General features: G+C 34.0%; 2 protein-coding genes and 1 pseudogene across 2 annotated transcripts; 2 read left to right on the top strand and 1 right to left on the bottom strand.

Annotated features, from left to right (window-relative positions):
- Positions 1 to 15040: 15040 nt before the first annotated feature.
- On the top strand, positions 15041 to 17704 carry LOC133029345 (protein LURP-one-related 14-like). Its single transcript, XM_061101887.1, has 3 exons — positions 15041 to 15386; positions 17019 to 17246; positions 17336 to 17704. Exons 1-3 carry the CDS (start codon positions 15117 to 15119, stop codon positions 17471 to 17473), a joined length of 636 nt encoding a protein of 211 aa, XP_060957870.1. The 5' UTR covers positions 15041 to 15116; the 3' UTR covers positions 17474 to 17704.
- A 1762-nt stretch (positions 17705 to 19466) lies between these two features.
- LOC133035332 (pentatricopeptide repeat-containing protein At3g09040, mitochondrial-like) lies at positions 19467 to 29346 on the bottom strand (annotated as a pseudogene).
- Positions 29347 to 44358: 15012 nt separating this feature from the next.
- Positions 44359 to 45203, top strand: LOC133035330 (uncharacterized). The gene is made up of 2 exons (XM_061111098.1): positions 44359 to 44385; positions 44538 to 45203. Exons 1-2 carry the CDS (start codon positions 44359 to 44361, stop codon positions 45201 to 45203), a joined length of 693 nt encoding a protein of 230 aa, XP_060967081.1.
- Positions 45204 to 67919: the final 22716 nt, after the last annotated feature.

Here is a 67919-nt window from a genome sequence, read left to right as displayed (position 1 = left end):
AAACGGGACAACGCGGATTCACATCTTGATCGAATAAAAGGTTGCTAGAATGTTTGACATTTTAGATGAGCTGACAACTCTATTCAATGGATGATAGCTTTGACTCTCGCCTAAACGGGACACTGATATCAGTTTGTTGAAAACCTTGGAAATTATTTAGGATTGTATGTTTTAGTATTTTCACTCGTCATTCCTACTTGCTATGTGCTTCATAATTTCTGAATTGTGTATGAATTTGTATTGAACCATGTTATTTTCTATTATTAAATTGTAGTTTAATTTCGAATCTTCATTGTTGGTCTAACTTGATTTGTTTTTCTAATGAGATAAATCCCTAATGGATTTTCACCATTAGACTAACATAATAGTGTTAGATCTCGAAAGATAAATATTATATATGCAACATCTAGCTGTTCATCAATTGATGACACCCTAGACTAGTATTTTACAATATGAAACAAGAAGATTGTATAAATAAGATTACTTTGACTCTCGCTAATCGGAGCATCGTTGGATTCTTATTTAAAACGAAATTATCCTAATTCCTCTTAGCTTATTCATTTCGAATTAGCTTAATGACATATCATTGGATGAATGGTCTATAAATCATATAAAGTCATATTTTCTCTTAAGAAATTAGATGACGCATATGATTATATTCCCGGAATTCCATCCTAAATGATATAAATCCTCAATCTTAGATATCTCCTACTTGTATAGGCAAATCATATAGTTAGATTAGTAGTGGTGGTCCAAGAAAGAGTTACTAATTATACAGTTACACTTTCACAAGTGTTTCAACCATTTTCTATCAATGGATTCAAACTGTATGAGTTTAGTATTCTGTGACCAGAATCCACTTGCACTATTCTAAGAACTCTTTGATGTAACTAAACTGAAGTCATCAAAAGATACAACCACATATTTTATAAATCTATGGCATTTGTATCTTGTTCATAGTGGTTTTGACAAGATCATTCTCTGCAAAGAGTTAATATGCCTATATCCACTGAAAGTATAATCATCTCATTCGTAGATGGATGTACATTCAGAGGTGGATATGAGTTTTCGTTGTATTCTTAAAACGATCACTCTAGATTTTACCTTATGCAAAAGAAATTTGAAATGTTTGAAAAATTTCATGAATTTCTAGCAATGGTGAAGGTAAGTGGTTAAAGATCTTGCGAACTGATAGGGGTGGAGAAAAAGTTAGTAGATATGCAGTTCAAAGATCATTAATTTGATTTTGAATAATATCCAAACTTACCTCCCCAGAAATTCGAGTTGCATATAGATGATTAGTTACTAGTCGTTGCCTAAATCCTTCTATGGAAATAAAATTTCAGAATGATGCAATGGTTGTATACTTAATGTAAATCATTACTAGATTCATGGATGACCTAATCGAAATCTCAAGAAAAGCTAGAACTGCTAACCCTGGTTTGCATGTTTGTTAGCTATTCTAAGTGATTAAGGGAGGAGCATCCCATAGTCATTAGACAAGAAAATGTTTGTTTAAACAAATACTACTTTTCTAAGAAAATGACTAAGTCTGAAAATAAAGTAGCAAATAAAGGAGATATTTTTTTGATTCCAAAAGTGTTCTATCATCTTATTTTACAAGATGATCCCACTGCCTCTGTTGTCTTAACACAACGAAAGAGGCCAATACCATTTAGTTTTCTTAGACATAATTCACGGTACCTTGTTGTAGTGGGAGAGTTTCTAGGAACTCACCTTCTTATAACTTGGAAGACACTAGTGATTAAAATCCATTGTGAGTTTAAACAAGTAATGGATTGTCAAGATAAGAAACTAAGAAGAAAGCCAATAGAACTATGGTTTGATCCATTCACATGGAGTAACCTAAAGTTTTCTATTACAAGGACATGAAAGGAAATTTTCGTTCATAAGACTATTCAATGGACTTAACAAAAATTCATGTTCCTAGTATTATAGGTATGAGTTTATCTAAACCTATGGCTTGTGGTATACCTGGTAATTACTTACTCTAATGCAAGCATGAGATGCTGATGCATTTTCTTTCCAATGGAAATCTATAGAAGCTTCACAACTTCTTAAGCATAGATTATATTTATCTAAGGAAAAGTTTCAACTATTCCAGAGAAGATAAAGCCATGAAAGAATTTCTTAAATCAACAGTGAGAGGTCTCAGATATGCTTTAGTATGCCTTAGACCAGACACCTGCTGTGGAGTGGGAGTAATGAGTAAGTATCAGATTAATCTAGGAGAAGAACATTGGAAGACAATCAAGTAAATTTTAAGATTAAGAAGAGGAACTATATGTTAGTCAATAAGGGTGTTTGTTTAAAACTCTTAGACTACACCACATCAGATTTCAAGACTTGCCTTTGTGCTAGAAAGTCTGCTGATAAGATGGTGATTACTTTGGGGGTGGAGTAGCGATTTTGGAGAAGTATAAAAACCTATCTGAAATCTCTTGGTCTACCAGAGAGAGACTGAACGTTAAAAGTTGCAGGAAAGATACTTATTCAGTCTAAGGAAAGTTCTATACATTTGTGGCACTGTTCCAACTTGCCTTAACTACTAGGGTTACTTCCTGAATAACCAAAGAGTAGTTGCCCAAAAGTATAGAATCCAGTATCCCAAAAGAGTAGACATATAGAGAGGAATTTCACATTATCAAGGATTTTGTGATTAAGGAAGAGTAATGGTGGAGAAGAGGTTGTGTTTAATTCAACCTGTCAGATCCCATTACGAGGAGTTTACTACTATTACACTTGATTGGTATATCAAGGTGTTAATGATTATTTGAAATGCACTTTTTTGTTTTATATTAGTGCAAGTGGGAGTTTGTTGGGTTTTATGCCCTAAATAAAACTCATTTCATTATAATCAGATTTACTTATTAATAAAGATCAGAAATAACATTTTCTGTTGCATGGTTCACATGATTTATTTCATGATTATATGTTTATATAATATATGAATTCTTTTTAAGTCCAGAACATATGAGTTGGTTAAAGATTATAGTGTTGTCAGCACAGTGGAATATAAACTTTAATCATATGTTCAAAAGTTGATTCCCTGATTTGTCAGAACACTGGATTTAGACTGACATGGTATAATCAGCGATAGGTATTCTTACACCTTGGAAAAGTGTTATGTCCTTTCCAGGACATTGGCAAAGTTTACCAGTATCGGATGCATGGAGTATGCATTGGAATGGACCGATATTGAACTTTGAATTAGATTTTGAAACTTACCGTAAACATCTATTCAATTCAATATCATAAGTTGATCCTAGATCACATGATCGAAATCCTGATATGGTTAGGCTCAATTTCAAGAGTATTATTCGTGTTCTTTGATTTGTTAGTTAAGCCTAATCTTTAGTCTGGGCAATACGTACATTTTGGGAACACGGTAATGCAATTGAGTGGGAGCGCTAACATAAATATGGAATCTATAGCTTCTATTTGGCAAATAGAAGTAAAGGATGATTTCCTTCGAGCTTAACCAAACGAAGATAAATGGTGGAGATCTCATTTCACTTAGGTGAAATATCATTTATACAGGGTTAAGTGTGTTAAGGATAAAATACATTATAGGGTGTTACGGTAATTTAATCCTGTACAGTGTAAATCATCTATATAGAGGATCATTGATCACATTAGGGTTATAACAATGGATAACTAATGACGTGTCTATATCGTGGAACATATAGAGCGTTTCTATATGACTGAGAGTGCAATTCCAAGTTCTAAGTGTGGATTCAATGAGGAATTAATAAGTTAGGGAATTTACTTGGTAAACTCGGTTCGACTTATTGGAAGCTCGGTTATATAGACCTATGGTCCCCATACTAGTTGAGGCCATACTGCTTGTAAGACTCAGTTAATTGATTTTAATTAATCAATTATAATTCTAAAAGTTAGACTATGTCTACTTTATGAATTCTCACAGTTTAAGGATGAAATCGTAAAGAAAAGGATTTCTAGGTTTAAGTATTAATTAAGAGACTTTGTATGTCTAATTAGTAATTATTTTAAATGACAATATTATTTAATAATCTATTTTAGTTATTAAATAATTAGTTTTGGCATTTAAATGATTAGAATTGGAAAAATGGCATTTTTGGAGAAATTGAAATAAAATTGAGGAAACTGCAAAATCGAAGTGAGACCCATTTCCTTCTATGGCCGAGCACTCCCTTTGTGTTTCCCAATTATTATTTTCATTTTTAATTGCCATGTAATTGCTAATCAAAGCCTAGCAAAAATAGGAAAGTGGTGGATCACACTAAATAAGGCAGTTGATTGATAACACAGTAATTAAGGAAACTGTTTTATTTGGAAAGTTGTGCTCTCCCTTCTCCCTATATAAAGCAACCTTTGTGTCTCTTCTCTTGCATGCTATTAGCCACGAAATTGAGAGAGAAAAAGAGAGAAAATTTCGAAATCCTTGTGAGATGAGTAGTGCCCACACACATCAAGTGGTATCTCAATCATAGTATGGAAGACTATAGAATTTCTACATCAAAGAAGGAGAAAAGAAGATCTAGGTTCAGATCTTGGTGATGCTCTGCTACAGAAAGGAATCAAGTGCTAGAGATCTGAACGGAAGGAGTCATATTATTCCGCTGCACCCACTGTAAGGTTTTCTAACTTTATATGTGTTTATTTTCATTGTTTTAGAATTCATATTAGGTTGTTAATCCAACATACTTGTTAGTAAATCTAGATCCTGGTAAAATAATTTCCAACAATAATCATGAAATAAATCATGTGAACCATGCAACATTAAATTTTATTTCTGATCTATATTAATAAGTAAATCTGATTATATTGAAATGAGTTTTATTTAGGGCATAAAACCCAACATGAAGTATAACCAAGATACCAGTCACGTACTCCTGCTCGAATCACTTGATGAAATCAAAGAAAAGCGAACCACATCAAACTTAAAGTTGATAGCTCATCAATAAAAAGTAGCTCGGTATTATAATAAACAAGTGAAGGCTCGGAAATTTTTTGTGGGACATATGGTCCTAAGAAGAGTATTTCTAAACACCAAAGACAGTACGACAGGTATACTTGGACCTAACTGGGAAGGACCATATCAGGTGGTCGAAGTCCTCGAATCTAGAGCATAAAAATTAGGTAAGTATGATGAAAAAATGCAACTTGTTCTAGTACCACGATATTGGAATGGGGAACATTTAAGAAAATACTACCAATAAAGTACCAGGTCCGACGACCATACTAAGTACTGAAAGAACATTTACTTTTAAGTGAATGGCCTGCTAGGCGGACTACGCTCAAAGGTTTCGACAAAAAAGAAAAAGTACCCAGGTCGGATGACCACCATTTAAAGTACAATCTCTAATTCCTGTAGTTTGTTTTATTTCATGTTAAGCTACAAGATCAGATTAGATCAAATAGTTCTGATGTAAGTTACTACGGTAACAAACACATTTTCGATTAATGAATGAATAAAGATGTTTATTTCAAAATTCAAATTGAGTCCAAATTACTAACATGTTGCTAATTTACCATCCAGTGCGTACAAAAAGTTTGGTCGAACCCAAAACCCCAAACAGATAAAAAAGTATACTTGTAAAAAAAAGTCACCAAGAGTCATAAGTTTGCTCGGTCACTTGGGGGGCACCTGTGCCTGTACAAAGCATTTGGTAAAGATAAAACATCCACAATTGCACGATGATTATAAACAGAGAATGAAATTAATTAAAGATAACAAAAGCACGTAATATCGAGATTAAAAGCTGCACGGTCAACTTGTTGTCTGTAAAATGAAAAATAATTCCAAGTTTAAAGACCGCTTGGCCGGTCATGATGTCTTAAAAAAAGGCCTTATGGCCGAATAAGATATTTAAAAACGAAGGATAAAAAGAGAAGTAGTTAAACAGCTGGAGTCCCAGGCTCTCAGTTCGGGTCGTCTGGGCCGGTAGGAGTTGGAGGATCTGTTGTCTGAGCGGGAGGAACATCAACATTCTGGGCAGAAGTAGAAGCAGTACCCTCAGGTTCACCATAAGCCACTTGGGAAGCGCAGTACTCGAGATACATGTCTTTGGCCTCACCCAAGTAATCAAAATTTGCCTAAGGGTTAACCTTCCAAAAATCATAAAAGAGGTCGAGATCGGCTGTCTCTAAGGCATGAACTTTCTCTTCCAGCCTCGCCACCTCAGTTGTAAGCTCCTCCTCCTTATACTTCTTCTCCTCTTCCAGCCAACGGAAGACAGCTCGAAGGGCCATCCTTTCATCTTGAAGGCTATTCACTTCTACAGATAAGGTGCCGATGGTCTCTTCAAGTCGGTCAGAAGCCTCGAGATCCATAGTCAACTTGGCTATTTTCTTCTGAGTGGCAAAAAGCTTCTTATTGACTTCACCCTACTCTAGTCGGACAACTCTGAGCTCCACCCTGGCGTCATCAACATCCTTCTTAGCCAAGTCCACCTCTGCCCTCATGGTCTTGGACAAAGCCGCGTTCCAAGAAGAAACAGACTTAGCTCGGGAGTATGTGTAACTCAACTTCAGACCAGCCTACACAGAGAAAAAACTTTAAGGTCTGAACCAAATAAAGAAGAATTAAAGGAAACTATCAACAAAGACTTACCCTGGTAAATTCTTTCAAGACTCCTCCCATCAGCAACTCCAAGGAAGACTCGCTATCAGCACCAGCCAGCTGCTCACTTATCTCAGGAGCCAACCGGTTCATGTAATGGGCAAGCATCTCACTGCCTTTCTTGGCCTCTGGAAGCACCGGCAATGGTGGAGTAGGAGCCCGCACCTGCTTAGATTCGCTCTTGGCCAGCTCAAATCCGCCCTTTGATTGCTCAGGCCTGTCCGAGCTTCCTCCTCAAGAATCCTTTGACTTAGCAACTTTTGGAGTAGAAGGATCCGCAACAGTTGGCTCCTTGGAAAGGTCGATAACCTCTCCGGCTGATGCCTCTTCCTTGGAAGGGGTTGCCTCACCGCCCTTAGATTTCTTGGTCGGAGGAGATGAGCTTGAGCTTCCCCCAACTTTCTTCTTCAGGGCATTAAGCATGTTTTGAGACATGTCTGCGCGAAACAAAAATAGTATGGTTAGAGGAAAAAAGGCATCAGAAGCATAAAGCATGATAGTCAAAAAGTTTAAAAACAAGACGAAATATCTTGCAAACCGATTGTCCGAACAAGACTCGAAGGTCCACCATCACCTGATAAGTCTCTCGCCTCCGCTAGAATGGCCTTCCCTTTTCCCAGCACGGGAGAAGGTGGTCGAGCAGGTGAACTGGGCTCCCTAATGCGAATTGTATGTTTAACGGGCCTAGACTGGGTGGAAGTTTCTTCCTCCTTTTAAGCGGAGTCACCTGCTCTTCCTCAGCCTCATATCCAGGACTCAAGGGCTCATGAGCATACTGTTTGGCCCTTGCACCTCCCTTCAACTTAGCCTCACGCTTCATTTGAATCAACTCAGTCTCCTTATGAGCTCCCTCAGCCCATCCAGCACCAGATTTTCCTCTTCCTCCCTTCACTGGCTTAGGATTGAAATCCTTCAGATAGAGCCCGTACTTCACAAGGTTGTCCTCAGAGGTCAACTGGATGATATTCCGGTCATCCCCCAACAGCTGAGCAAGCTCTTGAGCTCTATCTCTAAGAGAGTGAAGGGAGGGCGGTGATATGTGGGGATCTGCTGGAACCGAGTATGGGTGGTGCCCATGCCATCCACCATGACGTACTCATCAACAAAACACCTAATTTTGTTGACGGCCTTATCCCCGGTGCCCATCAACTACTTGAAGTCTGGTTGAGAGAAATAGAAGTACCCCGAACTGCTTTGCTTAGGCGTGGATTCAAATAAAAAAACCAGCTTACCTCGTGGGGAGAGGGCATATCCCACTTCTGGGAGGCATAGAGAATGAAGAGAGCGGACATATATTTAATGCCCTTGGGCGTAAATTGGGTCGGGCAGAGGTGGAAGAAGTCTGCCACATTCTTAAAGTACGGGTGCAAAGGCAATAATGCCCCTTGCTGGGCATGAGCACCCGACCAGGCGCACATTCCCTTTTCAGGGTTTGTGGTTCGATTATTGTGGGCGGGAATGTAACAGTCCAATTTCCTAAGGTAGCCATCCTGGTCGAGATCCCGCAGGCGCGCCTCAGTAACCTTGGACGGAGGGCTCACCCACCTGGCACCCAAGGCACCTTACCTTCTATGAGGAACCGCGGCAGTAAGTTCCTCACTGGCGTAGCCACGCCCTCAACCAGTCCATAGTTTAGGGGTGAAACCTCCTCCTCTTCCTCCGTCTCGTAGGTACTGCTAGGACGGACATCGTCCTGCTCTTCAATCTCCTGGACCTCAGCGTCCCCTTCATGATCGTCCCTCTCCTAGACAGCTGGATCTTGTTCGCCGCTGGGTAAGGTGGCATGCCGGGCCACTTGAGAGTCGGATGCGTCAACCCTCCGCATTGTCTTTTTGGTACGAGCCATCATTCTATGGCTGGACAGAAGATTTAAGGAAAAATGTATGTCACTTGAAAAAGTTTGATTAGAACGAAGACGAGGATGATCCTCGTGTAAGAGTTGAAGCAAATCCTGGTCGATTTGGTGTTTACTTCCCCAAAACTCGCCTAGGTTCATCTATAAAAGACAACACACAAGATGAGTGTTTGGTCGGAATATAGAACGTTAAAACAAGCAAATATGGCGACTAGGAGTACTCAGGAGATTATAGAATAAGAATATTCAACAAAAAGTCAAAACTCAGGAAGTTTGAAATTTTCACGAGTTAGGGAAAAAATCTCGTGAAGCTTAGAATAAGCAGGATGAAAGACAGGAATTATGCAGTTCAAAAGATAAGCATTAAGGACGATGAAATCGCATGAACCATGACAAAGGAAAATCGCAGAGTTCCTAAACTTAGGGTTTCTACATCTCTTCTACAACGAAATCGAAAGTACATGTGCAAGGTAAACATAAAGGAAATCAAGAACTTACTCAAGGAATCAAGCGTCTGGGTTCAAGTTGCGTCAAGCCAAACGAGCAGTTTTGATGAAAGCACTTCAGCAAGCTTGAAGCCAAAAACCTCTCTTTTTGCTCTGAACATACTTAGCAAGGAAGATTGGTGAAAATGAGTTTGTGGACAAATGCTCACTGGTATTTATAGGCAAACAACAGAAAGGGGTAATCATTTCAAAAGAACCTCAGACGCCTCGATTCCCCCCAAAAAGCGAATATGGGAAATCAAAAGTAATCAAGTGTAGCCGTCAACCATGGTGAGAGAAAATTAGATTTTGAAATATTAATTGTTAGAGCATTTATTAGCCGAAAACCGAAGGGACGCCCAATCAGCCTCACATCGAGTCGCAAACAGACGCGCTTGACACGTGTCACCCATCCAAATGCAAAAGCAGATCGGATGAAGTCTACACATAACTTCAGAAGTCCCGTACAGACTTGGGGGGGGGGGGGAAATGTAGTTATCCCAATTTTTGCACTCTGACGTGGCATCACATGATGGTGACACGTGGAATCGACTCCGAGTATCTGCCCGCAAGATATAGTCTGAACAGGATACCTCATATGCATGCTCAACGCAAAGCAATCCGCAATCCGCACAGAGCGACCAACACTTAGCGAATTCAGCTTTCGCACCGTGAGTCATCAAGGAAATCCCTATAACTTGGGGATCAGATTGCAGAGATATGGCAAGCTGTCCAAATCCCATGATCAGTGTATTCCGTATTTATTATGCAATCTTTCTACTTATATCCATTGTAACGAGAAGGGAAATACTTCCTCTCCAAGCTCATAGTCCTATAAATAATGATGCATGTTCACTGGGCAAAGGAAGAAAAAGATTTTACTTTAGAGATATTATCTAAGAATTCATATTCAGAGATATTTTTGTAAGAGCTATAAGAAAGGAACCTTTCTCCTTGTTCTTGAGTTAATACAAATAACGATGATTAAGCTATTATCGAACTGCTCGATGCTGAACCTCTATAAAATTCCTGTGTCTTTATATTGCTTTATTATCTTTCAATCGTTATAAACTACTTATCACTTACTAAATTATACTCACTGTCGTTGGCTAAAAGCGAGGTCAACAACAACCTTTTCAGAAGGATGGCCAAGTCGGTTGTGCCAAATATCAAATTCAGACATTCAATCACTACTACAAATTATACTATTCACGTCGGTCAACACCACTATTCATTTCGTTGACCGACGTGAATAGTAAGGCATGTATTTATGTGAGTGTTTAGAACTGACGCTAAAAAAAGGTTATTTGTGACTGTGGTAAATAGACGCTAATAACATAACTGAGGAAAAAAAGATAAAAAGTTTATTAATGTTCAGCGTCGGTTTATAAAGGTCGATTTTAACTTTTTTCATCATTTTTAAAAACTCACAATACTAGTTTTGAATTTTATAAACCAAAGGCTGCCACACACACTACTCATTCTCTTCTCCAAATCACATAGCTCTGGTGATTTTAATCCAGTCCTCCTCCTCCGTTAATGGATGACGAGTGGTCCTCATCTACCCCGTCGTTCCCCTCTCACCCACGATTCCCTCTCTCTGTGTGCCTCTCACCCGCAATCGATCTCTCTTCTATGTTTCTTCATTCTCAGCAGTCAGCACCACACATTTCATCTTCTCTTCGAAGTCGGCAATAGCAGGTTCGACCTCTCTCTCATCAAGACCTCTCTTTTTTGCCATTTGATACCCTGTTCTACAACCCCTTTTCCCCAAAATTTCAACATTCAATAGGGTTTTTTTGCCATTCGATCTCTCTTCTATGTACTAATTATTTTACGATTTGCCTCAAGATTAATTTGTTGTGTGCCTCTGCATATATTTCTGTAGTTATACACATGTAAAGTTTTTTTTTTTTTAACTACAAAGTAAAAAATTATGAAATCACTAATTTGCCATTAATGCTTGTTCCTAAATTGAGGAAATGTAATATTTATGCACGAAAGCATTATAAAAATCACTACGAAAAGTTTGGTGTTAAGTTGGGCTGAGATGAGAAATCAATGTAGTCAATGTGTTTGATGTTTTGTCTAAGTGAGAATGGACTTGTGAGCTAACTAATGATGAGAAACTCTGCTTTCTTTGGCTTGCTGAATCCTAAGTTTATCATATTTCTTTTGCATGAAAACTTAGATACAAATTTATTCTTCAATTTATTATTTGCTGAAGATTGCTTATGTTACTATTTCATTTGATTTTAAACTATTACTTGAAGTTTTTTTGATTGGGTTTTGAGTTTAGTATATTGCAAATTAATGGTGATTTAATTGGCAGGGTACTTTTGATTTGCTTGTAAAATCATAAACAAGAATTCTGTATTTGCTTTTATTTCAGTAATTTGGGTATTACTCCAATTCCAAACTCTAGTATTCAGTTTTGATTTGCAAATTGATTTTACTAATTTTGAATTGTTTTAATATTTTTTTCCATTTAATTTCTGTAGCTATATATAGCTCATTTTCTTAGGTAAGTTATTATCTCATTAATGCTTATGGTGCTATACTCGATCTCTTTACAGTGGTTGGTTTAGGGTTGATTCTTAGGGAGTAATTTTGTAATTCCATAATGATCCCCTTCATTCATATGAAACATAATTAATTTTAAGTGGTTTTATTTTAGCCAAAATATAAAAGAAAATTTCAAGATTTAGCCGTTTATTACAACTAGTTAAACTTTGGTAGCTACTAGGGATGTGACTAAAGTTTTTGTTTGTATAATTAATATACAATGTTTGTTAAAATTTGTATTATATATGAACAAGTTGAATTTTATATATTGTGCATTGTCGTACGAGAAAGAGAATCGGAAAATTTTACTAAGCCTCTCATTTAGCTGATGAGTATATAATATAAAGGTACATGGTACCTTTTTGAAATGATTAATTGATTTTGAATAATGTTCACCTTGAAATATAATATGGCTATTATATATTATGAAGATTGTCCAAAATTTCATGGTAGTTAATCTTACAAGTTTTTTTTTTAAAAAAAAATAATCATGTAAACATGAATAATTTTTCTTTAATTAGTTTTATTTTAATTATATTTTTAATGTAATGATTAATATTTTTTATTTTTTGTTTTACAGTTTACGTCATACGCTCCCTACAGTAACAAAGAGATCAATACAGTGAGATGAATAGGCTGAATTTATGAAGTCTTTGGTTATTGATTGAGTACAAGGTTACCACTTTTTGTTATAATATAAATATAGATATAAGTTTTATGATTATTGTTATTAACTTTTTTGCATTATGTAATTAGTTTATAGTTAGTTTTTATGATACATGGAATATAAGTTCTATGATTGTTTCTATGAATAATTTTAGTATTATATAATTAGTTAATAGTTAGTTTCATCATTATTGATCATATAATTGATTACAAGTTATAAAATTTTTATATAAGTTTTCTAATTATTATTTTAACATTTTTTTGTATTATGTATTTAGTTATAGTTAATTTTATAGTTATTGATCGATCATATATATAGTTTTAATGTTATATAAAATGATTTTGAAATCTGAAAATGTAGGTAGGGAAAATTTTGCATGAAAATATATAATTTTTCCTTATCTACACCTATGCTTCATTTTATAACCGACGGTATAAGTTTTTTGTGACAGTTTTGAAATGGCACAAAATTTTTGACGTCACTTCCAAACCGAAGCAAAATGTTATAAAGAACATTTTATATTTTGCGTCAGTTTTCAAATGACGAAAATTGTATTTTGCGTCTTTTTAAAAACGACGCAAATAAAATACTATTTACGTCTACGGATTATACGTCAGTTTTGTAGACCGACGCAAAATCTTTATATGTCACTTATAAAACGACGAAAATACCCTTTTTTGTAGTAGTGAATGTTTGGTATTTATTAGGGTAGAATTAGTACACTGTGAAGAGGGAGATGTAGTATCAGTCATAATTTGTGGCTGCATTTGTGACTGAGATGAAGAGTTTCCAAACACAGCAGGTTTAAGGGGAGAGTGCATCAAATGCAGCTTGGAAGAGTCAAAAGAATACAAGCCATTATGGTATGTCCCAGTCAACAAAACCTTGTGATGAACATGGTCTTTGACAAAGCAAACATCAGAATGAAACTCAAACAATACATTATTATCTCTAGCAAATTTGGATACACTAAGCAGGTTTTTAGTTAGTGCAGGAACATGAAGAAGATTATTTAGTATGAGAGGATAAGAAATGGATGAATTAGAGAGAAAAGAGTGACTAATATGCTTGATGGACAAACCAGTAACATCCCCAACAAACAACCATTCAGGCCCTTCATAAGTGGAGCATGAAGCCAAGTTTTGAGCATCAGAGGTGCAATGGTTGGTGGCCCCTGAGTCTGGGGTACCGATTGGTGTCATTCTAGTTCAAGGTATGCATCAGATTGGCTTGAGGAGAAGGTGCAACATTATTTGGTGATACACTTGTGAAGCTTTTATCGAACCTGTAAAAGCAGTCAACAACTGTGTGCCCTATTTTGTGACAAAGCTGACATTGTGGACAACCTGAAGAAGAAGCAGCCCTGAGTTTCAGTAGGCGATTTCACGAATTGCAGTAAGCACCTGCTGTTTCCAAAGTAAAAAGTTGTGATCGTTAAGTTTAACTGAAAGACTATGAGAAAAATATACAGGGGCAAACTCATCTGTCGCTCGATTGCGATTTCTTTGAGGAACATGGTATGAATTTGCTGAATTTCCCAGGTTCTATTGGTTTAATTGATTTTGAGTTCCAACAGTCGCCATGTTAGCACTCAACGAGGGAAAATCAAGCTCTGATACCATATTAGGATTGTTAATCCTTCTATTCATAGTGCAAGAACAATAACAATAACAATGGAGTAAAAGGAAAGAGAAGAAAGAGAATAGAAAGATCAGATTGAGAGAGAAAGGAATCTGTTGTATTATTGTGTTTGTTACAATGTTCATAGTACAAGAAGTGGTCTATTTATATCAGCACAAAACAAAGTAGAAGGAGAACAACATTAAGAAAGTCACACACTAACTAATTTACAACAACCTTTTAACCACTTTATCCAATTCTGAACATGATCCCTTAATACTTAATGATTCTTAATTTAATTATATTTATATTGTACATTCTCAATTGAAAAAATTGTTGGCGACTTCATAGGTACTTGCTCAGTTTAATTTTACAATGTTTACAAAATATTTTTGGGAAAGGATTGTCGAAAATCTTCAAAATGAGGGAATAGGAATACAACTACCAATATGGAATATGAACAACATATCATAAAGGCGTTAATTAATGAGCTTGTTAAGAAAATCTCATTTTGGTTCTATTTTTTGTGTTCTTTTAAATTTCTGGAAGGATTTAATATAAATTAGTATACAATAAATCCCCATTAGAGGAAGACCCTCTATAAAGATAAAAGAGCTATAAAGAGAGAGAGCTCACTTTTTATTTTTTATTTTTTATTTTTTATTTTTTTTTAACGCAATGCCATAAAGTTCTACGGATTAAGGTGAAAAATAATGTAATGTTCTAGGAAGTGAAATTATTTTATCAGTACTAATTCAAAGAAAATTGTCACAGGTCCTATTATAGGGTTGTTGGAAAAGGAATGGGGATTGTTATATGAATATCATGATGATCAAGATTTTTTTCAAATTCAATGAGCCAAACCGTCCAATGCCAATATATATACAAAAAAGGCTAAAGTATCTTATTAAGATGAAAAAAAAACACGCAAACTAGACAATCATCAATGTTAAAAAACATATCTACATTTTCTCTTACGTATTTAAACATGCAAAATTCAAAATATTACTAATATAATATACCAAAATAAGAATAAAATAAAAAACTTTACCTTGTTTGACTATACTAGCGCGTTATTGATTAATTTATTCATCCAAAATCAACCTTACTTTCCGGGAAATTGGCAACTGATCCATACCTAAACAGCCCCAAGTAGAGCTCTAAATATGACTATTTAAGGCAAAGCCAAATAAAAAGCTAATTAAACCATAAATCTTGAATTGATGGAGAAGTAATTAACAAATAATTAAGAAGTACGTAGTAGTTGGAATAAGTTTGTTTAGGCATTTTACATTGATGAAGCCAGTGGCAACCGCAGCAGCACCAGCAGCGGCTGAGGCATATGGTGTTCCCCTGGTGAGCGTTGTAGGGGATTTTTTCTGTGTCCCTTACCCTGTGGAGCTAATAGTGAAGAAAAAAAGCCACAATTTGTTTGATTCAAAATACGAAGCTTTAGATGCTAATGGAAATCTTTACTTCCACGTCAATGGTTCGTCTCATAATTTCGAGAAAAAGAGGGTCATGCGTGATGCTGCTGGTTTTCCTCTTCTTAACATGCGCGAGAAGGTATATATTTTATTTTAACCACACATGTGAGAAATGTTAAGAGACCTTAAGCAGATAGGCACAATAAGAAGTGTGGCATTACTATTGGTACAATTTAATATCGGTGTCATAAACTTTGATTTAATAAATAATATAAGAAATCTTTTAGTTATGCATACATATATTTATTTAAATAAATAAATATTAAACGAGTACTATCAAGAAAGGGTGCTGTACCCACCCAATTTCCTATTTAGGTGGGGAAAACTTGCCCAGTTAGAGGCAAGTACCTGCAAGGCCCCATATCCACGAGTCAAAATTTCATTTCTAATTGTGTAATTGATAAATGATTATACAAATGAGCTACACTCAGAGACGGAGCTACTTTAGCTCCAAAAGCGCCAATGGCCCCTTCCAAAATTTTGGACAAAAAAAAATTTATAAAGCAATTTTATGTTAAAAATTTTATTTTTCAAAAAAATTATGTATTGGCTCCCCTTAATTTCTTTTCTATCTTTTGGTCTCCCTTACTGTTAACTTCTACCGCTACACCATTCCATTTCTCTATTTAAAAAGAAAATTGGTAATTCCAACATTCTTTCTCTACCTTCGCATTTGAAAATACATTTTGAAATATTTTCTTTTTCACATTTTTTGCATGACAGTGTTTGAAATTGTTTGAATAGTTTACAGTTTTGAAAACAAGTTTGAAATTTTTAAACACGTGTAGTAAACTAAAATGTCAAGAACTCTCTTATTGATACTATAAACTATTCAAATTTTCTTAAAAATTTACAGATAAGATGTTGCAACTATAACGAACCCCACCATAAAAAAATATAAAAATATTCCAGTATATGTTTTTGAATATAAAAATTAAAAAAAATATTGTAATACAAAATTATAATTAACACTCTTCCATTAAAAAAAATACACAATCTTATTAATTACAAAAGTAGTTACAAATATTTAGTTTTTTTTTATCCCATAAAAGACCTATATATAATTAATGTGTCGTTTGGTAACACTTTCGTTTTTTAATTTTTTAATCACAAAATGAAAGTAAAATTTTTGTTTTTAAAAAAATTCTTTTTGAAAAACAAAAACGCGTTCTATAACTACTTTTGTTTTTTCAATTTTAAAAACAGAAAACAAAAGTGTGTTCTGTAAAGTGCATTTTTATTTTTATATTTTGATTTTATTTAAGTCGGGTCTAGATCCGGGGTCGAATTCGAGTTCAAGTCAAAAGTCGGGTTCAGCGCCAGGGCTGTGGGGAGAGGATTTGGGTCCGGGTCTGGTCGTAATCCAAAAGATTCATTAAGAAAAAAAAAACTGTTTAAAAAAATATTGAAAATTATTTTTTTTTGTTTTTAAAATTTTGATTTGTAATTATAAAATTGAAAAGTAAAAACAGTTTTAAAAAATTTACTTTTCTACTTTTAAAAATAGAAAATTGATTAAAAAAATGTTACCAAAAGCCACCTAAATATAGTGGAGAGAGCGTATTTACCATGACATACATATACATAAAATCAAGTCTCATTTGCATTTATTGTGCTCAAAGTTTAGTTTAAAATTAAATAATACCTATACTCAATAACTTTAATCATAAAATTTATTCACTAAAAATATATATTACAAATGATGTAAAAGGCATTGTCATCACGTCATCGGTGGACGATTTATCGAGGAGAAAGCTCGGAACAAAATAACATGATATTCAGCGTTCGAAGATCGAGTTCTTCCCAGCTAACGAAATTTCGACACAAAGTTTTCCTACCCAATAATCTCAATGAAGATGTTCCAAACTTTCAGATTGTTGAATCCAACTCACCATCTTGGTCTTATAAAGTTTACAAAGGCGAAACTCTCATTGCTGAGGTATTTATATAATATATTTCAATTTCTCATTTTTTATTAGCTATATATAAATAATAAAATATGATTTCATGATTGAAAAATTAATACAGTTTAAATTCGTCTTCTCGTGGGAGAACATTGCCAAAGGTACTAAAAAGCTTGCACTCAAAATTTATCCAGGCGTAGATTACGCTTTTATTGTCGCATTAGTTGTGATCCTCTACGAAAATGATATTACATGTATTTAATTATATAGAACATATATATGCATGATTGTAATTTAATGTAGTATAGAGTCAAGTCAACTATTATTATACATATAACATACCTATGCTGTATACATCGTTTCAAGTAAGCCTCACATTGTATCCTGTATTTACATTACTAATAACATGTTAGTTAGGGTGTCGTGCTTGTAATAAACGTTTTCAATATTTTATCTTACATTCATTATCTATCACTCGAATCTAATCAATACTATCACCGATAACAAACAATCCATCGCTGAAACTTATATTCGATGGGATAAATGTCAAGTAGCTTTCTATTTAAAAGAAAACTAGAATCAAACTTTTGTTTCAAAAGAGAAATCATAATATCATTAGAAGTATGCAATTATCTACTATTGCTGTAGAACATAGTGTGTCTATAAGTGCTGGAGCATCGTATGGGCATGACACATACCTATACCTAAAGCTCATAATACTATGCAACTTCCGTCATTTATAAAATGTCTCTTAAACACCATTTGAAATATTAAAAAAATAGTTTATAAATTGTCATTAAAACCACTATTCTCAACCACCAATAAAAGATAATCATCTAAAATAATTTTTCGAGCTAGCTATTTTTTTTTCCTAATTCTGGATCAAGATTGTAGGTGATTGTAGGATTTGGTATTAGGATTCATAAAAAATTATTCCTTTCATACCAGTATCATTTCATAAATGTTTAGTTTCCTTACTACTCTCTCCCAACCATTTTTCTCTAGTAACTACACACTGCTTATATTTTACAATCAATTTTCGCAGTATAAAATGATCACATACAGATAATAAAGATAAGATCCTACTTTCTTCTAAAATTTTGGCACTTAAGCTTAAGCAACAGGAAACTTATAATAATCTGATGAAAAAGAATGAACAAATAGATAATTTTTTATTTTTCTTTTTACATCTATCCATTATTTCATCTCCAGTGATACTAAGAGATTGTAAATTTGTAATTACAGATATTGTACCTATAGTGTATTTGTTGAAAGAACATACTCCACATCATATTGTCTAAATCACAATCAATAACTTATTTGGCGAAATACAATAATGATGCATGCAAAAAATTAAAAGAAAATATGATAACGAAATCTATTAAAAAGTTTGGATCTAATTGCCACAAGCATGTACAAACTTCATTAATATAATTATCTAATCGACAAAAAGGATAAGAAATAGTATTTCTTCTAGAATTGCCTCAAGATCAAATGTATATAAATGGCACCAATAATATTATTAGAGGCCCTCACCTTACATAGGGAAGACAATTGTCATATATTTACATAAATGGCACTAATAATTAACAAAGAACAAACACAATTAATCAAAAGTAGTAGTTGACAACTGTTAAATATATATTAAACTTTAGATAAACAAAATTATCTTGAAATTAGTAGTCAAAGACTGATTAAGAGGTGAAGCAAGATAAGATGGTCTCAACCAAAATAGTCAAGATATGTCTTACAAAATTGGCATTACAAAACTTTAGGTTAAACTTAGGACTAATATTATCGTCATATCATAAACCTTAGGTTAATGTCTGAACAACATTAACGTTTCATTTTAGATAAAGAACAAACAGTGAAATAATTCAGTACACAACATAATAACTCTTTATAATAAATTGGTTAAAAGTATTGATCGAAGTTCGAAAATGGAGCAAGATTGATGACAAGAATTTATACAAAAGAAATGATAAAACTCAATGATAATAAAACATTTAAACCGAAATTACTCAAACACGATGACAATCTAACATAAGCTCTTACAGAAGTCATAAAAAGGAGAGAGAGAGAGAGAGAGAGAGAGAGAGAGAGTACCTCTACAACAGATTAGCTAACACAATGGAGGACAAATTTCCTTTAGCTCTCATAGCCGCCCCGTCGGGTCAGGGCTCTGACCTCCCCGCAAGTCTTTTTGCTAATCCTAATTCCGCCAAGCAACTCAAGTTTTTGTCCAACTTCAGTTACTATTCGTAGCTCAAATATGGCACATAATTCATTGAATTGATTGTCATCCTTAACTCCAACTTAGCATATACATGGTCCTTTTGTTGATGTAGTTGATCTCTTGCATAAAATTTGTGGACTTCACCTTTGACAAAAATCCAACTACATCCTGTTTCCTTTCTTACACCTTGGTCTTTCATCATATGTCTTAAACTAATTCTATCTTCGTAACTCCCTGCCTCCATATAAGTGTTGGAAAGAAGAACATAAGTAGCTGAATACTCCCCAACTCAATATTTCCATGGACCCTACATGCTTCCAATAGGGTCTGCCAGATCATTTCATTAGGCTCAATAGGTATCTTTTCTATGAAGTCAATAGCATCAGCAAGGCGACCGACACGACCAAAGACCAAACCATAACATTCCTTCTTTCGTTGAAAGTAAAGTAAACCTTCTTCCACCATACCCATGTGGCTGAAAGCAAACAGGATGCACAATAAGGTAACATCATTTGCCTTCACATCCATTTGCTCGATTCTTTTAAAGAGTAGTAGAGCATCTTCCACAAGACCATGTTGAGCATAACTTGATATTATAACAGTCCATGTAATAGTATCAGGGTTGGGAATCCTCTCGAAAATAATTGTTGCCTCAGTTATGAAGCCACATTTGGATCGAATACATGTCAATAAGAGCACTTTTTGTACACTTATCAGCATCCGGGCCAGCCTTACATAAAAGACCATGGACTTGTCTGCCATAATCAAGCAAAGAAAGGCTAGCACTTAATCAAGCACGGTAGAAAAAGTAAACTGATTGGGTATAAACCCATCTTCCCTCATTTTTGAGAAGGTCTTAAGTGCTTCCTCATACTCAGAGCATTGAGAATAAGCCACTACTAAGGTTGTCCAAGACACTATGTCTCTTTCTTCCCTCCTATCAAAAGCTGCCCTTACATCTTCAAGTAACTCACATTTAGCGTACGCATCAACAATTGCATTGGAAACACTTGTCTTGAACACTGATCTAGACTTCAAAACCATTCCATGAACTTACCTTATGAAACCTGTACATTTTACAACAGATATTGCATTGAACACACTACAATACGTGTAAAGGTCTGGACAAATACCTTTCTCATACATGGTTACAAATAGTTCCAAAGCTTAATTGGCTGTACCCACATTGTGAATAGCCTGATATCATTGCATTCCATGGGGGTATGAATTCCACAGCTAGTGAAATTTGAGTCAAAAATGGATCTTGCATCAGACAAAGACTTACATTTCGAGTACATGTCTATTAAAGCAGTTCCCACATTAATGTTAGAATCCAGATGAAGTTCAAAAGCATAAGCCTGAACTATTTTACCCTTGTCAGTATCACCTAATTTACCAACAACATTTGAGACACTAATTATGGTGTACATATTAGGTGAAATTCCCTCATTCTTCATTTTGAGAAAAAATTCAAACACTTCTAAGTGATGGTTTTTTTATGTGAATCCTGATATCATTGCATTCCAGGAGACTTGATTATGTCCTTTCATGTTCCTAAACACCTTATATGAATCTTCTATGGAGCCCAACTTCGCATACATGTTAAGAAGAGATATATTGACAAAAGTAAGAGATCAAAAGCCACTTCCAACAATTTGAGCATGTACCATTTTACCCAATTGAATACAGTCCAAACCAATACATGTCTGAAGAATAGTACAATACGCAAACTTATCTGGAAAGATTCCATGATTCATCGTCTCAAAAAAGAACTCAAACCCATTATAGAATTGTTAAGAATATTTTACCAGGATCTAGATTTACTAACAAGTATGTTGATTAACATCCTAAATATGAACTCTCTAAAACAATGAAATAAACACATAAGGGTTTAAGAAAACCTTACATTGATTCCAGCAGAATATAATGACTCCTTTTGTTCAAGATCTCTAGCCCTTGATTCCTTTTGGTAGCAGAGCATTATCAAAATCTGAACCTAGATCTCTCTTTCTCTCCTTCGAGTTTGGTTACCACCGTCTCACTCACTATGATTGAGTACTTGACTTGCTATATGTGGGCATGTCACTCATCACTAAGGGTTCGAATTATAAGTGAAGAACAATGAAGGAGGTTTGAAACCACTAAGGAAGGAACTCTCTCATCTAGGTTTGGTTGAATAGTCAAGTTGACAAAAGTTCAAGTGGATGAGATGAGGGCATCATGTTCCTTTTATAGTGTTTCAACTAGGGCTTAGGGTTGAATTATATGGATAAAAGAAGAATAAAATATTGCGCAATAAATCACACTTGGCCGTACACTTAAGTGAGCCAATCTCTAGTTAGATTTTTTCCACTTTATTTCAACCACTTATTCTTCTTTTTAGTAATACCATATTTTCAAATTCAAACCTATAAACGCCAAAACTATTTATTTAATAATTATAATTAATTATTAAATAAAATTGTCATTTATGTAATTTATTAATTAGACCATACAAAGTCTCTTAATTAACAAATTGACCCCAAAACCTCTTTTCTTCACAATTAAGCCCTTGCTTAGTGAAAATTCATAAAATAAGACATAGTCTAATTTTAGAATTATAATTGATTAATTAAAATCAATTAACTGAGTCTGCAAGCAGTATTATCTCAACTAGTGAGGGGACCATGGGCCTATATAACCGAGCTTTCAATAAGTAGATCTAGAATTCACTAAGTAAACTCTCAACTTATTAATTCCTCATTGAACCACTATAGAACTTGGAATTGAATACACTCTCAGTTATATAGAATGCTATATATTACCACGATATGGATACGTTATAATTATCAATTGTTACAATCCTAATAGTCAAGGATCCTCTATAGATGATCTACATTGAATAGGGACAAATTTACCGTTCTACCCTTCAATGTATTTTATCCTCAAAACACTTAGCTACCTATAAATGATATTTTAGTAAACTAATATAATTACTGAAATGAGATCTCAATCATTTATCTCTATTCAGCCAAGCTCGAAGAAAATCATCGTTTCACTTCTAAGAACTTATAGAAGCGATAGATTCCATATCTATGTTTAGCGCTTCCACTCAATTGTACTATTATGTTCCCAAAATGTACGTATCACCCATACCAAAAGGTAGGCTTACCTAACAAATCAAAGAACACAAATAACACTCTTGAGATCGAACCTAACCATGTCAAGATTAAGATCCATAGACCTAAGATCAACCATTTATATTAACTTAGAAAGATATAACGGTAAGTTTATGATATCTTATCTAAGATCAATATCGGTCCCTTCCAATGCATACTCCATACATATGATAAATATAAACTTGGCCAATGCCCTGGAAAGGATATAACACTTATCCAAGGAGTAAATATACCTATCGCTGATTATCATGTCAGTCTAAACCAAGTGAACTAACAAATCAGGAAATTAAAATTTTGAACATATAATCATGATTATATTCCACTGTGCTAACAACATTATAATCGTGAACAAATACATATGTTCTGAACTTAGTAGAACTTATACATTAAACATAATCATGAAATAAATCATGTGAACCATGCAACATAAAATGATTTCTGATCTTTATCAATTAGTAAATCTGATTATATTGAATTGAGTTTTATTTAGGACACAAAACCCAACAAGAATAACCCATTCTCGGTAGACCCAACAATCATAGCAGTCCAAGAGAATATATTTCTTTCAGACATTTTATCAAATACTTGATGAGCGGTGGCACTGTCCATGCATTTCAAATAAGCGTGCGTTACATGATTTAACAGGACTAGCAAGTTTGATTCTGGAAAGCCAGATTTTAACACAAAACCATGGACACCTCGTGTAGCTTCTAAATATCTTTTATTTGTAGAATCGTGCAAAAAATCAACTAATATTTATTTTCAAGTCTTGTGTACAGTAATTGAACTCAAAAGTCATCTGGTAAATCTCTATTTGATTTCTCAGCAGTAGGCGATGGCTTAGTTACTGGTCTAGTCTGCATCAAAAAGGAAAATTTCCTTCCCTTGAGTTTAAACAATCACAAACTTACAAAGAGTCAAGAAGTCAAAAAGAAAAGAAAAGAAATGCAGAAAATAAGGGTGAAGTGACTTACTTTGTTGGTGGGAGCTGGGTTTAGGAAGACGAAGGAATTCATAGGTGGGGAAGAAACCCCAGAGCCTCGAATAAACTCATACTCTCACCTGTTACTTGCAAAAAAATGTTGGACGGTTACTTGGTTATCGTTAAGTATGTAATAAGGTCAGTGTAATACCCTAAGATTAAGAAAAATGGATCAGTGAACCCTAACTAGTTAAATGTGTATTTATGTGGAATTATATTATGATATAATTAAATATATGTGAATTAAACTGATTAATGACATGTTAAGACCCCGTTTGTGAGCTAGGGACATTTTTGTAATTTTGACCCAAGAAGGGTAAAACTGTAATTTTAATGTTATAGCAAGCTTATGGACTATATTATTATGTAGAATACTTATTTTGTCCTTCTACAATATTTTCTGACAAATCGGCGCATCTTAGTCACAATTGGATATTTCAGGCTGAACCAGATTCGGGACCGACATACACTTTCGGGATTTTATTTTGGCATTTTATAATTGATTGAATAATTTGAAATATATTTGAATTGTGTGTGTTTGATTAATGATAACTTTTCCCTTGAGTTGTGCATATGTTATATAATGGCCCTAGGGGCATTTTGGTTTTTTTGACCATTTAATTTATTTTCAACCAATAGGATTTTGTAAAATGAAAAGGCATTTTCTTCTCTGATTTTCTTGGCCCTAAACCGACTCCCTCACCCTCTCTTTTTCTCATCTCATCAATTTGGTTAATTCTTGAAAATTTCCTTGGATCATGCTAGGATTTTAGTGGTTTAGGTGCTTGGATTTGAGTAGAGCTTGAGGTAGTCTTCCTACCCCTTTAATCTGGAATTTTTTGCTGAAGTTGAAGATTGAAAAAGCATGTTTTTATGTTGTAGGTGTTCTTGTTGTTGGGTTTTGTGCCCTAAATAAAACTCATTTCAATATAATCAGATTTACTTATTAATAAAGATCAGAAATAATATTTTATTTTGCATGGTTCACATGATTTATTTCATGATTATATGTATATAATGTATGAATTCTATTTAAGTCCAAAACATATGAATTTGTTAAAGATTATAGTGTTGTCAGCACAGTGGAATATAATCTTAATTATATGTTCGAAAGTTTATTCCCTGATTAATCAGTTCACTTGATTTAGACTGACATGATAATCAACGATAGGTATTTTTACACCTTGGATAAGTGTTGTCCTTTCAAGGGCATTGGCAAAGTTTACCAGTATCGGATGTATGGAGTATACATCGAAAGGGACCGATATTGAACTTTGATTAGATATATTAAAATTTACCGTAATATCTATTCAATTCAATATCACCTGTTGATCCTAGATCAAATGATCTTAATCCTGATATGATTAGGTTCGATCTCAAGAGTATTATACATGTTCGATCTTAAGCCTACTTTTGGGTCAGGGTGATACGTATATTTTGGGAACATGATAATATAATTGAGTGGGAGCGCTAACATAAATATGGAGTCTATAACTTCTATAGGAATTTAGAAGTGTAACAATGATATCCTTCGAGCTTGGCTTAACAGAGATAAATGGTGGAGATCTCATTTCACTTCGCTGAAATATCATTTATACGGAGCTAAGTGTTTTAAGGATAAAATACATTGAAGGTGTAACGGTAACTTAGTGCCTATTCAATGTAGATCATCTATTAGAGGGTCATTGATCAAATTAGGATTATAACAATGGATAACTAATGACGTATCTATATCATGGAACATATAGAGCGTTCTATATGACTGAGAGTGCAATTCCAAGTTCTAAGTGTGGATTCAATAAGGAATTAATAAGTTAGGGAATTTACTTGGTCAATTCGGTTCGACTTATTGGAAGCTCGGTTATATAGACCCATTGTCCCCATACTAGTTGAGACCATACTGCTTGTAAGACTCAGTTAATTGATTTTGTTTAATCAATTATAATTCTAAAGTTAGACTATGTCTAATTTATGAATTTTCACTAAGCAAGGGCGAAATTGTAAAGAAAATAGATTCTAGGTTTATTTATTAATTAAGAGACTTTACATGTCTAAATTAATAAATATATTAAATTACAATATTATTTAATAATTAATTTTTAGTTATTAAATAATTAGAATTGACATTTAAATGGTTTAATTGGAAAATTGGCATTTTTGAGAAAATGGGAATGAAAAATAACAAAATGAGAAAGTTGCAAAGTGAGGCCCAATTGCTTTAAATGGGCGCCCACTATGCAAAGCCTTTTACCATTTTATTTTTCCATTATTTTAATGCCATACAATTCTAACCTAAACCTAGATGGCATTCTATAAATAGAAAGTGTTGGCTTCAGGAAACTCATGACTTTGCATATTGTTTCTTTCAGAAAAAGCCTAGCCCCCCCTCTCTCTCTTTTCTCTAAATGTTTCAAAATTCCTTGAGTGATAGAGTAGTGCCCACACACATCAAGTGGTATCTCAATCATAGTATGTAAGACTGTGGAAAATCAGCATCAAAGAAGGAGAGAAAGAGATCCAGATTCAGATCTTGATAATGCTCTGCTACAGAAAGGAATCAAGGGCTAGAGATCTGAATGGAATGAGTCATTATATTCTGCTGCACCCAATGTAAGGTTTTCTTAAACTCTTATGTGTTTATTTCATTGTTTTAGAATTCATATTAGGATGTTAATGAAACATACTTGGTAGTAAATCTTGATCCTGGTAAAATATTTCCAACACTTGTATGCATCATTGATAATGTGAAATTCCTCTCTATATGTCTACTCTTTTTGGGATACTGGATTCTATACCTTTTGGCAACTACTTTTGGTTAATCAAGAAATTAACACTAGTAGTTTAGGCAATTTGGAATGGTGCCAAAGATGTATAGAACTTTCCTTAGACTGAATAAGTACCTTTCCTGCAACTTTATGATAATTAGAATTGAATTAGGAATAGTAAATGTATAAATACAGAACTACACAAAAAACGGAAGTTAATTCCATGAATAGGCATGAAAAAACGAAGAAATACGAAAAAATTGCAAGCTGTTCTTGGCATACTGTCCATGGGCGCGCAAGGGGCTGCATGGGCGTGGTTTCTCGGTGCGACACAACCCGATTTTTTCGAAACTTCAAAAAATCATAACTAATTCAAATTAAATCGAAATTGAGTTCTGTAAAAAAAAGTAACTTGCTTAATTTTTTCCATACTATCCTATAAAAATAATTCCAGAAACAGATATTCAATTATTTTTCACGAAAATTCACAAACATCAATCAATCATCATATAACACTCAATACAACATGATACCATCCAAAACATCAAAAAATCGTTTTAAGCTCAAATTTCTTGCAAGCAAATCAATTACCATGGCTCTGATACCAGTTGTTGGAAATTATTTTACCAGGATCTTAGATCTACTCACAAGTATGTTGATTAACAACATAAATATGATCTTTCTAAAACGATGAAATAAACACATATAAAGTTTAGTAAACCTTATATTGGGTGCAGCGGAATAATATGACTCCTTCCGTTCAGATCTCTAACCCTTGTATCCTTTCTCTCGCAAAGTATTATCAAAATCTGAACCTGCATCTCTTTCTCTGATTCTTTAGTGCTGAAACTCCTTCTTGTTGAAAGTCTTTCTTCACGATCTTCCTCGCTATGATTGAGGTATCACTTGCTCTATGTGGGCACTACTCTAATCACTAAGTGTTTCGAAATCTTAAGGAAGAAGAGAGAGAGGGATTGGTCGGCCAAGGTAGAGAGAGAGAGGCTCAGGTTTTTCTGAATGAAAAGTGTGAAAGTTAAGTGTAAATTTCCTGAAGCCTTCGCTATCTATTTATAGCATTCCACTAGGGTTAGGTTTGAATTATTTGGCATTAATATAATGAAAATATCAGAGGTAAAACCCTACAAAAGTGGCCGGCCCTATACAGTATGGATTTGGGCCTCACTTTTTGCAATTTTGCAGTTTTATCATTTCTGCATCTAATTTTCTCAAAAATGCCAATTTTCAAATTCAACCATTTAAATGCCATAATTATTAAATAATATTGTCATTTATCATATTTATTAATTGAACCATACAAAGTATCATAATTAACAAATATGCCCCTAAAACTCTTTCTTTACAATTTCGCCCTTACTTAGTGAAAAATTCACAAATAGACATAGTCTAAATTGAGAATTATAAATGATTAATCAAAACCAATTATACGAGTCTTACAAGCAATATTATCTCAACTAGTGGGGGGACCATGGGTCTATATAACCGAGCTTCCAATAAGCAGATCAAGAATTTATTACTTAAATTCACTAACTTATTAATTCTTCATTGAATCCACGCATAGAACTTAGAATTGCACTCTCAGTATATAGAATGCTCTATATGTTCCACCATATAAACATATCATAAGTTATCCATTGTTATGATCCTAATTTGATCAATGATCCTCTATATGAATGATCTACACTGTAAAGGGATTAGATTACCGTTACACCCTACTATGTATTTTATCCTTAAAACACTTAACACCGTATGAATGATATTTCAGCTTATGTGAAATGAGTACTCCACCATGTATTTTCGTTTGGTCAAGCTCGAAGGAGATCATCCTTTGCTTACTTTTCGCCATATAGAAGCTATAGATTCCATGTTTATGTTAGCGCTCCCACTCAATTGCACTACCGTGTTCCCAAAATGTACCTATCACCCTGACCCAAAAGTAGGCTTAACTAACAAATCAAAGAACATGAATAGACTCTTGAGATTGAGCCTAATCATAACACGATTAAGATCATTTGATCTAGGATCAACTAGGCGATATTGACTTGAATAGATATTACTGTAAGTTTAATAAATCTAAGTCAAAGTTCAATATTGGTCCCTTCCGATGCATACTCCATGCATCCAACCTAAGCTTTACTTTAACCAATGCTCTGGAAAGAACATAGCACTTCTCCAAATGCAAGTCAACTCTGCTGTAGATTATCATATCAGTAAAACCCCGTGTCTAATAAATCTAGGAAACTTTATTCACATAGGCATGTTTACTTTCCAAAGTGTTGACGACACAATAAACAGGATCAAGTATGTGAAAAGGGTTTCAGATGAATTCAAATACATTATGTACATATAATCATGAAATAAATCATGTGAACCATGCAACATTAAATGTTATTTCTTATCTATATTAATAAGTAAATCCGATTATATTGAAATGAGTTTTATTTAGGTCATAAAACCCAACAGTATAGGCCTTGACAGGTTGAATGGTGGCACTTAAAAAATTCATTTCTAAGTCAGCTGATAAGTGTGTGCTGTTCTTCAACATATTGTGAGGCAACAAAAAGTTCGAGTGGACAAAAGAGTGCAAAGAGGCCTTTCAGAGCATAAAAAGGCATCTCGTAACGCCTCCAATTTTGGCAAAACCAATAACTGGAGAGACGTTATTTCTTTATTTAGCCATCTCAGAAGATGCTATTAGTGCATCTATTGTGCGAGAAGAGGGCAAGCACCAACAACCTATTTACTACGTAAGTAAAAGGTTACTAGGGGTAGAATCCAGACATCCCCCTATAGAAAAACTCGCGTTATGCCTAGTCCCTGCGTCTCACAAACTACGGCCATACTTCTAGGCTCACCCGTGTTAACCGATCAACCCTTGAGACAAGTTTGATCAAAACTAGATGCTTTTGGAAGATTGATAAAATGGTCGATTTAACTAGGGCAGTTCGACAGAACATACCTTCCTCGAACATCCATTAAGGGCCAAGCTTTAGCTGATTTCTTGATAGAAGGTATAACTCCAGAAGAGATCCCACCTGATCAGCGAGATGAGGAAACCTTGAAGTTATATGTGGATGGCGCATCCAACGAACAGGGTTTGGGTGCAGGGGTAATATTAATATCGTAGAAGAAATTTGTAAGTTTCACTATGCTCTAAGGTTCCAATTTGATGCATGTCTGAATTATTTTACCAGGATCTAGATTTACTAACAAGTATGTTTCATTAACATCCTAATATGAATTTCTAAAAAAATGAAATAAACACATATAAAGTTTAAGAAATCTTACAGTGGGTGCAGCGGAATATAATGACTCCTTCTGTTCAGATCTCTAGCCCGTGATTCCTTTATGTAGCAGAGCATTATCAAGATCTGAACCTAGATCTCTTTCTCTCCTTCCTTGAGCCCGAGAAATCTCCTTATTGTTGATTGGATTCTTCACAGTCTTACATACTATGATTGTGGACCAACTTGATGTGTGTGGGCACTTACTCAATCACTAATGGCTGAATATAATTTGGTAAACAAAGGCTAAGTGTTTTTGAAATTGAAGAGGAAGAAGAAGAAGGAAGAGGTCTCGTCAAAAGCTAAGTTATTAGCTTTGGAGGCATTAGTTTGGATGAAGAGACCATAGCCTTCCTTTAATAATATTCTTCAATAGGGTTAGGGTTGAATTATATGGATTAAAAAAGAATAAAATATTGGGCAAAAACTCAACCTTGGCCGTACAAGATAGTGGACCTCTTTCTAGTTAAATTTTTGCCACTTTATTTCAACCACTTATTCTTCTTTTCAATAATACTATATTTTCCAATTCAAACCTATAAATGCCAAAACTATTTATTTAATAATTAAAATAATTATCAAATAAAATTGTCATTTATAATATATATTAATTAGACCATACAAAGTCTCTTAATTAACAAATTGACCCCAAAACCTCTTTTCTTCACAATTAAGCCATTGCTTAGTGAAAATTCATAAATAAGACATAGTCTAATTTTAGAATTATAATTGATTAACTAAAATCAATTAACTGAGCCTGCAAGTAGTATTATCTCAAGTAGTGAGAAGACCATGGGCTTATGTAACCGAGCTTTCAATAAGTAGATCTAGAATTCACTAAGTAAATTACTAACTTAGTAATTCCTCATTGCATCCACCATAGAACTTGGCATTGCACTCTTAGTTACATAGAACGCTCTATATGTTCCACGATATAGATACGCTATTAATTATCCATTGTTATAATCCCAATAACCAATGATCCTCTATGGATGATCTACATTGCATAGGGATAAAATTACCATTACACCCTTTCATGTATTTTATCCTTAAAACACTTGACCACATATAAATGATATTTTAGTGAAATAATATAATCACTAAAATGAGATCTCAATCATTTATCTCTATCCATCCAAGCTCGAAGGAAATCATCGTTTCACTTCTAAATACCTATAGAAGTTATAGATTCCATATCTATGTTTAGCGCTCCCACTCAATTGTACTATCGTGTTCCCAAAATGTACGTATCACCCTGACCAAAAAGTAGGCTTAACTAACAAATCAAAGAACACAAATAACACTCTTGAGATCGAACTTTATCATGTCAAGATTAAGATAATTTGATCTAGGATCAACTAGGTGATATTGAATTGAATAGATATTACGGTAAATTTATCATATCTAATCAAAGTTCAATATCGGTCCCTTCCAATGTATACTTCATACATATCATACTGGTAAACTTTGCCAATACGCTGGAAATGACATAACACTTATCCAAGGTGTAAGTATACCTATCGCTGATTATCATGCCAGTCTAAATCCAGTGAACTGACAAATCAGGGAATTGAACTTTTGAACATATAATCATGATTATATTCCACTGTGCTCACAACACGATGATCATGAACAAATACATATGTTCTGTTCCTAATAGAATTTATAATCATGAAATAAATCATGTGAAGCATGCAATATAAAATGTGATTTCTGATCTTTATTAATTAGTAAATCTGATTATATTGAAATGAGTTTTATTTAGGGCACAAAATCCAACAAACTCTCACTTGCACTAATATAAAACAAAAAGTGCATTTCAAATAATCTCAACACCTTCATATCTAGATCAAGTGTAGTTTGTAGTGTACTCTTCGTAATAGGATCTGACTGGTTGTATTTAATACAACATTTCCTCCACCATTACATTTTCTAAATCACAAAATTCTTGATATTGTGAAATTCCTCTCTATATGTCTACTCCTTTAGGGATACTGAATTCTTTACTTTTTGGCAACTACTTTTGCGTTAGTCAAGAAGTAACACTAGTAGTTAATAAATGTTGGAACAATGCCAAAAATGTATAGAACTTTCCTTAGACTAAATAAGTATCTTGCCTGCAACATTAACATTCAGTCTCTCTGGTAGAGTTAGAGACTTCAGATAGGTTTTTACACTTCTCCAAAATCACTACTCCACCCTCAGAGTAATCACCATCTAATCAGCAGACTTTCTATCACTAAGGCAAGTCTATAAATTTAATTTGGTGTAGTCTAAGAGCATCAAATACACCCTTATTGACTAACATATAGTTCCTCTTCTTGATCTTAAGATTCACTTGATTGTGTTCCAATGTTCCTTTCTTGGATTAATCTGATGCCTACTCATTACTCCCACTCAACAGCATGTGTCTGGTTTAAGGCATACTAAAGCATATGTGAGACCTCTCACTGTTGATCCAAGGAATTCCTTCATTGGCCTTATCTTTTGTGGAATAGTTGAGACTTTTCCTTAGATAAATAAAATTTATATCTAGAAGTCGAGAAGCTTCTATAGATTACCATTAGAAAAATGCTCCAGCATCTTACTAAAGTAAGTTGCTAGCACTAGAGTAATTAATTAACCAGGTATACCACAAGCCATAGGTTTAGATAATCTCAAACCTATAATACTACGAATAGAAAGTTTTGTTAAGTCCATTAAATAGACTTACTAATGAAAATTTCATTTCTTGTCCTTGTAACAGAAAACTTTTAGTTGTTCCATATGAAAGGTTTTAACCATAGTTCTCTTGGCTTTTCTTCTTAGTTTCTTATTCTGACAATCCATAACTTGTTTAAACTAACAATGGATTTTAATCATAAGTGTCTCCCAAGTCATAATAGGGTGAGTTCCTTGAAACCCTCCCACTACAACAAGGTACCGTGAATTTTTTCTAAGAATACTAAATGGTATGGTCCTCTTCGGTTGTGTCAAGACAACAGAGGCAGTGAGACCATCTAATATAGAATAAGATGATTGAACCCTTTTGGAATCAAGAAAAATAACTCCTTTATTTGCTACTTTGTTTTTTAGACTTAGTCATTTTCTTAGAAAAGTAGTATTTGTTGAAACAAACACTTTCTTATCTAATGACTATGGGATGGTCCACCCCTAATCACTTAGAATAGCTAACAAACATGCAAACCTTGGTTAACAGTTCTAGCTTTTCTTAAGATTACGATTAGGTCATCCATGAATCTAGTAATGGTTTATACTAGGGAAATTTTTAATTATATACTTAATTATAAAGTAATTAACAAATATACCATGAATAATTTAAATAATACAATAAGCGGTAACTGTACCGCATATATAAACAAATGATATCTCTTTTTTCATGTTAGTTTTAGATTCAAGTGGCACATTTATTTTTTTTTCATCATTTTTTCTTTTATGTATGGTGACTATTTTTTTTTTTTTTTATTATTTTCTTTTGCATCTATATCTATTTTTGTTTTTTATAATTTAAAAAATAAATAACAATTACACTGTTAATTATTTTGATTAAAAAATAATATTATTGCGATCTACTCCTCAAGTATCATTTTGATATGTGAGAAACGTACATTTTCTTTACCGTCACCGAAGAATATATTTGAAATCAAAAGTAATTATTTAGTTTATTTTATAAATTGTTCAAAAAAATAATAAAATTTATAAACTCAAACAAAATCAAATATGTACCATACTAAAAGTATTTTTTTTTTATTGTGACTAATCTACCCAAAAAAGATTAATTTTGTATTTAAAAGTTATATCGTTAAAAAGTAAAGTACTATGATACTAATTGATTTCTTTTTAATAAGTTTTACTTTGAGATAATATTATCTCATTTACATTTTTGTTACCTATACCAATTAATTACTTTCAAAATCATATTGTTGTTTACCTACTAATTATTTACTTTTACAACTATAATTTTATTTTTAAGTTATATTATATTATTAAATGAATTTATATTATTTATACATATATATATTATATAGATACTTTATGTTACCTCCAAATGTATTTGAAACTAATAAATTACATTAAAAATATAATAAATTATTATATAATTTATTAGCAAAATTAATATAACTTTTTTTTTATTTTATATTTTTTATAAATTTAAGATACTATGTAGTTTCATTATAATAAGTAATTTTAAAATACATCAAATGTGTTCTATAAAATAATAAAATAAGTATATAAAAACTACAATTTAGTTACATTTAATTATTATATAAAAAAATAATTTTTTAGTAACTGATGGAATTGGTTAGTATATTTAATTTTGTCTAAATTTAATGTTTGATTTTTTTGTTTTTTCTTTTAATATAACTTGTATGATGTTTAAGATACTATTTGTTGTATTTACAAGTTATTTTATAACTCTATCAAAATAATTTTATAAAAATAAGTTTATTTATAATTTAATCTTGTAATATCTAAAGATAAAAAAAGAAAAATACTTTTTAGTAACCTATCAAGTTGATGATACATTAAATTTTGTTTTGTTTAAGTTTAAAGATTAATTACTTATTTGTTAAGAAAATGTAAAAGAAACTAAAATGTTACATTTGACCCTGATTAATCTTCTTTAGTGATGATGAAAAAATATATACTTATCACATAATAGTCATCTTAAAAAAAAATTACAATGATGTAATTTTTAAACCCAAACAATTATTTATGTAGTAAAAATTAATCTTTTTAAACTTGGAAAAATAAAAAAAAAAAGGAGAAAGAACTAAATGAAGTTAAAAATTATTATAAAGTTTTTCAAAAATAAATAAAATAAAATGAAAGATATATGTTGATGTCATGTCATTAACAAAAAAAAAGTAACAAAATAAATGAATAAATAAAAAGAAAAATAATGTAGAGAAAGTAGATGGATGCTTAGGCAAAAAAATAAAAATAAATAAGCTAGCGTGTACATACAAAATGAAAAAAAAGAAACACTGTACCACGTATATACCTGCCCAAAATTTCACACATAAAAACATCAGCGTTAGTTATGATATTTTTTTAAAAATTTCGTCGGTAGGTGTAAATTTCTCATTATACTAAGTACACAATCATTTCATCATTCTGAAATTCTCCTATCACTAGGGTATTTCCTTAGAAGGACCTAAGCAACGATTAGTAACTAATCATAGACCTTATACTATCATCAATATGCAAATCTAATTTCTGGGGAGGTAAGTTTGGATATAATTCAAAAAATCAACTTAATGATCTTTGAACTGCATATCGAACAAATATTTCTCCACCCCTATCAGTTTGCAAGATCTTTAACCACTTACCTTAATGGTTTTCCACCATTGCTAGAAATTCATGAAATTTTTCAAACATTTCAAATTTCTTAAGTATAAGGTAAAATCTAGAGTGATTGTCTTAAGAATATAATGAAAACTCATATCCACCCTTGAATGTACCTCCATCTTCGAATGAGATGATTATACTTTCAGTGGATATAGGCATATTGACTCTTTGCAGAGAAGGATCTTGTCAAAACCACTATAAACAAGATACAAATGCCATAGATTTATAAAATATGTGGTTGTGGTCTTTCGATGACTTATGTCTAGTGACAATAAAGAGTTCTTAGAATAGTCAAAGTGGATTTGGTCACAGAATATTAAACTCACATTCCATATTAACATACAGTTTGAATCCATTGATAGAAAATGGATATTAATTACTTAAAATTTGAACTGTATTGTATTCTGGAAAGTAAACTCACATTCCATAATATTAAACTCACATTCCATATTAACATACGGTTGGAATCTAAAATTTAAAGTAAAAGACTTAAATTAATACCAAATATACATGAGTATTCTTCTCTCTTGGACCACCACTACTAATCTAACTCTAAGTTTAATTTGCCTAAAGTAAGCATATACAAGTAGGAGATTCTAAGATTGAGGATTTTTATCATTTCGGGATAGAATGTCGGGAATATAATTATATGCGCCATTCAATTTCTTAAAAGAAAAAAAAATAGGAATGACATTATAAGCAAATGATTTATAAACCATTCATCCAATGATATACTATGTAAGCAAATTCGAAATGAATAAGCTAAGAGGAATAAGTAAAGGATAATTTCGATTTAAAATAAGAATCCAATGATGTCCCGGTAGGCGAGAGTCAAAGTTATTCTTATTTGTATAATCTTCTTGTTTCATATTGTAAATACTTGTCTAAGGTGTCATCAATTGATGAACAACTAGATGTTGCATTTACAAATATTTATCTAACGAGATCTAACACTGTTATGTTTGTCTAATGGATGACAATTCATTAGGATTTTCCCCATTAAAAACAACAAGCTAAGTTAGACCAAGAATGAAGATTCGAAATTAAACTAGAATTAATAACAGAAAAAAAACATGGTTCAATATAAATTCACACACAATTCAGAAATTATCAAGCATTAAGCAAATAACAAAGACATGTGAAAATACAAAACAAGCATATCTTAAATAATTTCCAAGGTTTCCAACAAACTGATACAGTATCCCGGTAGGCGAGAGTCAAAGTATCATTCATTGAATAAAGTTGTCAGCTCATCTAAAATAGAAACCATTCTAGCAACCTTTTATTCGATCAAAATAAGTATCCAACGTTGTCCCGGTAGGCGAGAGTCAAGGTTATCTTATTTTATGAGCTTCCACCATTGTTTCATACTTCATAAATTTATCTGTAAGTAGTCACCGCAGGGGAGAGTCTAATAGAGACGAAAACTTACAAAATACTTATCATATGAGATCTTACGGTGTTAAATGCTTTCAACGAATAACCATCCATAAGGGGGACGAAGTCTAGCGTCTTGAGGTTATATTGAAAACATTTAACTATTGTAAGACCAACAATGGAGATCGAATATCCTTATAACTAAAATCTCATTATTTCAAAGAGTTGTATTTTCTTTGATATTCATTTTAATCTATTTATTTTAAAATGTATATTTATTTAATTAAAATTTCTAATTTAGAATAAAATTCTATATATAAATTTTAATTTAATACTTATAAAATTATATTTAAGGAAGATATGGAAAAATAAAAATAAATTATTTTCCATCCTTAGTATTAATTTTCCAATAAATATTACGAAAATTATTCAATTTAAGTTGATCCAAAATTAATTAAAAATTTTCAACTCAAATTTAATTTTCTATAAATACATAATGCAAAATTCGAAAAAATAATGTATTTAAAATAAATTAGACTTTCGAAATTGTATAAAATAAAATAAAATAAATTCTTGAAAAATTATTCTAATTTATGTTGATCCAAAATTAATTAAAAATTAATTTTCAACACAAATATAATTTTCCTATTTAATTAAATATTGGAGAAAATTATCAAATATTTAAGTATCATGATAAAAATAACCTTAAATATAAATCTTCTATTTAATTAAATATCACTGGAAAAATACTTTAAGTAAACAGACAATAACTATCTAGACTTTCATTGACTAATTAATTTATTTTCTAATTATAATATATTTTAGTTCATTTAAATGAAAAATATAATGATTTAAGTTGGTCTAAAATTAAGATAAATAATTTTTAACTTTAATCTATTTTTCAAGAAAAATTCAAAACTTTCTGCATTTAAATAAAAAATGCAATTTCGAATTCTCTATAAAAAAATGATTAATAAAATAAAATATGTTATGAAAATTATTCAAATTTAAGTTGTTCTGAAATTTAAATTTTTAACTTAAAATAATTTTCTATTTAATTAAATATTCTGAAAAAAAAATAATATTTAAGTATCAAGAATGAAATAAACTTAAAAATTTAATTTTCAATTTAATTAAATGTATTAAATACAAGAATTAAATAATCAAGTATAAAACAAACTTAATTATTAATTCTAATTTAATACTAGAAAAAAATTATTAATTTAAGTTGGTCCAAAATTAATTAAAATAAATAATTAATTTTCAACTTAAAATATTTTCTAATTAAAAATTATAAAATATAACTAGTCAGTAGAAATAACTATCTAGAATATATCTCATTAACTAAGTGTTTTTCTAAAATTAACTTAAAAATATTAAATGAAAAAATAAATTTCATATATTTTAAAAGTTAATTAGGTTGCTAATTCAATTTTAATTAGGTTAGACTAATATAATTAACCTAATACAATTATTTAAATAAGGCAAATGGGTCTTCACAATTGGGGTGATTCATGTGAGGGAGGGCTGGGTTCAGCATGTCGTACCCACTGCTATTGGCCCCCTAACTCTCACACAAGGCCCAAAAGAGAGAAATTTAACCATTAAATAAATAATTATTATTCATTGAATAATCCCAATTCTAATTGGGCCTAAATAAAATTACTTATGTGAAATTTTATTTTAGCAACCTATAATTACTTAAAACTTAAATGGGCTTCCTATATGCATCTAAGCTCAAAAGCAAACATATAGGCTCACACAGGTCAAATGATTTGGATGGGCCCTATCATGTTACTAAGTTTACACAGATGAAAGAAATTGCAAAATTTGCCTGTTACAAATTATTTATAAGATCTATTGACAATTGAACTGTGTTTAAAATCAGATCATTGGATCTGTCAACAAGTTAATCATAGCAATTTAGAACAAATAAATAATAGGTTTGTAATTTTTTTTATTTTTTGAATAATTAATTATATAATCAAACAATACAAACCAAGTAACAAATAATTTAGAATTCTGGAAAGTAGGCTAAGGTATCTCAATTTTAAAATTTTCAAAAAATAAAAAATATCTTAACTAGAATTTAAATTTAGGTTGTTAGAGAATATTTGAAAAAATTCAAAAACCTAACAATCTCCTAAATTCCCTAAATTCTAACTTAAATTCAAAAATATCTAACCAATTTTTTCAAATTTCAAGATTATTCCAAATTTAAATTATTTAAATTTTTAATAAGATAATATAATATAATATCTTGAATTTTAAATTTAGATATTCCTAATATTATATTCTTAGTCTTATAATTTAATAAATTTAAATATTACAAAATAAATTATTTGAAAAATAAGATATTTTTATGGTTAGAATATTTTAATTTTATTAAAAATAATAAAATAAAATAAGTTTGAAAAATTTATGGTTTGAAACCCTAAAATTTCTATTCAAACCTAAAGTAACCAATTTTTCAAAATTTCATGTTATTTTTGCCAAAATATAATTTTAATGAAAAAAATGTCTAATAAGATAAAATGTTAAAACTAACATATTCCTAATCTTATAATTTTAATTAATAAAAAGTTCTTTTTATTAAAAAATGAACTTTTTACGGGGTAATTATTATACCCAAAATTCGACTGGAGGACACGTATCAAAACAAAGGGAATGTGAATCGGTGCAATATATTTTTATGGAATAACTCATTAATTGCGTAAGTATAAGAGTATATTTGTAACTCACTGATTGTAAGGTCTTAGGCGAGGAATCAATGTACAAACTTGTACTTAGTTTATTAACGAGAAACCATATGTCGCTGAAGGTGAATAGCGAGGCACCGGAGAAAAGTAACACATACCTTAGCTTTCAATACGCAAACTAAATGTCAAAGTCGGATCGACTCGAAGAACAAGAATGCGAGATGACCGTCTCGCTATGAGGAGACTTCCTATAGCTTCATCCAACTAACAGGAGCGAGGCTCATAACCCTGGCAAGTCAGAAGATTTCTGTATACCCACGATTGACGTAAGATATATCTTGTCGACCTTAGAAAGAAGAATGGCTCCAGCTCGCCATTGGGATCACTACAATCAAATTTTCGTCGAGACATCTCCGGATTCAACAAATAAAGACGTGTTTAATACACGATATTTTTTACCCAGTAAAAGCGGGAAAATCACAGCTATATAATTTTCAAAATCATACACCACATTTACATTTTGTGAAATGTAATCAAATCCCACGATTTTAATAGCTATAAACATATTTTTGTCAACTTTGTAATTAACTGCCACTATGCAATTATACATAGTGGCAACACAATCTCAAAAAAGGGACGAAAAAACTCTTATGAAAGAGGCCCTAAAAAAATACTCAGAAATCTGAATAAGATTGACTCGTGGACTATGCAGAATTTTAACTGCAAAACCATGTAAAAAACACTGTGTTCATATATTTTTTTTTTCTATAGCTTTTATTTTTTCTGTGTTGAATTATCATCGTGAGGCTCAAATTTGGTTAATGAAAATCTGTGTTAACACCATTTTTTCCGTACAAGTGTTGGTAGTGTACTAACCATATAAGCATGCATATACATTAACACATACATACACTCGCATATTCATATCACATATTATACGTTGTTCTTACCTCTTTTTCGAATTCAAGTGAGTTGACTGAACTGAACGAAAAGTCTCGTGCTGGATGGATACCCTAATCACATATTAAAACCAGGTAAATAACATGCCAAAATCCTAATCTGGGAAACCCAAACCTCCAACCTAAGATTCTGTAAATACTAAATGGAACCACAATACCCTAGGAAATAAGAAATCACCCAACCAAGGCACTGCAGTAAACATGAATTGAGAAAACAAATTGTTCGGGGAATTTGCCAAAACTGGTGAACCGGTTTTACAAGTCCTGGCAAACCGGTTAACCGGTTTCCACCAGGTCTCCCCGAACAATTCTAAACTTGCTCAAAACTTGTCCAAATGCCACCAAAATTTCCAGAACACCTATAATAACCTTTCACAATATATTCCAAGCAATAGAAACCAGAAAAACACTCTGAATCAAAATATGCCATTGATGATTGAAACTCAAACTTGGTCATCCACCACAACAATCATCTAATACAGCATCAAGAATTTAAAATCAACTCAATTTAAGCTTAGAATTTGAATTAAAACACAACCTAACCCTAACAACCCTTATATCTCAAAATCACATAATCAAACCAAACTCAAAACTTCAAAAAAAACACAAGATTATAGGTTCTAGGGTTACCTTAGCTTGAATCCTACTTGACTCCCTTGCTGAACTGACGATAATAAGCAGCTGGACCGAAAAAGCCTCTAACCTCTGTAGCTAATTTTGGTGTTGGCCAATCCTAAACAACTTCTATTTTGGCCGGATCAACCATGATCCCATCCTTGTTCACTATGTGCCCTAAGAAAGAGACACGTGACAACCAGAACTCACACTTCTTGAACTTAGCATAGAGTTTATGATCCCATAGTCATTGAAGTACTAATTTGAGATGTAACTCATGTTACTCTTTTGATTCTGAATATACTAGAATATCATCTATAAAAACTATTACATGCTTATCCAAAAAATCCTTGAATACTCGGTTCATTAGATCCGTGAATGTAGCTGGGGCATTGGTGAGTCCAAAAGACATAACTAGAAACTCGTAATGTCCATACCTAGTACAGAATGTATTCTTCAAGATATCGTCTTCTCCAATTCTCAATTGAAATGAGAAATTCAACAGCAATTCATCTTGGTTCTTGCTGGGTTCGAAGAGAGAGAGAAGGGAAAGACAGAATGTTCTTTGATTTTGTTGGCTTTTCTTTATTTTTCTTTATTTTCCAAATGAGTAAATAAATCAATTAACATTATTAGGCTGAGAATTAAACTAAATGGCCAGCTGCCATTTCCTTAAGCAGCCACCTAATCACCTAGACAAAATGACTAAAATGTCCTTGGTGCTTTAAATAAAGCCAATTCAAGCCTAGGGGTAAAATAGTCAAAAACCCTAACCTCGCTCAAACTTGGTATTCTATTTTTCTCCAACATATATCCCACTAAGAAAAAGGTTCTAGACTTACCCATGTGATTAAAATAGACATCCATCACATTTTCCGTTGTCGCCAAACAAAAATTATAAAAATAACATAATTCAAATATAATACAAATAATACATGTAGATCCTAATAAAATCTCCAAAATTGAGAGATTATAACTGTAGTGCCCACTTTTAATAATGGGACCCACAATTAAATAAATTCACAAATAACTATAAAAATATCAATAATTAGTGCTAATTGTCTTTACTAATCCATATTACAAATGCGGTCATTACATTTACTAACATGTATGTTTCATTACACCTTAAATATGAATTCTATAAGACGATGAAATTAATCACATAAGAGTTTAAAAAAACTTTATATTGATGGCAGCGAAATAATATGACTCCTTCCGCTCAAATCTCTAATCCTTGTTTCCTTCTGTCGCAGATTAATAACAAGATCTGAGCCTGAATCTCTTTCTCTCCTTCGGGTTTGGTTACCACCGTCTTCCGCACTATGATTGAGTACTTGACTTGCTATCTGTGGGCATGATACTCTATCACTATGGCTCGAATCGGTGAAGAACAATGAATAAGGTGCAAAATCACTATAGAAAGAGTCTCTCATCTACTAGTTGTTTGACAAAGTTAGAAACTAGATTTAGGTAGGTTGAAAGGTTGAATGACAATGAGAGCATCATGTTCTTTTATAGTATTTCAACTAGGGTTTAGGATTTAATTATATGGATTAGAAAAATAAAATAATGGGAAAAAATTACACTAAGTGGCCGGCCATTATGTGGGTCTCACTACAATTTTGCCACTTTATTTCAACTATTTATTCTTCTTTCAATAGTACCATATTTTCCAATTTCAATCCTATAAATGTCAAAACTATTTATTTAATAATTATAATTAACTATCAAATAAAATTGTCATTTATCTTATTTATTAATTAGACTTAACAAAGTCTCTTTATTAATAAATAAACTCCAAAATCTCTTTTCTTCACAACTAAGCTCTTGGTTAGTAAAAATTCACAAATAAGACATAGCCTAATTTTAGAATTATAATTTATTAATTAAAACTAATTAACTAAGTCTGCAAGTAGTATTATCTCAACTAGTGTGAGGACCATGGGCTTATATAATCAAGCTTCCAATAAGTAGATCTAGATTTTACCAAGTAAATTCTCTAACTTATTAATTTCTCCTTGCGCCACTATAGATTCGAAATTGCACTCTTAACTATATAGAACGCTCTATATGTATCAAGATATAGATACGCTATGAATTATCCATTGTTACAATCCAAATAGTCAAAGATCATCTATAGATGATCTACATCGAATCGGGACAAATTTACCACTCTACCCTTCAGTATATTTTATCCTTAAAACACTTATCTACCTATAAATGATATTTCAGTAAACTAATATAGTTATTAAAATGCGACCTCAATCATTTATCTCTATTAAGCCAAGCTCGAACGAAATTATCGTTTCACTTCTAAACACTTATAGAAGCTATAAATTTCATATCTATGATTAGCGCTCTCACTTAATTGAACTATCATGTTCTCAAGATGTATATGTTCAATCGTACGAGTTTCAACGAACAAATCTAAGAGCATAAATAATACAATTGAGATCAAACCTAACCATCTCAGTATTAAGATCTATAGACCTAAGATCAACTAGTGATATTGACTTAGAAAAATATAACGTTAACTTTATTATATCTTATCCAAGTTCAATATCGGTCCAATCTAATGTATACTCCATACATCTGATACTGGCATACTTTGTCAATACCATGGAAAGGACATAACACTTATCCAAGGTGTAAGTATACCTTATCTCTGATTATCATGTCAGTCTAAATCCAGTGTACTGATAAATCATGGGACTTGAACTTTTGAACATATAATCATGATTACATTCCATTGTGTCGACTACACTATAATCATGAATAAATATATGTTCTGGACTTAATAGAATTTATACATTAAACATATACAATCATGAAATAAATCATGTGAACCATGCAATATAAAATGATTTCTGATCTTTTATCAATTAGTAAATTTAATTATATTGAAATGGGTTTTATTTAGGGCATAAAACCCAATATGGGAATGATAATACAAGCTACTTCCATACCAGTATGAAAAAGAGGAAAACTAAGAATAGGATTCTCTCCTAAAGTGTTAGTGATTCTATTATTGAAGATTTTACCAAAGTGGTTGATCATTTTCTTCTTCATTTTAGAAACTTCATGGGAAGGAAGAGTTCAACTACTAGGAGGATTGATTTTGACTGTTTGGAGGAAGGAAATAAATTAAGCCTGGTTCAGTAGGTTCAATTAACTTGGCCTTTCAATAAAACAAATGTCAAGAAAGCCTTGGATTCTTTAAAGGTTTTTGGGATGGTATTGGAGAGGACTTATCTAAAGCATTTTGTTGATTCTTTCAAGATAGTTTTCTTCCAAAAGAGCTTAACGAGACTAATATTTCTCTTGTCCCCAAAATAGATAACCCTCATAATGCTAGCGACTATAGACCAATACCTTCATGCAACACAATTTACAAATGCATTTCCAAGATGATTTGTGCTCTTTTATTAGAAGTGCTCCCTAGCTTGATTTATGACAATCAAGGTGCTTTTATCAAGAATAGACAATTGGCCCATAACATCTTGATTTTTCAAGACATACTTAAAGGGTACACTAGGAAGAACATCTCTGTTAGAGGTATTTTAAAGATTGATCTTAGCAAGGCATATGACATTGTTGATTAGAATTTTATCTCTGATCTATTAAAGGGCCTTTGTTTTCCCTCAAAATTCATCACTTGGATTGTAAGTTGCCTCCATGGTGCCTCTTATATCTTAATGATGAATGGTCATTTTTAAGGCACCTTTGAAGGTGAGAAAGGCCTTCGCCAAGGGGATTGGATGTCACCCCTCCTTTTTGTGTTAATCATGGAGTACTTGACTAGACTGATGATCCAAAGATCTAAGTTGAAGGGCTTCGGGTTTTATCCGATTTGTAAGTCTCTCAAACATGTGAATCTCTAGTTTGCAGATGATTTGGTAATTTACTACAAAGGAAATGAAAACTCGATTAGGCTTATTCATGAGGCTTTCAAAGTGTTTAGTGATTCAACTGGGTTATTGGCTAACAAAACTAAATCTTTGATGTATTTTGGTGGGGTGAAGGACGCCTGCAAGGGTAGTATTCTGAATATGTTACAAATGAAAAAGGGTAGCTTTCCTCTTAAGTACCTGGGAGTCCACCTTAGACCAACGAAATGGCAATCTACTGATTGTGGTACTATCATAGACAAGGTTCACAAGAAGCTTCATAACTGGGCTAGCAGAAATTTGTCTTTTGTAGGAAGGGCGCAATTAATTCACTCAGTGCTCTTGGGTATAAGAAACTTTTGGATGAGCCTATCTATTCTTCCCCAAAAAGTTACTGGAACCATTGATACATATTGTAGAGATTTTCTTTGGGGAACCATTGCCAATCGAAGAAAATTTTATCTCCCGTCTTATGAAAAAGGTTGCTTTGATGGAGAAATACATTTGGGCTATTTCGAGCAAGAAGGACAACCTTTGGGTGCTTTGGATCAATGTCATTTACTTAAAGGGTCAAAGCTTCTGGTCGGTAGCTTTTATGCAAGATGCGAGTTGGTACTTGAAGAAGCTTTTGAGGCTTCAGGGGTTGGTGGAAAAACATGATATTGTTGAAGCTAGTAAAAAAGGTAAGTTCAAAGCAAAAAAATTCTACTTATCTTTTGTTCAAGGCCAAAGAGTGGATTATGCTACTAATATTTGGCATAAGATGATTGTTCCGAAGCATATATTTATTGGTTGGTATGCTATCAACAGCCAACTTCTAACTAGAGATCATATCAGTAAAAGGTACGCACTCTACCTCTTTTGATTTTTCCCAGTTTGTGATGGTGCTAGAGAGACTCATAGCCATCTTTTTGTGGAGTGTTCCTTTACGAACGGGGTGGTTAACGAGATTAGCAAATGGTTGGGTGTCTTTGATTGGCCTGTTAATATCAGTGTTTGGTATTCGAAGCTTCTTCAAAGTTTGCAAGAGAAAGTCATAAACTCGTTTATTGCAACAACCTTGTATTATGTTTGGTTGATTAGAAATAGTTGTCTTTTTAATTCTCTGACAATTGTAGTTGTTAGTAATGAAATTAGGAGGGTTGTTAAAATTAGATTTATGGGCTTTTGTTCTAGTAGTACGAATAGGTTCGAGGAATACATTTTTAATGTAGTTAATGAGTGGTAATTGTTGTTTGGGTGGCTTGCTAGCGTGTTGCAGATGTTGTTTGCTTGTAGTTTGTGGTTGTTTTGAATAAAAAGTTTTCTTCTTGTTCAAAAAAAATAACAAATGAACAAGAGTACAACATAAAAATATATCAAAAGACCATATTTTCTATAAATAAAATTATAAAAATTGTAAAAAGAAATATATTTAAAATTCCGCATAATTGTATTTTTGTAATTTTTTATTATTTTTGTGTATTTGTAAAATAATCCCAAAATAATATAAGTGTGACATTATTACTTCCTAAACAAACTATATTTACATTTTTTTAAAAGAAAAAAACTATATTTATGTGCGTTCAATATTTTAGCTCCTTATCCCAATTGGAATAAGATAATGAGCAATTTAGCTTAAAAATGTAACCAATTGAATTGTATGTTGGGTTTTATGCCCTAAATAAAACTCATTTCAATATAATCAGATTTACTTACTAATATAGATCAGAAATAACATTTAATGCTGCATGGTTCACATGATTTGTTACATGATTATATGTACATAATGTATGAATTCATCTGAAACCCTTTTCACATACTTGATTCTGTTTATTGTGCTGTCAACACATTGGAAAGTAAACATGACTATGTGAATAAAGTTTCCTAGATTTATGAGACACAGGGTTTGTAACACCCTAACTAACTTAGGCGTATTACGTGATTTTTAAACGTACTGTGCAGCTCGATGCTAATCAACGAGGTTTATGGAAAAACGTGATTAATTAAAATTTTGCTTTTTCATTAAACTTATAAACCATTTTACCAAAAAGTCTCGGGATCCCGATTTATAAAAATATTTACAAACGTTTTTACTATTCAACTTTTACATCAAAATGAGGTCATCTAACGACCGTTACAAAAATCTCAGCCCTGCTGTCCCGAGGATCGTACGCTCCAGGCCTAACCGCCCCGACATGTACAATCCCATAAGCTCGCTCACGGTCCATCGGCAAGCTTGCCTTGCCTTTACCTACACATGCAACGTAAGGCGTTGTGAGTCGACGGACTCGGTAAGAAAAGCATAATAATATCATACATAAAGCGGCTGCCGTGTCCAACACGATGCGAGTCCCGCTCTTGCCATGTCCAACATGGTGCGAGCACTTCTTGCCATGTCCAATATGGTGCGAGTTTTGAACGTTCGGGGGACGGCACTATTGACAAGTATCCTCTGATCGGTCGAGCCGGTCATACTCACGACTGCGGTCATACTCCGGCCACATGCCAGACGGGATAGGTCAATAGCCCGAACCACCAACCGGTGTCGGCTGATCGGTCGAGCCGGTCATACTCCGGCTGCTGGTCATACTCCGGCTTTGTCTGGCGTGACAGGGTTGGGTGGTTCGAAGCCTAAATACATATCTAATGTAAACTAACAGGCTTCCTACATGCACGCTAAACATGTAATCTACATATGCATGCGTTATACTAATCTTACCGGATTCGATTTCGGGTGTGCGGTCAACTTGTGGAACTGAAGCTGAACGGCGGATTACTGGCTCCTAAACCATAAAAACCACAACGCTATAAGTGACACGCTAAATCACTTCCCGGGGACCAAAACTCGAAACTAAAAGTTTCCCTATCGATAAAAAGCATGGCAATACCCCTAAAAACCCAAAAACGAGGAAAACTAGGGTTCTGAAAAATCCCCCATCCGGAAGTCCGGTTGCCCAACCGGAATTCCGGTTCTGAAAATGCGAACCCCCATCCGGAATTCCGGATGCTCAACCGGAATTCCGGTTCCTCGCAGGCAGCAACCAAAAATTCCCATATCTTGACCATTTCGAACCCAAATGGTCCCAAACTTTCCAGACCTCCTAAATAGACCCTAATAAACATTTCCAAGGCATCAAACCTACCCAGAAACCACATACACAAATTTTGCCATTGGAGCTCAAGCTTTGAGTTCCAAACTCAAGCTTGAGCAAAACCACAAAACAAGCATGCAAACCAGCTAAAATCAACCTAAACTAGCATAATATAGCCTCTGAAAACAAACAACAACATCCAGCAATTCACAGAAACAATTCATGGCATTTTCTCTCAAAATTACATAATTTTCACATATAATTTAAAAGCTTGAACAACCTAGCTACTCATGCTTCAAATAACTCATTTATCAACACATAAACATGCTTTGATCCTCAAAAATCAATCAACAAAAGCAGCAGCAACAACATTCAAAATTAACATGCATTATCATCCATTTTCATCATTTTTCTTGAATAAAACACAAAGGAAATAAAAGGGATCAAACCTACTTGAATTACACTTAGAGGAGGAGAAAATCACAAGCTTGAAGAGGAAAAATCTCTGCCCTAGCAGCCCAACACCAAACCGAAAAGAGGGAGGAAGAGAGAGCTTTGAGTGATTTTTTTCTAATTTCTTTAAAATGACTAAGTGTTGAAATTTGAGAAAAGGGAAATATAAATCACATAAATCATCTATTTTAGCCAAATAAACATTTAATTAATTATTCATTTTCCATTTAATAAATCATATAAGACAAAACACTAATGGGGCAAAAAGACCATTTTGCCCCTCCACCATAAAACCATGAAAATCATACTAAAGGGGTATTTTTGGGACATTCTAAATTCCCGGCCATTCCCGACATTCCCAATGTCTAAACCCGTCCCCTAAATACTAACATACTAAGTTGTGATCTCTACTGAGCCAAACGCCGCGTTCCAAAATCTGGGACACGGAAATGCGAAATATAAAGCTAGCTTGATGACATAAATATGCATATACGAATTCCGTAAATAACAATGATAAATTATTTAAATAGCTATAAATAATTTCTGATTAACATAAATAATCGCTAATTTCCAAATTAACTAAGCGGGCTTTACAACTATTCCCCCCTTAAAAGGATTTCGTCCCCGAAATCTAACTTTGAATAACTACGGGATATTGAGCTCGCATATCCGATTCTAGCTCCCGGGTGGCTTCTTCCACCTTCTTGTTTCTCCAGAGAACCTTGACCAACGCTATGGTCTTATTCGAAGGACTTTATCCTTTCTATCCGGGATGCCTTGCTTGGCATTGTTCCTCATAGGACATATCTGACTGAAGCTGAAGGCTCTCATAACTGATTATATGAGAGGGGTCTGAGACGTATTTTCTCAACATTGAGACATGAAATACGTTGTGCACTGCTGATAAAGCTGGAGGCAATGCTAACCGATATGCCACTTGACCTATCTTCTCGAGAATCTCGAAAGGTCCTGTAAATCTAGGGCATAACTTGCCTCTTTTCCCGAAACGTTTAATCCCCTTCATCGGAGATACTCGCAAAAACACATGGTCCCCTACTCGGAACTCAACATCTTGACGTTTCGGATCTGCGTAACTCTTAATGTCCGCTTTCCTGGGAGGCAAGCATTCTAGCTTTAATCTTCTCTATTGCCTCATTGGTCCGCTGAACTGACTCTGGACCTAGGTATTTCCTCTCCCTTGTCTCATCCCGAGTGGATAGGGGATCTACACTTCCTACCGTACAACGATTCATAGGGTGCCATCCCTATCGTACTACGATAACCGTTGTTATATGAGAACTCTACTAACGGTAGGTATTTATTCCATGAACCCTCAAAGTCCATAACACAGGGCTCTCAGCATGCCTCCAATATCTGAATTGTCCTTTCGGACTGACCATCTGTCTGAGGATGGAATGCTGTACTGAATTTTAGCTTCGTACCCATTGCCGTTGCAAACTACGCCAAAATTTGGAGGTGAATTTCGGATCCTGTCCGAAACTATAGACTTCGGTACCCGTGAAGTCTCACTATCTCCACGACATATAACTGCGCCAACCGATCCACCGTAAACGTCGTTGGCCGTGAGAAAATGAGCGAGATTTCGTAAATCGGTCCACCACTACCCGAGATGGAATCAAACATACCCGTGGTCCTAGGTAACCCGACCACAAAATCCATAGTAATATCCTCCCATTTCCATTACGGTAGGGTTAGAGGCCGTAACAACCTGCTGGTCTCTGATGTTCAGCCTTGATCTGCTGACACGTGAGGCATCTCGATACGAATTCTACCAAATTCTTCATCATACCGTTCCACCAGAAGTACGGTTTCAAGTCTTGGTACATCTTGGTGGTGCCGGGATGCAGAGAATATGGAGTAGAATGAGCCTCCTCAAAGATCTCGTTCCTCAAGTCCACCTTTGTTCGGGACACAAACCACGGCTTTATACAAAAGCATCCCACTATACGACAACGAAAAGTCCTTGGCTTGACCGGCCAATACCTCATCTCGGATCTTCACTAACTCGGATGCGTCGTACGAGCAACCTTTATTCTTTCTAACGGATCGGATTGCGGCGTTAAGTTGTGAAGTTGACCTACCACAAACTCAATCTTGGACACGACCATATCCTCTGCTAGCTGAGGTGAGATCTGAACCATGCTAGCCACTTGCCCGGGACCCTTTCTACTCAGGGCATCGACCACTACATTGGCTTTTCCGGGATGATAGAGGATCTCGCAATCATAATCCTTCACTAATTCCAACCAACGCCTTTGTCTCATGTTCAAATCTTTCTGAGTAAAGAAATACTTGAGACTTTTATGGTCGGTGTAGATCTCGCACTTCTCTCCATACAAGTAATGCCGCCAAATCTTCAGTGCAAAAACCACTGCGGCCAATTCTAAGTCATGAGTCGGGTATCGCTGTTCATAATCCTTTAGCGACGGGAGGCATAAGCGATAACCGTCGGCTTGCATCAATACGCACCCCAAACCCTGTTTGGATGCGTCACAATAGACCACGAACTTCTCCTTGTCCGAAGGCAAAGCTAGCACCGGAGCAGTAATCAATCTCTGTTTCAGCTCCTGAAAACTAGCTTCGCATTTATCTGTCCAGATAAATCGCTGATTCTTCTTTGTAAGCTCGGTTAGGGGCATTGGAATTTTGGAGAACCCCTCCACGAACCTACGGTAGTACCCAGCTAATCCCAAAAAGCTTCTGATCTCTGTCACTGTCTTCGGTCTCGGCCAATCCCTGACGGATTCGATCTTCCCGGGATCCACCTTGATCCCATCTTTACTCACTATGTGCCCTAGGAAGGACACCTGAGACAACCAGAACTCACATTTCTTGAACTTGGCGTAGAGTCTATGTTCTTGAAGTCGTTGCAGTACCATCTGGAGGTGTAACTCATGCTCCTCTTCTGACTGAGAGTACACGAGGATGTCGTCGATAAACACAATCACACAGATATCGAGGAAATCCTTGAATACCCTATTCATCAGGTCCATGAATGCTGCAGGAGCATTGGTTAGTCCAAATGACATAACCAGGAACTCGTAGTGTCCATACCTAGTGCGGAAAGCCGTCTTTGGAATGTCCTCCTCTCGGATCCTCAGCCGATGATAACCGAACGGAGGTCAATCTTAGAAAAGACCGTCTTCCCACGAAGGCCCGATCGAACAAGTCATCGATCCTAGGTAATGGATATTTATTCTTCACCGTCAGCTTGTTCAACTCTCTGTAGTCGATGCACATCCTCATAGATCCATCCTTCTTCTTCACGAACAAGCCGGGGCTCCCCCGGGTGACACAACGGGCCGAATGAACCCTATGTCAAGCAACCCTTGGAGGCTGAATCTTTAACTCCTTAAGTTCGAGTGGAGCCATCCTATACGGGGCTTTAGAAACCGGATCCACCCCTGGTGCCAAGTCAATCACGAAGTCAATCTCCCAGATGAGGTGGTAACCACAGGAAGTTCTTCGGGAAAAACGTCCGAAAATTCCGAACCACTCGATGTCCTGCGGCGAATGGTGTCTGGCCGAGTGGTGTCCACCACCACGGCCAGAAACCCTAAGCACCCACCGTGCAATAATTCTCTCGGCCCGACATAGCGAGATCACCGGGATCCGAGATCCACGAGCCAGAACCCACAAATACGAACGGTTCGTCACTTTCTGGTTGGAAGACCACCATCTTCCTCTTGCAATCAATGCTTGCCGAATATTTAGATAGGAAGTCCATTCCTAAAATAATATCAAATTCGACTAAGCTCATCTCTATCAGATCAGCGCTTAACTCTCTACCATCTATCCTGATCGGCATAGACCTAATCCACCTATTGGAGATAACCAATTCTCCGCCAGGTAACAGGGTTCCAAACCCTGACTCATATCTATCAAAGGGTCTACCCAACTTACTAAAGACTCTGGCCGCCACATAAGAACGTGTAGCCCCAGAATCAAACAGCACTGAATAAAACGAGTCGTTAATAAGAATCTGACCTGTAACAACTGATGGGCTGGCATCTGCATCAGCCTGCGTGATCGCGAATACCCTGGCTGGAGTGGGCATCGCTGGAGCTCTCGGTGCCTACGGCGGAGCCGGGGACATTCCCTCTTGAAGTGCCGGGCATGCCACAATGAAAGCATCCACCGCCCCTTGCACTCTCCCCGATGGTGCCTCTTGCGGCTAGGGCACTCGGGGTAGGAGAAGCGAGTCTCATTACCACCGGGACGACTCCCACCGTGCTGGTTCCCAGGAACCTCTTGTTCGCTCGAGCCGCGGAAGCGAGTGGGTGCCCTCTTCCTCGATCAATGGCCGAACCACTACTCCCCCTGCCGAAGCGATGCGGAGGGGGTAGGAGCTCCGCCACCAACCGGAGTACTAGCTGACTCTGACATGCACCCCACTGCGCCCTCAGCTCGCAGTGCCTTCTCCACCATCTGAGCGTAGGTGGTGCTGTCGTCTGTGGTAATCATCAGGTCATGCCTGATCTTGGGATTCAACCCGTCCAGATACTTCTCCTTTCTGCTGAAGTCGGTCGGCACAATACCCGAGGCTAACCTCGCCAACCGGTCAAACTGAGTAGTATACTCAGTGACACTCATGTTCTCCCGCTGGGTCAGGTGAACGAATTCCTTTCTCTTGGCGCTTCTAACCGCCTCGTTGTAGTACTTCGCGTTGAAAAGTTCACCGGAACCTCTCCCAAGTCATGGTGGTGACATCATGAATCTGAGACACCATGTCCCACCATACCGGGGCATCCTCACAGGCCCGAAATGTGGCGCACACCACTCTGTCGTTGCCGGTGACACCCATAAAGTTCAAGATTCTGGTGATCACCGTAAGCCACTGCTCGGCTTTCGACACATCTGGACCTCCCAGGAATACCGGAGGTGCTTGCTTCCGGAACCGCTCATATAAAGGTTCCAATGCGTGGGCGCCACTACCATCTCGGCACAGGCGGCGAGGCGAGGTGCGGCCCAGGAACTACGCTTGCCCAGGCTGCGGGAGCACCTGCCGTCTCAACCTACGAATCTCGAGGTCTTGCTCGTCGATCCGGGCTTGCATCTCCGCAAACCGTAACTCCCAATTCGGGGCTCCCTGATCGGCTGGGGGAGCTGGGCAGCTGTGGCGGGTTCTCATCACCCCGAGCCACGAGCCACTGCCTCGGGGACCTCTACCTCGGCCCCCAGCGGTGGGGGAAACCGAGGCTCCCTCTCCACGATTCGACCCCACCGACTTGCCTCGACTCCTGGTAGTCCGCCTGGCGTCCATCTAGTTAGAACCGCCTGCGAAACCAAGAGTTGGCATATCAGGTCGTATTCAAGGCGAGCTTACTAATGCCGCTTAATTTGGAAATTAGAAATGAAACATGCGCCTATTCTACTATCAGGCTACTAACATGCTTCCTAACAGGCTTTTCTTTTTCATAACTGAATAAAATAAACTACTAAAGCAATAAAGGCTTGCCGAACCGTGAGCCGAGCTAGCTGTGATGATGATTGTACATGTCGTGACGATCTTCGGAAGACAACACAGCGGCTACGATACCAAATTGTAACACCCTAACTAATTTAGGCGTATTACGTGATTTTTAAACGTACTGTGCAGCTCGATGCTAATCAACGAGGTTTATGGAAAAACGTGATTAATTAAAATTTTGCTTTTTCATTAAACTTATAAACCATTTTACCAAAAAGTCTCGGGATCCCGATTTATAAAAATATTTACAAACGTTTTTACTATTCAACTTTTACATCAAAATGAGGTCATCTAACGACCGTGACAAAAATCTCAGCCCTGCTGTCACGAGGATCGTACGCTCCCGAGCCCTAGCAGCCCCCGACATGTACAATCCCATAAGCTCGCTCACGGTCCATCGGCAAGCTGCCTTGCCTTTACCTACACATGCAACGTAAGCGGTGAGTCGACGGACTCGGTAAGAAAAGCATAATAATATCATACATAAATGGCTGCCGTGTCCAACACGATGCGAGTCCCGCTCTTGCCATGTCCAACATGGTGCGAGCACTACTGCCATGTCCAACATGGTGCGGAGTTTTGAACGTTCGGGGGACGGCACTATTGACAAGTATCCTCACGATCGGTCGAGCCGGTCATACTCCGGCTGCTGGTCATACTCCGGCTGTCTGCAGAAGCGGGATAGGTCAATGACTGAACCACCAACCGAGTGTCGGCCTGATCGGTCGAGCCGGTCATACTCCGGCTGTGGTCATACTCCCGGCACTGTCTGTAGACGTGACAGGGTTGGGTGGTTCGAAGCCTAAATACATATCTAATGTAAACTAACAGGCTTCCTACATGCACGCTAAACATGTAATCTACATATGCATACTGTTATACTAATCTTACCTGGATTCCGATTTCAGGTGTGTCGGTCAACCTGACTGGAACTGAAGCTGAACGGCAGATTACTGGCTCCTAAACCATAAAAACCACAACGCTATAAGTGACACGCTAAATCACTTCCCGGGGACCAAAACTCGAAACTAAAAGTTTCCCTATCGATAAAAAGCATGGCAATACCCCTAAAAACCCAAAAACGAGGAAAACTAGGGTTCTGAAAAATCCCCCATCCGGAAGTCCGGTTGCCCAACCGGAATTCCGGTTACGAAAATACGAACCCCCATCCGGAATTCCGGATGCTCAACCGGAATTCCGGTTCCTCGCAGGCAGCAACCAAAAATTCCCATATCTTGACCATTTCGAACCCAAATGGTCCCAAACTTTCCAGACCTCCTAAATAGACCCTAATAAACATTTCCAAGGCATCAAACCTACCCAGAAACAACATACACAAATTTTGCCATTGGAGCTCAAGCTTTGAGTTCCAAACTCAAGCTTGAGCAAAACCACAAAACAAGCATGCAAACCAGCTAAAATCAACCTAAACTAGCATAATATAGCCTCTGAAAACAAACAACAACATCCAGCAATTCACAGAAACAATTCATGGCATTTTCTCTCAAAATTACATAATTTTCACATATAATTTAAAAGCTTGAACAACCTAGCTACTCATGCTTCAAATAACTCATTTATCAACACATAAACATGCTTTGATCCTCAAAAATCAATCAACAAAAGCAGCAGCAACAACATTCAAAATTAACATGCATTATCATCCATTTTCATCATTTTTCTTGAATAAAACACAAAGGAAATAAAAGGGATCAAACCTACTTGAATTACACTTAGAGGAGGAGAAAATCACAAGCTTGAAGAGGAAAAATCTACGCCACTAGCGACCCAACACCAAACCGAAAAGAGGGAGGAAGAGAGAGCTTTGAGTGATTTTTTTCTAATTTCTTTAAAATGACTAAGTGTTGAAATTTGAGAAAAGGGAAATATAAATCACATAAATCATCTATTTCAGCCAAATAAACATTTAATTAATTATTCATTTTCCATTTAATAAATCATATAAGACAAAACACTAATGGGGCAAAAAGACCATTTTGCCCCTCCACCATAAAACCATGAAAATCATACTAAAGGGGTATTTTTGGGACATTCTAAATTCCCGGCCATTCCTGACATTCCCAATGTCTAAACCCGTCCCCTAAATACTAACATACTAAGTTGTGATCTCTGCGAGCCAAACGCGCGTTCCAAAATACGGACACGGAAATGCGAAATATAAAGCTAGCTCGATGACATAAATATGCATATACGAGATTAAAGTAAATAACAATGATAAATTATTTAAATAGCTATAAATAATTTCCTGATTAACATAAATAACTGCTAATTTCCAAATTAACTAAGCGGGCTTTACAGGGTTTTACTGATATGATAATCTACAACAGAGCTTACTTGCATTTGGAGAAGTGCTATGTTCTTTCCAGAGCATTGGTTAAAGTAAAGCTCAGGTTGGATGCATGGAGTATGCATCGGAAGGGACCGATATTGAACTTTGACTTAGATTTATTAAACTTACCGTAATATCTATTCAAGTCAATATCGCCTAGTTGATCTTAGATCAAATGATCTTAATCCTGTTATGACTCGTGTTCTTTGATTTGTTAGTTAAGCCTACTTTTAGGTCAGGGTGATACGTACATTTTGGGAACACGGTAGTGCAATTGAGTGGGAGCGCTAACATAAACATGGAATCTATAGTTTCTATCTAGCGAATAGTAAGTAAAGGATGATCTCCTTCGAGCTTGACCAAACGAAAATAAATGGTGGAGATCTCATTTCACATAAGCTGAAATATCATTTATACGGGGTTAAGTGTTTTAAGGATTAAATACATTGTAGGGTGTAACGGTAATCTAATCCATTTACACTGTAGATCATTCATATAGAGGATCATTGATCAAATTAGGATTATAACAATGGATAACTAATGATGTGTCTATATGGTGGAACATATAGAGCATTCTATATACTGAAAGTGCAATTCTAAGTTCTATGCATGGATTCAACGAAGAATTAATAAGTTAGTGAATTTTAGTAATAAATTATTGATCTACTTATTGGAAGCTCGGTTATATAGACCCATGGTTCCCGCACTAGTTGAGATAATATTTCTTGTAAGACTCATATAATTGGTTTTGATTAATCAATTATAATTCTCAATTTAGACTATGTCTATTTGTGAATTTTTCACTAAGTAAGGGCGAAATTGTAAAGAAAGAGTTTATAGGGGCATATTTGTTAATTATGATACTTTGTATGGTTCAATTAATAAATATGATAAATGACAATATTATTTAATAATTATTTATAGTTATTAAATAGTTAGAATTTGTATTTAAATGGTTGAATTAGAAAATTGGCGTTTTTGAGAAAATCAGATGCAGAAAAGATTAAACTGTAAAATTGCAAAAAGTGAGGCCCAAATCCACTATGCATGGCCGGCCACTTTTGTAGGGAATTTAAACTGATATTTTCATTATTTTAATGCCAAATAATTCAAACCTAACCCTAGTGGAATGCTATAAATAGATAGTGAAGGCTTCAGGAAAATTACACTTAAATTTTCTATTTTTCCTTCAGAAAAAAACCTGAGCCTTCTCTCTCCCTATCTGGCCGACCACTCCCTCTCTCTTTCTTCCCTCTTCAATTTCGAAATTCTTAGTGTGAGAATAGTGCCCACACACAGCAAGTAATACCTCAACCATAGTGAGGAAGATCGTGAAGAAAGACTTTTAGCAAAAAGGAGTTTCAGCATCAAAGATTCAGAGAAAGAGATCCAGGTTCAGATATTGATAATGCTCTGCTACATAAAGGAATCAAGGGCTAGATATCTGAACGGAAGGAGTCATATTATTCCGCTGCACCCAATGTAAGGTTTCCTAAATTTTATATGTGTTTATTTCATCGTTTTAGAAAGTTTATATTTAGGGTGTTAATCAACATACTTGTGAGTAGATCTAAGATCCTGGTAAAATAATTTCCAACAACTGGCCTCAGAGCCATGGTAATTGATTAGCTTGCAAGAAATTTGGACTTTAAAACGATTGTTTGATGTTTTGGATGGTATCATGTTGTATTGAGTGTTATTTGATGATTGATTGATGTTTGTGAATTTTCGTGAAAATAATTGAATATCTGTTTCTGGAATTATTTTTATAGGATAGTATGGAAAAAATTAAGCAAGTTACTTTTTTACAGAACTCAATTTCGATTTAATTTGAATTAGTTATGATTTTTTGAAGTTTCGAAAAAATCGGGTTGTGTCGCACCGAGAAACCACGCCCATGCAGCCCCTTGCGCGCCCATGGACAGTATGCCAAGAACAGCTTGCAATTTTTTCGTATTTCTTCGTTTTTTCATGCCTATTCATGGAATTAACTTCCGTTTTTTGTGTAGTTCTGTATTTATACATTTACTATTCCTAATTCAATTCTAATTATCATAATTAAATTTATTAATATTTTCTATATTTAATTCATGATATTAGTGTAATTTGAATTTAAAAATAGTAAGTATCTATCTTTTTTGCTTAATTATCTATCTTATTTTTAAATTTTATTATATCTTATCTTATTTTTAAATTTAAGGTCAGATTTTAAATTTTTAAATTAAATCTTTTTTTTTAAATAATTTGACCTTATTTAAATTTAAAATAAGATAACTATAATTATGTAATTTTAAATAGACGTAAGATATTTTGCTAACTTTTAAATTTTGTTATTTTATTTATTTAAATTACATTTAAAATCTGAAAAAGATATTCATTTATCTTTTTTAATTTTTTATTTAATTTTTATTTATAAAATAACATTAAATATTTAAAAGTAGTTAGCAAAATTTTGAAATGATATTTAGGTTGGTTGAACCTAATTTTTCAAAATTGTAGGTTTAATTTTAAAGATTTTTTTATATTAATTTCGAATTTTAAATTTTTTAAATTTGTTTTAAATTTTCGAAATTTTTTTTTTTGAAATTATTTATTTAAAATTAAATAAATCCTACATCCAACTATCTAGCTAACCTTGTTGCAGGAGTATGTGTTTTAGCTTGTTTGTAAGTTTTTAAAACCTATTATTGCTTGATTGCAAATAGCCATGGTTAACTTTTGCCAGATCTAATGATCTGATGGCTCCCTTGGTCAAGTAAATAATTTGTAACAGGTATATTTACAATCTTCTTTTATCTGTGTATGACCTAGTAACATGATAGGACCCATCCAAAGTGTACCTGTGTGAGCCTATGTGTTTAATTTCATTATAGATGCATATAGGTTGTTGTTGCTAAATAAAATGTCATAGTTCTTGATAGATTTTATTTAGGCCCATTTAGTTTTTGGGCCTATTCAATTAATAACAGTTGTTCATTTTAAGGTTAAATTCCTCTCGTTTGGGCCTTGTGTGAGAGTTGGGAGCCATAGTAGTGGGTACGACATACTGAACCCAGCACCCCCTCACATGAACCACCCCAATTGTGAAGGCCCATTTGCCTGATTTGAATAACTGTACTAGGTTAATTAAACTAGTTTAACCTAATAAAATTGATTAGCAACATAATTAATTTCATTTATTTTGAAATTAATTTAAGAAAATCATAGTTTAAAGAATTTTATTCTAAGCTAAACTATGTGTATTTTCTTGTATTTAATTAAATATAGAATTATAACCATCTAGATTCTTTCTGAAGCTTAATTTAAATTTTTCATTAAATATTCCTATTTAAGTTGATATTTAGTTATCTACAAGTAACCAACTTTAATCTGAATATCTTTTGGATTTAAAATTTCAAAATTAAGTTGAGGAATTTCAGGCATTGGTTATTAAGATTCTTTTAGATATTTTTTAAGTTAATATCTTTTCGAATATTAACTTAAAATGAAATATTTTCAAATTAAGTGGTTACAACTTAATTTTTGATATTTAATTAAATTTAAATTTGAAAATATTTAAGTTCTAGATTTTTTCTAATACAACTTAAATTAGATATTTTTTTTTCAAATTTTGTGGAAAAGATACTTAGTCAAATAAGATATTTTCTAGATAGTTATTTCTAGGCTACTTATTATTTCTAATATTAATGTAGGAAAATATTATAAATTGTGAAATTAATTATTCAAATAATAAATTTTGGTACAATTTATTTTAAGTATATTTTTTCCTAGTATTAAACTAGAGATTAATAATTAAGCCTTCTCTACACTTAATTATTTATTTCTTGAATTTAATACATTTAATTAATTTGAAAATGAAATATCTAAGTTGATTTTCATCATCATACTTAAATATTTCTTTTTCATGACACTTAATTAAATAGAAAAATTATTTTTAGTTGAAATTTATTTTTTCAACTAAATTTAAATAATTTTCAAAATATATTTTTTTATTTTATTAATCAAATTTCGAATTTTATTTGAAAAATAGATTAAAGTTGTAAATTATTTATTTTAATTTTGGACCAACTTAAATCAATGATTTTTTCATTTAATGATTAAATAAAATAAATGAAGTAAAATATATTTTATTAGAAATTTAATTAATTAGTCAAAGGAAAATCTAGATAGGTGATATTTTTGCTTGAAGTATTTTTCTAGTGTATTTAATTAAATAGAAAATTAATATTTAAGTTGATTTTCATCATCATACTTAAATATTTGAAATTTTTCTTATATATTTCATTAAATAGGAAAATTATATTTTTTGTTGTAAATTAATTTTATTAATTAATTTTGGGCCAACATTAAATTAGAATAATTTTTTCAGGATTTATTTTTTATTTTAACATGCATTTTCGAAAATTGTATCCTTGAATACTTTAATTTTTCGAAATGCAATATATATTTATAGAAAATTAAATTTGAGTTGTAAATTAATTTAAATTAATTTTGTAACAACTTAAATTGAATATTTTTCTAAATATTTATTAGAAATTATTACTAAGATGGAAATAATTCATATTATTTTCATATCCATCTAAGTAAAATTTATAAATATTAAATTAAAATTTATATTTAGAATTTTTCATTCTAAATTGGAAATTTTAACTAAATAAATATATGTTTTAAAATAAATAGATTAAATAAAGAGAAGCAAAGAAAATACAACTCTCTTTAAATAATGAGCTTTATTATTAAGATATTCGATCTCCATTGTTGGTTTTACATCGCGTTTGTTTTAGTGAGTAATCCTCCCTATGGGAGGAACGTTCATTAGCAATTTCGCACCGTTTAATCTCGAAAGATAAGTAGTTTGTAAGTGTTTTATATGGTATGGATCACCCTAATGGTGGCGACCATATTTGACTTGCAAATTGCGAAACAATGGTGGAAGCTCATAAGATAGAATTGCCTTGACTCTCGCCTAAACGGGACAACACTGAATTCCAATCTTGATCGAATAAAAGGTTGCTAGAATGTTTAACATTTTAGATGAGCTGACAACTCTATTCAATGGATGGTAGCTTTGACTCTCGCCTAAACGGGACACTGATATCAGTTTGTTGAAAACCTTGGAAATTATTTAGGATTGTATGTTTTAGTATTTTCACTTGTCATTCCTACTTGCTATATGTTTAATAATTTCTGAATTGTGTATGAATTTATATTGAACCATGTTATTTTCTGTTATTAAGTTGTAGTTAAATTTTGAATCTTCATTGTTGGTCTAACTTGGTTTGTTTATCTAATGAGATAAATCCCTAGTGGATTTTCACCATTAGACATACATAATAGTGTTAGATCTCGAAAGATAAATATTGTATATGCGAAATCTAGTTGTTCATCAATTGATGACACCTTAGACTAGTATTTTTACGATATGAAACAAGAAGATTATATAAATAAGATTACTTTGACTTTCGCTAATCGAAGCATCGTTGGATTCTTATTTAATAAACGAAATTATCCTAATTCCTCTTAGCTTATTCATTTCGAATTAGCTCAATAATATATCATTGTATGAATGGTCTATAAATCATTTCATGTCATTCTATATTTTCTCTTAAGAAATTAAATGACGCATATGATTATAATCCCGAAATTCTATTCCCAATTGATATAAATCCTCAATCTAAGAAATCTCCTACTTGTATGGGCAAATCAGACTTAGAGTTAAATTAGTAGTGGTGGTCCAAGATAGAATTACTCATAATATTTGGTATAAATTGAAGTCTTTGACTTTAGTTTTAGAATCCAAACAGAAATTTTCTTATATTTCTATTTCCAGGAAGCAATACAGTTACACTTTCCAAGTGTTCAATATCCATCTTCTATTAATGGATTCAAACTGTATGGAATGTGAGTTTGGTATTCTGTGACTATGATCCACTTGCACTATTCTAAGAACTCTTTGATGTAACTATACCTATGTCATCAAAAGACTCAACCACATTTTTCATTAATCTATGGCATTTGTATCTTGTTCATAGTGGATTTGACAAGATCAATCTCTGCAAAGAGTTAATATGCCTATATCCACTGAAAGTAGTTCATCTCATTTGCAGATGGATGTACATTCAGGGGTGGATATGAGTTTTTCGTTGTATTCTTAAAACGATAACTCTAGATTATACCTTTTAGCAAGAAATTTGAAATGTTTAAAAATTTCATTAATTTCTAGCAATGGTTGAAACCATTAAGGTAAGTGGTTAAAGATCTTGCGAACTGATAGAGGTGGAGAAATAGTTAGTAGATATGCAGTTCAAAGATCATTAAATTGATTTTTGAATTATGTCCAAACTTACCTCCCCAGAAATTTCGAGTTGCATGTTGATGATTAGTTACTAGTCGTTGCCTAATTCCTTCTATGGTAGTACAATTTCAGAATGATGTAATGGTTTGGTACTTAATGTAAATCATTACTAGATTCATGGATGACCTAATCAAAATCTTAAGAAAAGCTAGAACCGTTAACCATGGTTTGTTAGCTATTCTAAGTGATTAGGGGTGGACCATCCCATAGTCAATAGATAAGAAAGTGTTTGTTCAAACAAATACTACTTTTCTAAGAAAATGACTAAGTCTGAAAACAAGTAGCAAATAAAGGAGATATTTTTCTTGATTCCGAAAGTGTTCTAGCATCTTATATGACATATGATGATCCCACTGCCTCTGTTGTCTTGTCACAACCAAAGAGGTTAATACCATTTAGTTTTCTTAGACATAATTCACGGTACCTTGTCGTAGTGGGAGAGTTTCTAGGAACTCGCCTTCTTATGACTTGGGAGACATTAGTGATTTAAAACCCATTGTGAGTTTAAACAAGTAATGGATTGTCAAGATAAGAAACTAAGAAGAAAAGCCAATAGAACTATGGTTTAATCCATTTACATGGAATAACCTAAAGTTTTCTATTACAAGGACATAAAAGGAAATTTTAGTTAATAAGTCTATTCTATGGACTTAACAAAACTTCCTAGTATTATAGGTTTGAGTTTATCTAAACCTATGGCTTGTGGTATACCTGGTAATTACTTACTCTAATGCAAGCAACTTACTTTAGTAAGATGCTGAAGCATTTTCTTTCTAATGGCAATCTATAGAAGCTTCACAACTTCTTAGGCATAGATTTTATTTATCTAAGGAAAACTCTCAACTATTCCAGAAAAGATAAAAGCCATGAAAGAATTTCTTAAATCAACAGTGAGAGGTCTTAGATATGCTTTTGTATGTCTTAGACCAGACACCTGCTGTTGAGTGGGAGTAATGAGTAGGTAACAGATTAATCCAGGAGAAGAACATTGGAAGACAATCAAGTAAATCTTAAGATTAAGAAGAGGAACTATATGTTAGTCTATAAGGGTGTGTTTAAAACTCTTAGACTACACCACATCAGATTTCAAAATTTACCTTTGTGCTAGAAAATCTTTCTGATAAGATGGTGATTACTCTGTGGGTGGAATAGTGATTTTGGAGAAGTGTAAAAACCTATCTGAAGTCTCTAGGTCTACCAGAAAGGGACTGAATGTTAAAGTTGCAGGAAAGGTACTTATTCAGTCTAAGGAAAGTTCTATACATTTTTGGCACCATTCCAAATTGCCTTAACTACTAGTGTTAATTTCCTGAATAACCAAAAAGTAGTTGCCAAAGGTATAGAATCCAGTATCCCAAGAGAGTAGACATATAGAGAGGAATTTCACATTATTAATGATTTTGTGATTAAGGAAGAGTAATGGTGGAGGAAAGGTTGTGTTTAATTCAACCTTTCAGATCCTATTACGAGGAGTTTACTACTACTAAACTTGATTTGTATATCGAGGTGTTGAGATTATTTGAAACGCATTTTTTGTTTTATATTAGTGCAAGTGGGAGTTTGTTGGGTTTTATGCCCTAAATAAAACTCATTTCAATATAATCAGATTTACTTATTAATATAGATCAGAAATAACATTTAATGTTGCATGGTTCACATGATTTATTTCATGATTATATGTACATAATGTATGAATTCATCTGAAACCCTTTTCACATACTTGATCCTGTTTATTATGCTGTCAACACATTGGAAAGTAAACATGACTATGTGAATAAAGTTTCCTAGATTTATCAGACACAGGGTTTTACTGATATGATAATTTAGAACAGAGTTTACTTGCATTTGGAGAAGTGCTATGTTCTTTCCAGAGCATTGGTTAGAGTAAAGCTCAGGTTGGATGCATGGAGTATGCATCGGAAGGGACCGATATTGAACTTTGACTTAAATTTATTAAACTTACCGTAATATCTATTCAAGTCAATATCGCCTAATTGATCTTAGATCAAATGATCTTAATCCTGTTATGATTAGGCTCAATCTCAGGAGGCTATTCGTGTTCTTTGATTTGTTAGTTAAGCCTACTTTTAGGTCAGGGTGATACGTACATTTTGGGAACACGGTAGTGCAATTGAGTGGGAGCGCTAACATAAACATGGAATCTATAGCTTCTATCTGGCGAATAGTGAGTAAAGGATGATCTCCTTCGAGCTTGACCAAACGAAAATAAATGTTGGAGATCTCATTTCACATAAGCTGAAATATCATTTATACGGGGTTAAGTGTTTTAAGGATTAAATACATTGTAAGGTGTAACGGTAATCTAATCCCTTTACAGTGTAGATCATTCATATAGAGGATCATTGATCAAATTAGGATTATAACAATGGATAACTAATGATGTGTCTATATGGTGGAACATATAGAGCATTCTATATACTGAGAGTGCAATTCTTAGTTCTATGCGTGGATTCAACGAAGAATTAATAAGTTAGTGAATTTTAGTAATAAATTATTGATCTACTTATTGGAAGCTCGGTTATATAGACCCATGGTCCCCGCACTAGTTAAGATAATATTGCTTGTAAAACTCATATAATTGGTTTTGATTAATCAATTATAATTCTCAATTTAGACTATGTCTGTTTGTGAATTTTTCACTAAGTAAGGGCGAAATTGTAAAGAAAGAGTTTATAGGGGCATATTTGTTAATTATGATACTTTGTATGGTTCAATTAATAAATACGATAAATGATAATATTATTTAATAATTATTTATAGTTATTAAATAGTTAGAATTGGCATTTAAATGGTTGAATTAGAAAATTGGCGTTTTTGAGAAAATCAGATGCAGAAAAGATAAAACTGCAAAATTGCAAAAAGTGAGGCCCAAATCCACTATGCATGGCCGGCCACTTTTGTAGGGAATTTAAACTGATATTTTCATTATTTTAATGCCAAATAATTCAAACCTAACCCTAGTGGAATGCTATAAATAGATAGTGAAGACTTCAGGAAAATTACACTTAAATTTTCTATTTTTCCTTCAGAAAAAAACCTGAGCCTTCTCTCTCCCTATCTGGCCGACCACTCCCTCTCTCTTTCTTCCCTCTTGAATTTCGAAATTCTTAGTGTGAGAATAGTGCCCACACACAGCAAGTGATACCTCAACCATAGTGAGGAAGATCGTGAAGAAAGACTTTCAGCAAAAAGGAGTTTCAGCATCAAAGATTCAGAGAAAGAGATCCAGGTTTAGATATTGATAATGCTCTGCTACAGAAAGGAATCAAGGCCTAGATATCTGAACGGAAGGAGTCATATTATTCCGCTGCACCCAATGTAAGGTTTCCTAAACTTTATATGTGTTTATTTCATCGTTTTAGAAAGTTCATATTTAGGGTGTTAATCAACATACTTGTGAGTAGATCTGAGATCCTGGTAAAATAATTTCCAACATTGTACACCAGTTGAGGTAATGAGCTAAAATGTTGAAAATCTAATATAAAACGTAGACTAGATGAAGTGAAAATGTTCGTTACGTAGTTGCTTAAATTGCATTATATAGGGGTGTTCATAAAATAAGCAATCCAATTCAATTCGCACAATCTAATCTAATTCAATCTACAAATTGCAGAGTGCGGATTGGATTAGAAACTTCAAAATCTACACTTGTGCGGATCAGATGTTGATTGACATGTAAAAGTAACCGACCCCAATCTAATATACACACATTTATATAAATTTTAAATAAATTATATGTATAACTAATATTTTATGTAAAAAAATTGTAATTAAAAAATCTAACAAATAATCTTTATATATTAAAAGTGTCTATCAAACGTCAATTCTTGGTTTAACGATTATTTTTGGTTTATCTGTTTATTTTAACAGAATATACCATTCTTTAACAGAATATCCATAATTAAATTTATATTATTTTATAAATTCTTCTAATAAAAAAAATGTAAAAATTATAGATGTTGACCGAGATTTTCGGCAACTATTAGAATATGATTATATTAAAGAGCTGTAAGAAAGTGAGATGAAGATTTTTTACGTGGTTGGGGCGTTAATGAGCCTTAGTCCACGAGTCTTTGTTATTAATGGATGTATTTAATACAGATTCCACACTTGAGAGAATGTTTTTCTCCTAAATACAGAGAATGTTCTTGGTGAGTATTTTCTCTTCTTGCTCTTATGCAACCCAAGATTCTCGACCCCATTAAATGAGCTTTGAAGGGGTATTTATAGTGTTTTTGGTGGGGTAATCCCTAGAATTGTTCTTACACATGTATCTGTAAGTATCCATAAAGTTGGGTATTTCCAATGAATATACCATGGGTGATGCATGGTCAAATCCCTAGGTGCTGTAGGGTTTTTATGAGGAATGTCCTTTTTGCCTTGTGATTGACGTGACTCTTCGCAGAGTAGCCGTCGCTAGACTTAAATGATCATTACTGTAGCGCTGCTGTTTGGGGGTTGTGCCGTCAGACTTTATTGCGTGTTACAGTCCCAACACGCTTCCTCCCATGCGGCATTAAATGCGACTTGATTACTCAGGAGAGGACTGACACATCCCGGAGAGGCTTCATGCTATACGAGCTTCCGGGAGTACCTTGTATTCCGGGTGTCCCCTCCGGGACCTATGCCCATGGCGCTTTCCTTGTGGCGTACAAAGACTTATTAAATATTTACAAGTTATCTGATCCACGTGTCCCATTTCGACTGGTCCACGTATTTTGGGCGAATTCAGGGGCAACATTTACCCCCCAAGCCTTGTTTACTTGGAAAAAATAAACCAAGGCTTGCTTAGGTGCCTCCGGTCGACTCCTCGTTTCCCTGGCTCAAGCCTGGAGCGCGTGGGGGCACATTTAATGATGACATTTAATGCAACGATTTGCTTTTTGCAGGAATGTCTCCGGCCGCCTCCTCGGTCTCCTGACATGAGCTTGGGGCGCGTGAAGGTGCGTCTAATGATGGCATTAAATGCAGCGATTCGCTTTTGCAGAGGTCGATTCATTTCACGTCCTTTGATTGATGCGGCGCATTAATGGTGTCAGACGGATACTCAAACGTTTCCACCGCCTTTATGGCAGATTGATCTGATCCGTTGATTTTTGAGAATTCGAATCGTGCATCTCCCCCACCGTGCGATTGGTAGGTGATGACGCCTGTTCCTCATGCGTTTTTGCCTATAAAAGCCACCACCTTTCCTTCATTTCGGTTACTTTCCATTTCTTGCCATTTTTGCTCGAATTTCTCAGAGAGAAAATTCTTCAAAGTAGCACGAACTGACTTAGCACTTAGACGTTTCTCTCAGTTTTCCAGTGTTTGCCTTCGCCAGTTCTTCTCAACTTTCACTCAACCACATCCAGTACCCCCAGTTCAACGATCTACTGTAAGTTTCTTGCATCCTTAGATAATAACATGCTTTCATTTACTTCGTTCGTTTTCTGGGTTCGTACTTTGAGACTTCTGAGTGTGTGAGTGTTTTAAGTTCTTTGAGTGTTCTGCTTTATGTTTACTGCTTTAGTTGTAGAATCGCCATTATCATGCCTCTGTTATAATCGTACAGCTTTGTTGAAGAGAGCCATGTGTTCTTCGTTCAACAATCGCTTAGGGCATAGAATGGGTTTTTTTTTTTCTTTTTTCT

The sequence above is a fragment of the Cannabis sativa genome, chromosome 1, assembly GCF_029168945.1.
Source record: "Cannabis sativa cultivar Pink pepper isolate KNU-18-1 chromosome 1, ASM2916894v1, whole genome shotgun sequence".
In the NCBI taxonomy this organism is placed as follows: Eukaryota; Viridiplantae; Streptophyta; class Magnoliopsida; order Rosales; family Cannabaceae; genus Cannabis; species Cannabis sativa.
Note: the sequence above shows the minus strand (reverse complement) of the source record. Positions and strands in the feature narration are given on the sequence as shown.

What these genes read in the sequence shown, in the direction of transcription:
- LOC133029345 (XM_061101887.1), top strand. Translation starts at nt 15,117, where the DNA reads ATGAAGCCAGTGGCAACCGCAGCAGCACCAGCAGCGGCTGAGGCATAT. An exon ending in TTCTTAACATGCGCGAGAAG is followed by an intron (nt 15,387 to 17,018) that starts GTATATATTTTA and finishes ATGATGTAAAAG; the next exon opens with GCATTGTCATCACGTCATCG. An exon ending in GCGAAACTCTCATTGCTGAG is followed by an intron (nt 17,247 to 17,335) that starts GTATTTATATAA and finishes AAATTAATACAG; the next exon opens with TTTAAATTCGTCTTCTCGTG.
- LOC133035330 (XM_061111098.1), top strand. Translation starts at nt 44,359, where the DNA reads ATGGTCATTTTTAAGGCACCTTTGAAG. An exon ending in TTTTTAAGGCACCTTTGAAG is followed by an intron (nt 44,386 to 44,537) that starts GTGAGAAAGGCC and finishes GTGAATCTCTAG; the next exon opens with TTTGCAGATGATTTGGTAAT.